We start from the raw sequence: 72,089 nt of genomic DNA on the forward strand, positions 1-72,089 counted from the left end.
GACTTCAGAACCTCCTTTGTTCTTTCTCACAATCGGTGTTCTGGCCTTACTTCACTTGTTTCCAGTACCACCATTTCTTGGCATAAGACCATAAGATATAGGAGCAGAATTAGGCCATTTGGCCCATCAAATCTGCTCCGCCTCTTCCTGCTTTTCTCTGGTTATTTGTCTGCTTTCAATGTCACATCACAGTCCCAAAATTTAAATTAATGCCCTGGCTTTCAGATTCTGTAAATGCTTAATATAATTTGTTTCAACAAATCTTTCCGAAGAAGCATTACTTTTGAATAAATTGAGCATCTCGCTTCATTACTTGATGCTACATCATTTAAATGCAAAATGAATATATGTTGCATCTGTTTTACAGTCTTTTATCATAATGTTAATAATCCTGACAACACTATTCCACTGCAAAATTAACAAAAACTAAAATGTATGAGGAATGCTTTGAGACAGACTTTGCAATCCAGATGAAAGGTCTCAACCTGAAATGTCCAGTGTCAGTTTCTCTCCACAGATGCTGAATGACCTGCTGAATTCCTCCAGTATCTTGTTCCTGCTCCAATTTAAATTTCGTACATTCCAGTGTCTCTAAAATATCTTGCTGCTTACTTACAGCAGTTTTCCTGATTCAAGACACATTCCTGCTTCTAGTCTACTCTGTCTAATCTCCATTTCCCTTCACTATTGTAATAGTGTAGGTGCATTTTGTAAGTCAAGACAACAGGGATATTTCGAGTGGGGTGGGAAAAATGACAGCATTTAGAAATCCTCATGGTGTATATACTGTCAATATTATTTGAATATTATTCGAGTGTTTACAAATTACATAGTATGACAAGTTTGACTGCTTTTGCTGGTATTTGTGAAGCTGTGGTAACACTTTTACAATGGGTTTAATGATCATTTAGTTCTTTGAGCACGTACTCTGGACTGACTCTTTAGATTTGGCATAAGGTTCCATTTGAACGATTCCAGATATGCTGGATTTGCTGTATCTTTGCAATCACAAAATTCTTTCAGGGTTTTGCTAGCTAGACACTGGGAGGCAGCTTCCCATGACCGACTGGGGCAATGTGGGAACAAGCAATTTAAGACTGAGCTGAGAAGTTTCTTCTCTCAAAAGGTGGTGAATCTTTGGAATACTTTGGATGGCTACAGAAGTTCAGTCATCATGTTTATTCAGAATAGCAAGCAATAGGTTACTGAGCATTAAAATAGTTAAGGGATAGTACCGAAAATGCCACTAGGATAGAAGATCAGCCGTGATGATGACGAATGTTGAAGCAGGCTGGAAGGGATAGACAGCCTACCACACCTTTTCTGTTCTTATGTCCCTCAGTAGAATGATGTCCTTGGGGCAAGTCTTTAACTAAAGGTCCTGTCTACTTTGTTAGATAAAATTTCCATGGTTCTGACTGAAGAAAAGCAATTAAATTTCACACTTTACTTTCCTCATGTTTGTTTGTCCCTCAGCTGACATCACCGAAGCAGGTTAGTTAGGCGTTATCACAAAGTTCTTTGTGGGTAATTGCTGAGTGGAAGTTGTCAGTGATGCAAATGCAAAAATGCTGACATGTTTTTGTATCATCAGTGTTATATTTCCAGAGCACTGTGCTGGTGTAAAGTAGCTTGGAACTCCCTGAAGTGACAAAAGGCTGCTTCAAAGCAATCTTTTTTTTTCCATTTTCATTTGAGTGCCTCGTTAATTTATCACACTGAAAGAAATGTGAACATTGTAGTTCCATAAAAGTAAAGTCAGTGAACCTCGTAGGGTCTTACGAATGTAAAGATATGGAAATAAAAACGAGTCTGGAGCCTGATGCCACTTCTGAATGTGCAGAATCCTGCTGCAAGAACACATTAGTTTTGCTGCAATGTTAAGAATTCAGTGACAACAGAGAACAGAATTATAGCTAACAATCTTTGTGGGATAAAGTATCAAATATGTTGTAAGTGATATAATTGACTCAGTAGAAGTTATTACAATCTATCATGAAGGGAGCAATTCAAGACTATCTGAACCATTTCATGTCAAGTAAATCAAAGGTGACATTGATCCACGGAGAGCTACATAGATTTATTGAAACTCTTTTAAGATATGGTGCAGGAAGTCACTAGGATTGAAGTACTTTTATCTGCCGGTCTTCAAAATGGCACTCTAGAATATAATAATGTGGATGTCCAATATATTTACATAACATATCTAGGCTGTTTCAATGTCTAGTTGAGGCTTAAGGCTTAATATTCTTCTAAGAAAAATATTAACATCCAAAGACAAATTGTCAGAAGATTTGAGTACAAGAGTAAGACAATTTACCGAGTATATTGTGACTAACACATTCACTGAGTTGGAGTCACACTGCAGTTTAAAGGGTTAAAGAAACACATGACCAACAAGCAAAGCAGTGGTAGTAAACTAGTGTGGGAATCCCCTGCGGTCATCTCCATCCAAATAGATATACTGCTTTGGATACTTCTGGGGGAAATGGCTCATCAAGAGAAGACATTAGTAGCCAAGACCATGGCACCAGGAGGGCAGGAAAATGACTGGAAGAGCTAATGTGGCAGTGGATTCTGAGGTAAGGGAAATAGCTTACCTCAGGAGCTTCTGTGACCACAGATAGGATACTTGGTTGGTGTGTTGCCTCCAACGTGCCAAGATCGGCAATGTCTCAGGGTGACTGCAGGCATTCTAAAAAGGGAGAGTGAACAGTCATTAGGTACGAATGATAATGGAGAAATACAGAATGAGGTCCTACAAAATGAAATTAGGGAACTAGGAGATAATCCAAAATATAGGACTTCATAGGGAGTAATCTGAGGATTGCAACCTCTAGTCAGAGTAGGGCTAACAGAATAATTATGATAAATATATGTCAAGAGGGTGGAGCAGGAGGGAGGCTTTCAGATTCCTGGGTTTTGGGGAGGTGAGACCAGTGCAAATCAGATAGGTTACAGCTTTGGGGATTATTGCTGGTGCTGTTGGGGAGTGTTTAAACTAACATGGCAGGGTTGGGATGTGGGAATCCATGCAGAAAGATAAAGGGAACCAAGGCAGAAATTAGAAAAAAAAAAGAATGGTGGACAGCAAAGTTGAATACACAAAACACTAAGATTACTAGATCCTAAAAGAACAATACATGTAAGAACATTTACCTGAATGCCAATAGTTTTCAAAGCAAGTTGGCACAAATCAGTGCAAAGGAGTATGATTTAACAGCCACTACAGAAACGTGGTTGCAGATGGAGATGATTGGGACATAAATATCCAAGCAGCAGCAGATAATATGGAAGAATAGGCAGGGAGGTAAGGGAGGTGGAGTAGCACTCTTAATTAAGGAGGTTATTAAGGCAATAGTGAGTGATGATATAAGACCACAGAAGTAGAATTTTAAATCCACCTGGATGGTGATTAGAAAGAGTAAAGGGGAAAAAGTGATCAGTGGGTGTTGTCTATAGCCACCAAATAATAACAATACTCTGCCAAAGGGAATAAACCAAGACATTTCTGAAGCATGTAAGAATGAAACAGCAGCTGCTTGTGGATTGGACAAATCCAGTTGGTCAAGGCAGTCTTGAGGAGGACTTCATAGAATATATCCAGGGTAGCTGTCTTGAGCAGCGTGTTACCGAACATACAAAGTATGTTAGATCTGGTTCCGTTCAATAACGCAGGTAAAGTTAACAATTTAGGGAGACTTCTGATAAGAATATGATTGAAATTCTCATAACAAATAGAGGGTGCAATAGTTTGATATAAAACCAGTGTATTATGCCTAAACAAGGCAGACTACAATGGAATTAGAGAGGAACTGGCTAGCCTCGACTGGATCACAGGCTATCTGGTGGAATATTTGAAGAACAATGGAAGATGTTCAAAGGGATTTTTCGCAAAGCAAATTTTCCAAGAAGTATAATCCAGTTAAACTCAAGGACAGTAAGAGTGGGGAGAGCCAGTCCTGGATAACTAAGGAGATAAAGGAAAGTATCAAACTAAAAGCTCATGCAGACACCCAGAATTATGGGAAAATTAAAGATTGGGAAAACTTTAAAAACAACAAAGAATCATTAATGAAGCACATCAAGGAAGCAAACACCAGAAAATCTGCAGATGCTGGAAATCCAAAGCAACACACACAAACTGCTGGAGGAACTCAGCAGGTCAGGCAGCATCTATGGAAAAGAGTAAATAGTCAACAGTTCAGGCCAAGACCCTTCTTCAAGACTGGAAAGGAAGGGGAGAAGTCAGAGTAAAAAGGTGGAGGGAGGGGAGGAAGAAGTACAAGGTGGCAGGTGAAAGGAAAATCAGAAGAAGGGTGAGAGGTGAAGTAAAGAGCTGGGAAGTTGATAAAGGGCTGGATGAGATAAAGGGCTGGAGAAGGGGAAATCTAATAGGAGAGGACAGAAGACCGTGAAGTAAAGGGAACGGGGAGGAGCACCATAGGGAAGTGATAGGCTGTGAAAGTAAACATGTGAGCTAACAAATCCCCTATCACCAGAACGTGCCTCTTCTCCCCCCTTCTCTTCTGATTCACAGAGGGAGACTCAGTACTCGAGACCCGGCGACTGTGGCTTTTCTCTGTTTGGTCATCCCCCTAATAGATAATCCAAAGTGAATACCTTTTGTCAAGGGATTTGGCCACAGCAGTACTCTGCACTGGTTCCTTAACACCTTTCCCCTTCTTGACTGTCACCCAGTTTCCTGTGTCCTGCACCTTGGGTGTAACTACCCCTCTTTCTGTCCTATCCATCACCACCTCAGCCTCCTGAATGATCCGGAGTTCATCCAGTTCCTGCTCCAACTCCTTAATGGGGCTTGTTAGAAGCTGCAGCTGGATGCACTCCTCACAGTTGTAGTCATCAGGCACACTGGAGGTCTCCCTGCTCTCCCACATCCCACAAGAGGAGCATTCAACTATCCTACCTGGCATTTCCACTGTCCTAGCTGAGCAGATATAAAGAAGAGAAGGAAAAATCTTGAGCTTTTCTTCCCTTTGCTTTCTCTGATTGAAGCTTCTCTTCACTGAAGCCTCAAGACCACCACTCTGATTATTCCCACTCAGACAATGGCCACTGTGTTTGTCCCTGCCTTCCTTTAATTTGCTCTTCCTAATCAATCCCAAATGTCCACTGGTTGCTGGTCAAAGCTTTCCTCCACTGTAATACTGATACATCTGACTTTAGCTTCTCCCTCTCAAATTGCAGGTTGAATTCTATCATATTATGATCACTGTTTCCTAAGGATTCCATTAACATAAGCTCCCTAATCATATCTGGTTCATTACACAACAGGCAATACAGAATTGATGACCCCCTGGTGGACTCAACTCCGAGCTGCTCAAAAAAGCCACCTCAACAGCATTCCACTAACTCTTTCTCTCGGTATCCAGCATCATCCTGATTTTTCCAGCCCACTTGCATATTGAAATCCCCCATGACTAACAGAACCTTTCCTCTTTTACATGCTTTTTCTAACTCCCACTGTCATTTGTACATCACATTCTGCCACTGTTTGGAAGCCTGTAAGTAACCCCCTTCGGTGTCTTCTCACCTTGCAGTTTCTGAACTCTCCCCACAAGGATTCTGCAACTTTCCATCCTGTGGAGACCAGTTCACTTGGTGTACTTAAAGCAGTGTTTGATATGTTCTTGATTAGTAAGAGTGCGAAAGGATATGGGGAGAAGGGAGGAGAATGGGATTGAGGAGGAAATAGATCAGCCATGATGAAATGTCAGAGCCGGCTCGATGAACTAAATGTCCTAATTCTTCTTCTATATCTTATGGTCTTAATTGGCAAATCAAACTATGCAGAGGGTGCAAAGAGTCTAGAGAGAGATTTAGATAGGCCAAGTGAGTGAGCGTGGGTCAGGCAAATGGGATATAATGTTGGTAGTGCAAGGTCATCCACTTTGAAAGAAAAAATAAAAGATCACTTTATTATATCAATGGTGAAAAAAGTACAGCATGCTGTTGTGCACAGGGACTTGGGAGTGATTGTGCATGAATCACAAATGGTTGGTTTGTGGTGCAATAAGATATCAAAAAAGCAAATATAACAGATGTAAAAAAATATAAGAAGGTTATTAAAGAAGGCAAGAAGAATGAGGGGGGATCTCATTGTTTCCAGTGGTGGAAGAGTCTAGAACCAGCGGCAAGAACATCAAAATAGAAGGGCATCCCTTTAGAATAGAAATGAGAAGGAATTTCTTCAGCCAGAAGGTGGTGAATCTGGAGTTCTATGCTGCAGATGTCATTGGGTGTACTTAAAACTGAGGTTGATAGATTCTGGATTAATAAGGGTATCAAAGGTTATAGTGTTGAGAGGGAAAATAAATCAGCCATGATTAAAAGGCCGAGTAGACTCGATGGGACGAATGGCCTAATTCTACTCTTGTGCTATATGGACTTACGGTCAGTGACACAGCTGATGTGTGCCAATACCATTCTACCTTCACGAAGGTGAACATGGGTATGGGACAACTGTAGAATCAGGGACAGAGTAGAAAAAGTCTGTTCATATAGCCTTAGGTTAGCTCTATACCCTGAGTGGGGTGATATTGCTAAATGAATCTATATTATAATTACTGGTACCTGCAGCTAGAACAAGAGGCACACCAGTTTTCATCTTCCTTTCTTCCTACCAGTCTAAAAGGGCCTATGCATGATTCAGAACCTTACCAAAACTTTGCTTTGTATCTGTCAGTGAAAGTGATTCAAATTTGGTGGACTAACACAGAAGAAGTTACTTGTGGATAAATTAATGCATTATTAATGTACTATGTTCAATAATTGCACGAAAGGAAATTGTCCTGCTGTAAGTTATGAAATCATTTGATGCTAATGTACACTGAGAAAATAAATGTAAACAATTACAGCTTGCTGAAGCAATAATGCCTTCAGTCTGGTACACTACAAGGATTAACGAAATCCAAAAGGATCAATCTTAGGAATACTGCCACAGTATATTTATTGATATAACCATAATATTATTAGTGCAATGTGGAAGCTTGCTGATGATATGGAACAGTCTGGAAAATCAAGAATATTTGAGATGCCTACCAATGGGAGGGCATCATCTACTCCAAGTTTATCAGCTACTGTTTTAGCTCTACTCATTAAATTGACTTGACCAGCATCTTCCAATTTTTCAAAATTTGTCTAATCATTTCAAACTTTCACCCACTTTAGGAAGCCACAAGTTTTGAAGGTGTTTAAGCCAGAGAGGACTGTGTATATGACATTATGGTACTATGTAAATCTTCAGAATTAATAAGCTTTTGAATTAAACATAAGGGGTGTTACTAAGGACAACATAGAGCAACACTGAGATAATATGATTAGCATTATCTTTAAGCATAGCAAGGTTGCAAATAATTTTTGTGATTTACAAAATTTACATAATTTACAAAGTTCGCAGGCAGGAAAAGCCCAACTGATTTCCATCCTGTTGAGATATTTAAAATAATGAAATAAACTCTCTCAAAGAGTGGATATTCGAGTATTTGATCCATAGCTATAACAAGAGAGCTGGTTTTAATGTGTCAGGTGTTATTATTAACTTATTAGTTAAGATAATCATTAAACATATGGATTACACTAGGGACGGTAACAGGTTAACTCTCAAACGAAGAGAGGGAATTCAAACAAATACCTTCATCTTCTGGGAATTAGTACTCCATAATAATCTGACAACCATGGAATGTCTACTCGAGATGAAGTGCTGGGAAATGACAGTTTTGCTAACTGTGAGGAATTTGAAGCAGTTAGTATAACTGAAGGGAAAATACCAAAGAAATTAAAGGAACAAAACTTCATGGAAATCTACTAGGATAGACTGTGTTGATACGCAATATTAAATATTTAAATTAAGTTCATGAACTACAAATATTATTCTTTCTTTTCAGGCACGAAAACTTGTCGGAAAGCCATTAGTTAGAAAGGACGCTAGATTGTAAGTGGAGATATATGAAATTTGTGAGGAAAGCAACAAGCTTGATGATTACTAGCTGTTTAGAGTTCACCAATGATTGGTGGAGAGGCAGTATATAAAAGTATATAGAACTAAAAGATTAGTGATGACAAATATACTGTATGTCTGTTAGTCATAAATATGGAAAATTACTTATGGGAGTAAAGAAGACATGTAAAAATGAACGCCTACGTTGGTTTTGATTTCACAAAAGTGATATAAAAACACCACTTTGGAGAATGGAAGAGTTGGTAGAGGAGGCAACTGAAGGAAATTTCAAACAAGAGAAAATCTGCAGATGCTGGAAATCCAAGCAACACACACAAAATGTTGGAGGGACTCAGCAGGCCAGGCAGCATCTATGAAAAGTGTATAGTTGACGTTTCAGCCCTACCAAAATGAACCACTTCACACTTATCTGGGTTGAACTCCATCTGCCACTTCTCAGCCCAGTTTTGCATCCTATCAATGCCCCACTGTAACCTCTGACAGCCCTCCACACTATCCACAACACCTCCAACCTTTGTGTCATCAGCAAACTTAATTACCCATCCCTCCACTTCCTCATCCAGGTCATTTATAAAGATCATGAAGAGTAAGGGTCCCAGAACAGATCCCTGAGGCACTCCACTGTTGACCGACCTCCATGCAGAATATGACCCGTCTACAACCACACTTTGCCTTCTGTAGGAAGCCAGTTCTGGATCCACAAAACAATGTTCCCTTGGATCCCATGCCTCCTTACTTTCTCAATAAGCCTTGCATGGGGTACCTTATCAAATGCCTTGCTGAAATCCATATACTACATCTACTACTCTTCCTTCATCAATGTGTTTAGGCACATCCTCAAAAAATTCTATCAGACTCGTAAGGCACAACCTGCCTTTACAAAGCCATGCTGACTACTGCTAATCATATTATACTTTCATAAATCCTGCCTCTCAGGATCTTCTCCATCAACTTACCAACCACTGAGGTAAGACTTACTGGTCTATAATTTCCTGGGCTATCTCTACTCCCTTTCTTGAATAAAGAAACAACATCCACAACCCTGCAATTCTCCAGAATCTCTCCCATCCCCATTGATGATGCAAAGATCATCACCAGAGGCTCAGCAATCTCTTCCCTCACCTCCCACAGTAGCCTGGGGTACATTTCATCCAGTACCAGTGACTTATCCAACTTGATGCTTTCCAAAAGCTCCAGCACATCCTCTTTCTTAATATCTACGTGTTCTAGCTTTTCAGTCCGCTGCAAGTCATTGCTACATTCACCAAGATCCTTTTCCATAGTGAATACTGAAGTAAAGTATTCATTAAGTACCTTTGCTATTTCTTCCGGTTCCATACACACTTCCCCACTGATTACACTTGATAGGTCATATTCTTTCACATCTTATCCTCTTGCTCTTCACATACTTGTCGAATGCCTTGGGGTTTTCCTTAATTCTGCCTGCCAAGGCCTTCTCATGGCCCCTTCTGGCTCTCCTAATTTCCTTCTTAAGCTCCTTCCTAGTAGCCTTATAATCTTCTAAATTTCTAACATTACCTAGCGCTCTGAACCTTTCATAAGCTTTTCTTTTCTTCTTGACTAGATTTATTACAGCCTTTGTACACCACAGTTCCTGTACCCTACCATAACTTCCCTGTCTCATTGGAACGTACCTATGCAGAACTCCACACAAATATCCCCTGAATATTTGCCACATTTCTACCGTACTTTTCCCTGAGAACATCTGTTTCCAATTTAAGCCTCCAGTTTCCTGCCTGATAGCCTCATAATTCCCCTTACTCCAATTAAACACTTTTCTAACTTGTCTGTTCCCATCTCTTTCAATGCTATTGTAAAGGAGATAGAATTATGATCACTATCTCCAAAATGCTCTCCCACTGAGAGATCTGACACCTGACCAGGTTCATTTCCCAATACCAAATCAAGTACAGCCTCTCCTCTTGTAGGCAAGAAACCTTCCTGAAAACACATTAACAAACACCACCCCATCTAAACCCCTCATTCTAGGGAGATGCCAATCGATATTTGGGAAATTAAAATCTCCCATCACTACAGCTCTGTTATTATTACACCTTTCCAGGATCTGTTTCCCTATCTGCTCCTCGATATCACTGTTACTATTAGGCGGCCTATAAAAAACACAGTAAAGTTATTGACCCCTTCCTGTTCCTAACCTCCACCCACAGAGACTCCGTAGACAATCCTTCCATGGCATCCAACTTTACTCCAGCCGCGACACTGTCTCTGATCAACAGTGCCATGTTCCCACCTCTTTTGCCTCCCTGCCTGTCCTCTCTGAAACAAATAATACCTGGCACTTGAAGTAATCATTCCTTCCCCGAGCCATCCAAGTCTCTGTAATGGCCACCACATCATATCTCCAAGTACTGATCCACTCTCTAAGCTCATCCGCTTTGTTCACAACACTCCTTGCATTAAAATAGACATATCTCAAGCCTTCGGTCTGAGTGCGTTCATTCTCTATCACCTGCCTATCCTCCCTCTCACACTGTCTACAAGCTTTCTCTATTTGTGAGCTAACCACCTTTTCCCCAGTCTCTTCAGTTCAGTTCCCACTCCCCAACAATTCTAGTTTAAACTCTCCTCAGTAGCCTTAGCAAACCTCCTCGCCAGGATATTGGTCCCCCTGGGATTCAAGTGCAACCCATCCTTTTTGAACAGGTCACACCTGCCCCAAAAGAGGTCCCAATGTTCCAGAAATCTGAATCCCTGCTCCCTGCTGCAATCCCTCAGCCATGCATTTATCCTCCACCTCATCCTATTCCTATTTTCACTGTCGCTTGGCACAGGCAGTAATCCCGAGATTACTACCTTTGAGGTCCTGCTTCTCAACTTCCTTCCTAACTCCCTGTAGTCTTTTTACAGGACCTCTTCCCTTTTCCTACCTATGTTGTTGGTATCAATAAGTACCACAACCTCTGGTTGTTCTCCTTCCCACCGCAAGATATCTTGGATAACATCCCAGACCCTGGCACCTGGGAGGCAAACTACCTGACGAAGGGTCTCGGCCCGAAACGTCGACAGTGCTTCTCCCTATAGATGCTGCCTGGCCTGCTGTGTTCCACCAGCATTTTGTGTGTGTTGTTGTTTGAATTTCCAGCATCTGCAGATATCCTCGTGTAGGCAAACTACCATCCATGTTTCTTTCCTGTGTCCACAGAATCACCTGTCTGACCCCCTAACTATAGAGTCCCCTATCACTGCTGCCTTCCTCTTCCCTTCCCTACCCTTCTGAGCCACAGGGCCGGACTCTGCCAGAGGCATGACCACTGCCATTTCCCCCAGGTAGGTTGTCCCTCCCCAACAGTACTCAAACGAGAGTACTTATTGTCAAGGGGTACAACCACAGGGGTACTCTCTAGTACCTGACTCTTCACCCTCCCCCTCTTGACTGTGACCCACCTGTCTGTCTCCCGTGGCCCCGGTGTGACCACCTGCCTATAACTCCTTTCTGTCACCTCCTTGCTCTCCCTGATCAGACAAAGGTCATCGAGCTGCATCTCCAGTTCCCTAACTCAGTCCCTCAGAAGTTGCAGCTCGACACACCTGGTGCAGATATGGCTGTCCGGGAGGCTGGGAGACTCCAAGACACCCCACATCTGACACTGAGCACAGAGAACTGGCCCCACACACATACTTTCTACCTCGCCTCGTCCCGTTACTGCCTAAGCCCGTTGAGCCAAAGCCCTACCACTCTGCTGCCTCTCACTCCACTGCCCACTGGACACGGCGGTCTGCTTTTTAAATCTTTCGCGCTCTACTGGCTGACATCACGTGCCTGCGCATATTCACCTCTGTTTAACCCGAGTAGTAAAAAACTCACTTCGCTCCGAAAAATCAGCAGTTCACTCAAGCCTTCTTGCTCTTTTCTGCCTCTTGCCTATCAAACCCTGTCAGAGATGTTCTTGATCCTCTGTCTTTGCACTGACGGCCAACATCCCATTTGTCACCTTAACCACTTGCCTACCCTGAATGTGTTTAGTCCCTGGTGTGGGCAAGGATAGCCAGGTCCTTCCGTAAGTCAGCCTTTTCCATCTACACCATTTGTACGATACTCTGAATTTGGATTTTTCCTATCAAATGGAAGAGTAGATAAAAAAAGGCTAGCTTTATTTGTCACCTGTACATTGGAAAATCGAAACATACAGTGAGATGGATTGCTTGGGTCAAATCAAATCAGTGAGGATTGTGCTGGGAGCAATCTGCAAATATCACCATGTTTCCCATGCTAACATAGCACGCCCATAACTTACTAATCCTAAACCGTACATCTTCTGACAATGCAAGAATCAGAGCACCTTGAGGATACCCACGTGGTCATGGAGAGAACAGACATATTCCTAACAGACCGTGATGGAGCAGGAACCAATGATGGGACTCTACTGGCAATATGCCACCCCCCACCCCCTACACAGTCAATAGAAAACTTACTATTTTTTGTTCTCCATGAAATCTGCCATTTATTTGCCTGTAAATTGCCTTGAAATCTCTTTGCATTCCCACAACTCATAATCGCATGCAGTTTTGGTAAACATGGAAGTATGCATTCAGTTCAGTCCTCCAAATCACTGGTGTAAATTGTGAATAATTGGGGGCCAAGCATTCGTCTCTGCAATACACCACTAATCACTGCCTCGCACCTCACTTCTCCCTACTGTTTCCGGCAAGTCCATCAGCTTCACAATCTTTGGTCCTACTTCAGCTCTTCAACCAGTTACATCCTCAAAAACACTCCAGTGGATTTGCCCAGTGCAGGTTATAGTAAGGCAATGTCTGGTCTAATTCTGATCATATTTTCTAAGAGAACATCTTTTATAAAATAACTTCAGCAATTCTCCTAGCACTGATACCAGTGTAACTGCTTTGTCAGCCTCTACCATTGATGCCAGTGTAACTGGACTGTGATTACCTACCACTGCCTGAATCCTTCTTTAAATAGCAGGGTTACATTCTGCCCTCCAGTCAACAAGAAATGATCAATAATTGAATTTCAGATTACAGAAAACTAATGCAACTAATATTGCCAAGGCTGCTTTTTCATAATACTGAATGCAGATTATCAAGCCCTGGAAATTTACCTGCAATAGATATTTCATTTAGTGATGTAGTACGTTAGTTACTGATCCAAAACCATCAGAAACTGCGGAGAGTTGTGAATTTGTGACAAGTTTCCAAAGTCAGATGCCATCACTGTGTACATTGTCCTATAGAAGCTCCCAGTTAGCATTGCATTATTAGCACCATTTTAGACCAAATATCATGCAATACTTTTGTGGTTTAACCATTGAGAAGATTCAAGTGAACACTGACTATGATGTTTTATCTTGAATACAAAATAATGATGTTCATAGAGATGATGCCTGAAGGAATTTCGTCGAATACAGACTCATTACAAAACAGTGAAGACTAAGTATGCCAAACCAGAAGTTTGGATACTAGATAGATGCGACTGCTTTCATAGAAATAATGGAAGCTATAATTAAGTGTTTTTCTTTCAGACAGTGGTGATGGTTTCACTAAAGGTAGACAGAGGTCAAGGCATTTGGTTTCAGAAGCCAAGTACAAAATATGGTAAGTAATGATTGTAAAAGGGGTTTCTTCTTTTTTCTTTGTTACTGTGTATGTAATCAAAATGGCTTCTTTGTTTTGTTAAAAGCAGGAATGCTTCTTTGTTGTGAGAGAGTGCTGGAAGCTTGTTTGGGTTAAAATTTACTGATAACGAGAATTGTATCCCTTTGTAAACCAATTGGGATTAATGTTGTTCTTTCTTCTGAGTCTGTAAGCTATTGTTGGTGGGCTTTTGGGGAGATCGGCGCGAGGGGGTGAGAGAGAGAGGACGCGATGCTGTTAGCTGGGCGAGGAACGGACCCCAAGCGGGGGTGTGAGGCCAGGAGGTACTCTGAGGAGAGGAGACAAAGCTAGATGTGCTTGGTTGACCACTTCGGGTGGTCCTAAGCTGCGAGTCGAGGAGTTCGGAGGGGATCGAATGGTGGCCAGAAGACTTCAGTAATTGAGCTCCAACGGTTGTGCACGAAGTGGTTTGGACTTTGATAAGTTTGGCGCCTTTTCTTTATTTTTTTCCTTCATATATACTGTATCGTTATTAATCACTTAGTTATAGTAACCTTTATAAATTGTACTCATTTAATCGCATATGGTGTACTGTCTGTTTTTGGGCGAGGCGGGGACATCACACAGCATCCACACCAGCTGATTACCCAGTTTGGCGGGGCCGAAGGCTGCTCCCCCTAGACGAGAACGAGCTGAGCGAGCCTGAGGCGACCCAGGGGGTTACATGATAAAATAGTGCATTCAGCATGGATTTTTTTCCATGTTGGCCTCTATTCTACTCTGTGATGTGACCAGAGCCTATAGAGCTTAATAAATCCAAGTGATTTATTTAACTTTGAAATAGCAGCTCTGAAATAGGTCATTCAGTACTCTATGACCAACCATCACCTACCCATGTCATCTGTCAAGATGAAAATTAACTGCAGACACTTGTTATTAAAAGGCAGTGCTGGCTGTCACAGCGTGTTCAGAGAAAGGAAGAACAACTCTTCAGTATAAGCAGGGTTAGTGTGATTGGCTCCATTGTTCTGGGGCTTTCAGCAGTAATAAAACCTGGTTCATTTAAGAACAACAACTACTGTTTTTCTTCAAATAGTTTGGTTAACAAGCTTACTGATGATGTTTTGTCTATTGTTCTTGTGGTATTTGGACACAAGGGAACCCGTGGAAGTGAACACAGAAGTCACGCCCACAGTATCGTACGCAAAATTACTTCATTCCACATTAACACGATTTTCACCCGAGCTGTTCTTTCAGTTTAGCATTAGATAACTACTTCCTGGCCTGTTGCTTAAAATTATCCAGGATCAGCAATGAATACCCACAGCTTTTTCAACACTTTTTTTCAGCAGTTAAGATCCACTTTTCCATTATCACACTAGTAACTTGGAAAATAACTTCCTTTAAATTAATTGAAAAAATTGGTAAGAAGTCGCAGACCTCTTTGGAATCCAAGCTAACTGCTGCTTTTTTCATGATTATGTAGTGTTTACACATTAGTCTCAATGATTACTCCCATTTTTTGAAATAAAGTGAAAGCCTAAACCATCTGTACTACCCAGTATCTGCTCAACCACTCATCTTGATTGTTACAACTCATTAACCAATTTCCCAACTTCTGTAATATCCCCAGTCTCTCCAAACACCTTTGTTATGCTGATCAATGCCTTACAAATTTCTGCCTTGGAGTATTCAAAGTACAACGTTCAAAGTAAATTTATTATCAAAGTAGAGATATTTTACCTTATAAACCCTCAGATTCATCTTCTTGCAGGCATACTCAATAAATCTATAGAACAATAAGCATAGGAGAATCAATGAAAGCTTACCCAACTTGAGTATTCAACCAGATTTCAGAAGACAACAAACTGTACAAATACAAGAAGAAAGAAACAATAATAAATAAATAAGCAATAAATATCGAAAACATGAGATGAAGAGTATTTGGAAGTGAGTCCATTGATTATGGGAACGTTTCGATGATGGGGCAAGTGAAGTTATACACGTTAGTTCAAGAGCCTAAATGTTGAGGGGTAGTAATTGTTCTTGAACCCAGTGGTGTGGGTCCTGAGGATCCTGATGGCAGCAACAAGAAGAGAGCATGTCCAGGGTGCTGAGGGTCCCTGATGATGGATACTGCTTTACTGTAAATGTGCTCGATCAGGTGGAGTACTTTACCCATGATAGACTGCTCTACCTGAACACAATACTCCACTCCCAGCTGTGCTTTGCTTTCCATTATCCCTGTCTCTGCCATTATTGAACTCTACTCCATAGCCCCTTCCTCATTGCACAATACTGCATTGCATTCTTCTGTCTGCTCTTTCATTTACTTTGCTCTTTTCATCATTGTTCCCATCCCCTGGGTGATGTACCCCTCTTCTACATTACTAAGCTTATCTGTTCCCTACTTTGTCTTTGCCTCCAATATGCTACAGCCCCTTTCAAGCTTCCTGAATTGTTTAAATCCTTTGCATGTCCTGATTTTCTACATTCCCCAGCCTCCTGCATGATTACCCAGCACTAATGCAGGACATCTACTTCAATGTTTAAACAATTAATTCAAAATATCCCATACAACCATAAGGTATAGGAGAAGAATTGGACCTTTTAGCCCATCAAGCCTGCTTCACCATTCCATCATGGGTGAGTTATTATCCTTCTCAGCCCTTTTCTCCTGCCTTCTTCCATAACCTTTGACACTGTTGTTGATCAAAAACATGTCAACCTCCGCTTTAAATATACCCAGTGACTTGGCCTCCACAGCCGTCTGTATCAATGAATTCCATAGATTCACCACCCTCTGGCTACAGAAATGCCCTAAAGGGACACCCATGATTTCTGAAGCTGTGCCCTCTGGTCATAGACTCCCCTCACTATAGGAAACACCCTCCCCAAATCCACTCTGTCTAAGGCTTTCAATATTCCATAGGTTGCAATGAGATCCACAATCATAAACTATTCATAGTTTAATACTAATAAACATCTTCATGTTATTGTAGAATGAGTGCATCTGGTCCTTTTGGGCAGAATATTCACAAGCTTATGTTTTTAAATGTTTTATTTTGCCTATTGTCTACAACCCAGATCACCACTTCCACTCCATAAATCTTCCACTCTCACCGTGATTGCGTTATCTAAGTTACAACAAGACGCTTTGCACCATCAATACCAGAATGCATACACACAAGGTCTTAGATGTTTATACAGCCATAACTATAAATCAAGTTCAAGTTTACTGTCATTCAACCTATAGATGTGTATAGGTTCCTCTGGACCAGGGTGCACAACGTATAACTCACACACAATGCATGAAGCAATATTATCACAAATAACTTAATAAATAATAAAATATATTCCGAAGGATTCACTGGACAACAATTTTTTGAAAAGTGTTTCTTACTCAGAATATTTTTATATGATACATCGCTTGAAGCTGAATGCAAATATAATTTCAGACTACTTGTGTCACGTAGGAATATGGAGAAACAAAAATTTAACTTTTATTGAATGTAATGTGTTTAATTGCATAACAATGCTGATGTTTTGCTGTAGTTAACTAAGCTAAAATTGCCTTGTTGATGATTTTTATTTGTACTCAGTGTCTGAGTCTCCTTACTTTAGCATCCAACAATAATCAGCCAGCATCGATGGATTCCAGTTGCCCTGATATCCTGATGAAACATTTCACCATGCTCGTCTCTGACAGCGCCAGAATTTGCAAGGAAGAACGCCAAATGAGAATACAGAAAATGAATCTTTAGTGACATGTTGCACTTCATTGTTTTGTATGCAAGAAGCATGTTGTCAACCAGCTGCACGTTGTTCAGTACTCTGTAATTGCCAAGAAAAATTTCAACAACATCCTTTAATGCCTTCCATGTGATTTTCTCTGGTTCCACTAGGAGTTCTTCAAATTGCCTGTCATTGATAATCTGACCTGTTTTATTTGTGGACCAACAAAAATTCCTTCCTTAATCTTAGCATTAGTTTTTCTGGCATTTGTTATTCTCTCTCAAATATTGAAATTTATAGCCTTTCTAAAACCTGTCCCACAATGCAGCATCTGCCCTGCCCCTGCATGCCCGGACAAGATAGCAAACTTCCCAGCTTACTTTGTGGGCAACATTATAGTTGACTTGAATTATGAATTAAAATAACAAATGTAATGTTCTAGTTAAGATTTCTACTGCTATGCTGTGAGGTATTTTTATTTTAGCAGTTTTCTGCAAAAGCAGTGTGTCCTACTTGTAAGAGTGTTTTGGCTTCGGCCAATTGGGGTTGTCCTGGTATGTGTTGGTGTCTGGTACTTGGTATCTGCCCAGTAGGATGCCATGGAACATTCGAGGGGGTTGGGCAGGATCAGATTTCTGAAGAACAGTAGGCTGCTTTTGTTTGAAATCTTTTAGCAGGGTCTGCAGAGCTGGGCACAAGGGAAGATGCTTGCTGAATGCCATTCGAAGGAGACACCCTGCTGCAAGAAGTGTTTTGTGCAGATGAATGGTTCAAAGGAGGACGTGCCAATGCTCCTGAATTAGCCAATTCATTCTGAGATGGTATTCGAGGGAAGTTCAAACTGTGATTGGTATCTTTCACGCAGACCGTGGATTCAGCGCGTGAGTAAAGCGATACACCCGACTACTCTAGAAACGAGCTCCAATGTTTATGTGCACATTGGACTTGTTCAACTGTAATAGGCTCCAGTGTGTTTTTCTTTTCCTGTTAACTGTTTGATAAAGTTGAAAAATCAGTAAATATACTTTCTGTATAATTCAATGCTAGTATACTCTCTGTCATTTCTTGGCTAGCTATAATTGTGTATTGGGCAGTACTTAAGCAGCATTCACTACAAACAACATTCTTTAACTGGAACATCCCTACTTTCCTGTTTGGTTGAAACCCAAATCATGCCATGCTGAGAGTATTTTGCTTATGTAACCTTCTCACCGCTGAGTTACATGGCTGTTAGCAGGGTGAACTAACGAGCCAAGGTGGTATACGAGCCCCAGTGAGAGATGATTTTTTTTAATGGTGCATGATTGGGAAATTTCATTGTGATTTTCATGATCAACAGCCCAAGATCCATAAGAAGCACCAAAAAGTATACAGGAAGCAAAATCTTTGTTGTCTGGTGTATTTAGAAAAAGTTGCATTTACAACACAAGTTAAAAAAGTAAACAATATCACACTACTGGAGCTTCACACATGATGGGACCTGTGTGGTGGCAGGGAGTTCAGTCGTCTCACGGCCTGGGGGAAGAAGCTGTTTCTCATCCAACCAAATCGAAGTTTAAGGGCATTAAGTTAAATCAATACTTATATAAATATTAGTGCAAACGTCAATAGAGTTAATGAAATTATGTTTCTAGAACAATTACTGCCATTGCCATGAAAAACAGATCAGCAATAATCGCTGCTGCCCAAGCTATTTTGCTTTATGTCAACTCACCACCGTAAAGTCGGTGATAAATCTCATCAGCTTCCAATCATTTTATGTTTATAGGGAAGAGAAAAACTCTCAGCTCTTCAATTTGTTTTCTTGTCATTGAAACTTAGAACTGGTATAAACAATTTGCTACTTTAAGATCCTACTTCAAATGACACTAATGGGCATATCAAATAGAAAAATGTAAGTCTTAATAATAGAAAATCTTCTCCTTGCAAACACACACACACACACACACACACACACACACACACACACACACACACACACACACACACACACACACACACACACACACACACACACACACACACACACACACACACACACACACACACACCACTCCAGACAAATACCCAGAAAAAAGTACAAGATTCCCCTAGGTGTAAAAAGGAAGCAGGAATATCCATAAATTAAAAAACACCAATAGTTACATAGGAAAAAAGTGACACAGCTCATGCATAGTGGAGCATAGAAATTAGAACAGTTGATTAATCCTCACGTCTGTTCTGTTATTTGATTAGATCATGCCTAATTTGCATCTTAACTCAATTTATCTTAATCACACCATAGATATAATTGAATTGGAGGCATTTCAGTCAGTCCAGTAAGTTAATTAGTGGAATGAACGAGTTGTGCATGATTGGCCTTTGCTCATTGGAGTAGTGAAGAATGAGGGGTAACTGTGTATGAAGTGAGAGTTGGCTGTAGTGGCTTAAAAGATCTGACAGAAGACAAGCAAAGGCCAACATTGAAAGAATTAACCCAAAGTTTACTGGTAGTGCAGTCCAAGTCAAAGGGTGGGAAACAGATAGATAGATAGATAGATAGATAGATAGATAGATACTTTATTCATCCCCATGGGGAAATTCAACATTTTTTCCAATGTCCCATACACTTATTGTAGCAAAACTAATTACATGCTATACTTAACTCAGTAAAAATATGATATGCATCTAAAATCACCCTCTCAAAAAGCATTAATAATAGCTTTTAAAAAGTTCTTAAGTAGTTTACTTAAATACATTGAGTCCAAATGCTCTTCATCCTGTCTGAGGAGCATTGCATCGATAGCAACCTGTTGCTGAAACTGCTTCTCTGTCTCTGGATGGTGCTATGTAGAGGATGTTCAGGTACCTTCCCCATCAAGTCTGGAGTCAGGCAGAGCTGCCCTCTCTCCCTTGTCTTGTTTGTGTGCTGCGTAGAACCCTTTGCTGAAGCCACCAGGGAGGATGAGGGCTTCAGAGGGGTGGCACTGCCTGGCAGGCAAGGGGCCCACGTGAAATCCTCCCTGTACATGAATGATGTCACCGTCTTCAGCCCTGATCCGAGGTCAGTTCACAGGCTAATTAGCATCTGCGACCAGTTTGAGCTGCCATCACAGGCCAGGGTGAGCCAGACGAAAAGCGAAGCCATGCTCTTCGGCAAGTAACCAGACCGATCCAATGTCCTTTCACCATCAGGTCCTAATAGGTGGGGATCCGGCTCAGGTGTACCGTGGTGTACAAGATTTGGCTGGAACGGACTTACGACCCACAGGTGAAGTGTTGCCTCACCTGGAAGGACTGTCTGGGGTGACAGTCCTTTACGTTCTTCCAGGTGAGGTGACGCTTCACCTGTGACTCGGGTGGTGTGATACACCACATCCGATGCTCCTGGTGCGGGCTTCTATATATTGGTGAGACCTGACACAGACTGGGAAACCGTTTCACTGAACACCTACGCTCTGTCCGCCAGAGAAAGCAGGATCTCCCAGTGGCCACACATTTTAATTCCACGTCCCATTCCCATTTTGATATGTCTATACATGGCCTCCTCTGCTGTCAAGGTGAAGCCACACTCAGGTTGGAGGAACAACACCTGATATTCCGTCTGGGTAGCCTCCAACCTGATGGCATGAACATTGATATCTCTAACTTCCATTAATGCCCCTCCTCCCCTTCTTACCCCATCCCTTATTTATCTATTTATTCCCCCCATTTTTTTCTCTCTCTCTCTGCCCATCACTGCCTGCTCTCCATCTCCCTCTGGTGCTCCCCCCCCCCTTTCTTTCTCCCTAGGCCTCCCGTCCCATGATCCTTTCCCTTCTCCAGCTCTGTATCCCTTTTGTCAATCACCTTTCCAGCTCTTAGCTTCATCCCACCCGCTCCGGTCTTCTCCTATCATTTCGGATCTCCCCCTCCCCCTCCTACTTCCATATCTCTGAATATCTCTTCTTTCAGTTAGTCCTGACGAAGGTTCTCGGCCGGAAACGTTGACTGTACTTCTTCCTATAGATGCTGCCTGGTCTGCTGCATTCCAGCAGCATTTTGTGTGTGTTGTTTGAGTTTCTAGCATCTGCAGATTTCCTCGTGTTTGCACACTGTTGGGTTGAATGTGTCATGTTTCATCCTGAGCAGCTGCCCAACCGAGAGCTCTGATCTATGGGCTGTTCTCAGGGACACAGACAGAGAAAAGCATCAGGTGCTCCTGGCAGACCATCAGGTCAGTGAAGGTTGCTCTTTGGTCTGCCTGAAACTTGGTCTCCCAGATCATCGAGATGTCTGTGGATGAATAGTGCTGACTGGCACATTCGAGGCTGCAGGATTGCATGTTGAGGGACATGTTGGTGCAGCCCCTGCCAGGGCTGGGTGGGGAAGGACCCCAGCTTAGAGTTCTTCTGTCACTGGAGAGGGAGGGGATGGTTGGTGGGAGGAAGCCCCTCAATTATGGTAGTATTTACTTACTATGGAAACCCAGAGTGCCACATGAGTGACAGCAGTGTTTAAACAGTACGGAAAATATTGGCAATGTCTGTGAAGAACATAACACATTCCAGGCTGCAAGAGGGATGCACTGAAGCTTGATACAACTAATGTAAGGAGTTGGTGGGTAAGGACCACAGTATAGGGCTCTTCTGCTACTGGAGAGGGAGAAGCTCCTCAATTACTGTGGTAGTGTACCACCCAAGGGAGCCACATGAGTGGCAGGAGTTCATATGAGTCACCTGTGCAGCACTGACTATGAATGTAAAAAAGAAAAGGCATTGCCTGGTTTATTTTTGTATGTGTTTTTAATTATGAATAAAGTTTATTTTGATATATAAAAGATACAAAGTTTACAGTGAACATATATATATATATATATATATATATATATATATATATATATATATATAACTTCAATGCACAAAAACATCAGGAAAAGTGTTCCATTTGTGGTTAGTGAGATGTTAAAGACAGTGTTAAATGAGTGAAATGGGTTTGCAAAGCTGTCATTAAAAAAACAGTAAGCTTGAAGATAGGGAGCATTTCAAAATTCAGCAAATGAGACAAAGATGCTGAAAACAAAAGGATAAACTAATGGAAGCATAAGAAAAGTTTGAAAAAGCTACCAAAGATAGATGGAAGAGAAAAGATTTGAACAAAGTAAAGCATTTTTCTTAGAGATTAAGGCAAGATAAATTATTTAGGGAAATATGGAAGCAGCAAAAAAAAGACAATAATTTTGTGATTGTCTTCACAGAAAAAGCTAGAAAATAGGCAAGAATGCTCGGGGAGGGGGGGGGGGGGGTGGTTGGGACCGAGGCTCATGGGGCTGGAAGAGCCTGCTCTGCATTGTCTCTAAATTTAAAAAAAACTGTGCATCTGTAGGAAATTAATACTATTTAAAAAATTAATCAGGCAGAAAGCCGGGATGTGATGCACTGCATCCTGGGGTTTTAAAAGGGGCAATTCTGAAGACTGGGTGCAGTGGCTTTTCCAAAGTTCCATCGACCCCAAAACAGATTAGAAGCATAAAATATAAATGTGTTGTTTAAGGATTAGGAATTTGAAGACTAATTATAGACTGTTGGCAGTAGCAGAACGAATGCTTTAATCTATAATTAATTAACTGGCAGCAGGGCACTGATAGAGTAATACGATTGAGTCAACTCAGGTAGATGAGATTAAGCCAGAGAGGGTGCAGAAAAGATTCACAAGGATGTTGTCAGGACTGGAAAGCTTGAGTTACAAGGAGAGGCTGGATAGACTGAAACTAATTTCTCTGGAGCAGAAGAGGCTAAGGGGTGACCTGATAAAATCATGAGGTGGATGGCCGCAGTCTTTTTTCCAGGGTGGGGAGATTCTAAAACCAGGATGTCTAAAGTTCAAGCTGAGATCGACAATAGACAATAGGTGCAAAAGTAGACCATTTGGCCCTTCAAGCCTGCACCACCATTTTGAGATCATGGCTGATCAATTCCTATCAATACCCGGTTCCTGCCTTGTCCCCATATCCCTTGATTCCCCTATCCATAAGATACCTATCTAGCTCCTTCTTGAAAGCATCCAGAGAATTGGCCTCCACTACCTTCCGAGGCAGTGCATTCCAGACCCCCACAACTCTCTGGGAGAAGAAGTTTTTCCTTAACTCTGTCCTAAATGACCTACCCCTTATTCTCAAACCATGCCCTCTGGTACTGGACTCTCCCAGCATCTGGAACATATTTCCTGCCTCTATCTTGTCCAATCCCTTAATAATCTTATATGTTGCAATCAGATCCCCTCTCAATCTCCTTAATTCCAGCGTGTACAAGCCCAGTCTCTCTAACCTCTGTGCGTAAGACAGTCCAGACATCCCAGAAATTAACCTCGTGAATCTACGCTGCACTTCCTCTACAGCCAGGATGTCCTTCCTTAACCCTGGAGACCAAAACTGTACACAATACTCCAGGTGTGGTCTCACGAGGGCTCTGTACAAATGCAAGAGGATTTCCTTGCTCTTGTACTCAATTCCCTTTGTAATAAAGGCCAACATTCCATTAGCCTTCTTCACTGCCTGCTGCACTTGCTCATTCACCTTCAGTGACTGATGAACAAGGACTCCGAGATCTCTTTGTATTACTCCCTTACCCAACTCTATACCATTCAGATAATAATCTGCCTTCCTGTTCTTACTCCCAAAGTGGATAACCTCACACTTATTCACATTAAACGCCATCTGCCAAGTATCTGCCCACTCACCCAGCCTATCCAAGTCACCCTGAATTCTCCTAACATCCTCATCACATGTCACACTGCCACCCAGCTTAGTATCATCAGCAAACTTGCTGATGTTATTTTCTATGCCTTCATCCAAATCGTTAACGTAAATGGTAAACAGCTGTGGTCCCAATACCGAGCCCTGTGGCACCCCACTAGTCACCACCTGCCATTCCGAGAAACACCCATTCACCGCTACCCTTTGCTTTCTATCTGCCAACCAGTTTTCTAGCCATGTCAATGTCTTCCCCCCGATGCCCTGAGCTTTGATTTTACCCACCATCTCCTATGTGGGACCTTATCAAATGCCTTCTGAAAATCGAGGTACACTACATCCACTGGATCTCCCCCGTCTAACTTCCTGGTTACATCCTCGAAAAACTCCAACAGATTAGTCAAGCATGATTTACCCTTGGTAAATCCATGCTGGCTCGGCCCAATCCTATCACTGCTATCTAGATATGCCACTATTTCATCCTTAATAATGGACTCTAGCATCTTCCCCACCACTGATGTCAGGCTGACAGGTCGATAGTTCTCTGTTTTCTCCCTCCCTCCTTTCTTAAAAAGTGGGATAACATTAGCCATTATCCAATCCTCAGGAACTGATCCTGACTCTAAGGAACATTGGAAAATGATTACCAATGCATCCGCAATTTCCAGGGCCACATCCTTTAGTACCCTAGGGTGCAGACCATCTGGACCTGGGGATTTGTCAGCCTTCAGTCCCATCAGTCTTCTCATCACCGTTTCCTTCCAAATGTCAATCTGTTTCATTTCCTCTGTTACCCTAAGTCCTTGGCCCATCCATACATCTGGGAGATTGCTTGTGTCTTCCTTAGTGAAAACAGATCTAAAGTACTCATTAAATTCTTCTGCCATTTCTCTGTTTCCCATAACAATTTCATCCAATTCATTCTTCAAGGGCCCAACATTGTTCTTAACTATTTTCTTTCTCTTCACATACCTAAAAAAGCTTTTGCTATCTTCCTTTATATTCTTGGCTAGCTTGCATTCGTACCTCATTTTTTCTCCCCGTATTGTCTTTTTAGTTAAGTTCTGTTGTTCCTTAAAAACTTCCCAATCATCTGTCCTCCCACTCACCTTAGCTCTGTCATATTTCCTTTGAAATATGGAAATGGAAAAATATGGAAAAATGATGGGCCATTCTTTCACACAGAAGATGGTAGGTATGAAGAACGGAGAGCTAGAGGAAGTGATAGAAGTGGTTATATTTGTAACATTAAAAAAAATTGGAACAGGTTAAAGGATAGAAAATATTTAGTGGGATATGGACCAAATGCAAGAATACAAGACCAGTTTAAGAAGGTACATTGGTCAGCCTGTTTCCATGATGTAAAACTCTATGATGTATCAGGTTCTGAGGAGATTTGACAGGATAGAAACTGAGAAGATGTCTCCACTTACAGAGGAATACAGAAGCAAGGGATTGCTCATGAAGATAGAGATGAGATAGACGGCTCAGAATCAGAACCAAGTTTACTATCGACATCGAAATTTGTTGTTTTTTGGCAAAAGTATAGTGCAAGACATAAAAAGTAATCTTTGAAGACTTTGAATACTGAAAAAGAGGAATAGCAACATCTGCTAGACTGTTCATAGACTGTTCGTGAAACCTGATGGTACAGGGGAGGAAGTTATTCCTAAGCTTGTTGAGTGTGGGTCTTCCGAATCCTGTATCATCTCCCTGATAGTAATAATGAGAAGAGGACATGACCCAGGTGCTTAATGATGGATGTACAGTTGTAAAGAGGACTAAGGGAGCTACAAAGGGATATGAACAGGATAGGGGAAAGCAAAGATTTGGCAATTGTAATATAATGTAAGGTTGCCTAACTCGTCAGATAGGGATCTTGGTGCCATTGTGCATAAACCACAAAAAGTCAGTATACAGGTAATACAAATAATTAGGAAGGCTAGCAGATGTTGTTGTTTATTATTTATTATCTGTTAATAGAACTGAATATACAAATAGGGATGTGGTGCTTCAATGACATATGGTTTTGAGGAGAGAACATCTGGAATACACTGAACAGTATTTTGTCTCCTTGTCTGAGCAGATCGCAAACTCTGCCATCTCCATCATGGGCACTAGCCTCCATGGCATCAAAGACATCTTCAAAATCCAATGCTTCAAAAATGCAGTAGCCGTCATTAAGGACCTCCATCACACAGGACATGCTACCATCAAGGAAAGGGTACAGTAGCCTGAAGGCACAGCTTCTTCCCCACCACTATCAATGAACCCACGTACACTATGCTACTCTTTGTTTTCCTTCTTTGCTCTCTTTTAGAAATACGTATTTAACTTAATTATAACTACATTTCTTATTGTAATCTATAGTTACTTATTATGCATTGCAATGTACTGCTGCTGCAATACAGCACAACATAGCCAAAGGACTCAAATTGCATTTACTATCAAAGGATGTATACAGTATACTGCACCGTGATTCATCTTCTCCACAGACATGAAAACCATGGAACCCATTCAATGAAAAGTATCAACACCCCCCATGTACAAAAAAACAAATCGTGCAAACGGCAACAAGAACATTAACACCCCCACGCTAAAAAAAAACAAATAGCGTAAAGGGAAACAAGAAAGCACGAGCAAAACCACAGAATATAAATTCCAAAGAGTCCATATTCAGCTCAGTTCAGTGTTCATTGTGGGCAGGCTGCCCCAATTCAAAGTAGCCCAAAATAGCAACAGGAAAAGGAGCGACCAGGAACTACAACCCAAACCACACCCTGCAGACCCAGGACTTCAATACAGCATCGAGAGAGAGAGAGAGAGAGAGAGAGAGAGAGAGAGAGAGAGAGAGAGAGAGAGAGAGAGAGAGAGAGAGAGAGAGAGAGAGAGAGAGAGAGAGAGGAGAGAGAGAGAGAGAGAGAGAGAGAGAGAGAGAGGAGAGAGAGAGAGAGAGAGAGAGAGAGAGAGAGAGAGAGAGAGAGAGAGAGAGAGAGAGAGAGAGAGAGAGAGAGAGAGAGAGACCATTCGAACGCAGGGACCTTCCCTCAGAAGCAGTGAGAGAGAGAGGGCATCGCACGCAGACACCTTCCTCCGGAGGCAGTGAGTGAGAGGCCAGAAGATGGCACTGAACACTCACTCACTTTCTGCACTCGCCTCCTCGTTTCAATCTTCCTTGATACTTTAATCTGAGATCAGCGAAAGATTGAGCCGATCATGGGCTCACACCCCCGTCTCTATGCTCCTTGGCCTCGAGGCCACTCACCTCCCGGAATCTTCTTGGAGACAGCAAAGCACTAGATTACTCAATCGGCCGGAAAACCCGCCATCAAACTGTAGATCACGGTCTCCAGCAGAACCACAGTTAAAACAATATGCCAGTGATATTAAACCTGATTCTGATTCTGACTAAGTGAAGGTAAGGGCAGGGTGGAATTTGGCAGCAGAAGTAATGGAAGTGTTGAGATCTGCATTAATATGGGAACACTCATTCATCAATATGTGGGGAAATGAGTTGTGGGGAGTGGGCTCAGAATGACTGAAGCAAAGACTGCTCAAATATCCCATAAAACGGAAGGCATTGTTTAGATGCATACATATACACTTAGCTACACCTCTGAACTGGACAGTGCCAGAGGAGTCAAAGAGGATGTTGTTTATTGTGAGAAACAGTTCAGCTTGGTAAATTAGTGTGCTATGCAGGGGAGTTAGTTGAGCCTCTGCTCCAGGAAGAAGTGGAGGGCCATCAGACTACCCTGACATGGGAGAGACGTGTAAAGAGATTGTGAGTCAGTTGTAAAGAAGAATCAGAATCAGATTTATTATCACTGGTGTTTATGACATGACATTTGTTGCTTTGTTGCAGCACAGTGCAGAGATATCAAATTACTATAAACTACAAGAATAAATAAAATAGTGCACATTAAATGAGTAAAGAAGTCATGTTCATGGGTTCAAGAAGCATTTGAAAACTTGATAGCAGAGGGGAAGAAGCTGTTCCTGAATCAGTGGGTATGGGTTATCAAACTCCTGTACCTCCTCCAAGGTGACAGAAATGAGAAGAGGGCAAGTCCCAGATGGTGAGGGTCCTTAGTGATGGATGTAATCTGCCTGAGGCATCACCTCTTGAAGATGTCCTCAGTAGTATTGTGCTAGTGATGGACCTGACTGAATCTGCAATCCTGTGCATCAGAGCCTTCATACCAGGGTGTGATGCAAACAGTCAGAATGCTCTCCACCATTCATCTATAGAAATTCACAAGAGTCTTTGATGATTTCTTCTCAAATTCCCAAAGAAGTGGAGCCACTGGCATGGTTCCTTCATAACCGCATCAGTGTGTTGGGCTGAGAATATGTAGAGCAGCCAGGATATTGACACCCAAGAACTTGAAGCTGCTTGTCCTTTCTACCACTGACACCTCAATGAGGACTGATGTGAGTTCTCCTGACACCCCCTCCCTTTCTGAAGCCTACAGTCAGTTCCTTGGTCTTGCTGATGTTGGTGAGTGTGATGTGACACCACTCAACTCTGATCTACCTTAGAGTTAAAAAAACTGCAAGGGTAAGAGGACCCTGATGGGGATTATATACAGGCCCCTGAACAGTAACCAAGGTGTGGAGTAGAAATTAAAACAGAAGTTAGAAAATGTATGTATTACTGTAGCCATGAGGGATTTCAATATGCAGATAGATTGGGTAAATCAGGTTGGTGCTGGATCCAAGAGAGGGAATTTGTAGAATGCCTAGGAATTGGTGTTTTAGAGCAGCTTGTGACTGGACCCATTAGAGGAAAGGCAGTTTCAGTGTTGTATAAAGAAACAGATTTGATTAGAGAACTTAGGAGGCAGTGATCGTTATACGATAGCATTCATCCTGCAATTTGAGAGGGAGGAGCTAAAATCAGATGTATCAGTGGATTAAAGGGAATTACAGAGGCAGGAGAGTAGGAGCTTACCAAAGTTGATTGGAAGGGGACACTAGCAGGGATGACAACAGAACATCAATGACTGGCGTTTCTGGCAGCAATTCAGAAGACGCAGGATAGGTACATCCCAAAGATGAAGAAATCCTTCTAAACGGAGAATGTCTTAACCATTGGTGACAAGTGAAGTCAGAGACAGCATTAAAGCAAAAGCAAGGGCATGTAATAGAGCAAAGATTAGTGGGAAGTTAGGGGATTGGGAAGATCTTAAAAAGCAACAGAAGGCAACAAAAAAAGGCCATAAGGAGAGAAAAGATGAAATATGAAGGTAAACTAGGCAATAATATGAAAGAGAATAATAAAATGTTTTTCAGATGTATAAAGAATAAGCGGGAGACAAGAGTGGATATCTTTTTCTGTTGACCAATTGGGTTATGATGTATTAAGCTGTGCATGAGGTCAGTGGTGCAGTATGTAGGTCGTGACAAGTGATGATGTATCTCCCGACATTGAGGACCCAAACTGCGGCTGATAAATTTCTTAGAGCTTGTATTCTGGGATTGAATATCAGTGTTCTGTGTCCAGTAAGTCTGGATGGAGAATTGCCTCCTGGCCTCTACAGATAGAACAACTCTCCTGTTACACCAAGGCCTCCAGTTTGAAGCTGGAAAGTCTTGGAAATCCACACTCACCCACATCGTGCTCAGTCTGTCTGCTGAACATGGGTAGTATGAAACCCAAAACAAGTTTAATGACTCCATTCACTACCACGAAGAAGGAAAGCTATGGGGAACTGTGGTAAATTTAAGATAATTTATATAATTTCATATTTAATTCATTAACATAAATGCATTTATTTGTTTATGGATGTTTTCTATCTTAATCCAGACTGATTTATAAAAAGAAGAGTGTCCCCATTCATTGTAGCCACAGGGCGTATCTACTTCAAGAGACAGAGACTGGCTGTAAGTGGTACAGATTAGTTTTAAGTGGAGACAGCCACATTTAATATTACTGCCCTGCTGAGTAATAATGGAGATAATGAACAGTGTGCTTGAAGCTGGATAATCATACAAACAGGCAAACAACCCCAGCTTTATATGCTGCCTAAATGGAAAATAACAGACACCCACTAGAGGATGCTTAGGATATTTAGCACTTTGCTTCTCTTTAACTCTGTAAACTTAAAGTTGCATTTAATATTTTTTCTGATTGCTCAACTTCCTCATGCAGAATATAGTCTTCTTTTACGTTGTCAAAGAATTATCTAAACCTTTTCATTCATTTAAGTTATCAATAGAGCAAGAATGAGTGATGGCTCTTCCCAGGAACGTCTCACTGGAGTAAAGGTAGTGTCTGTAATAATCAACGCAATGCTGCATGTCACCGGATTCTAAACATTAATACCCTGCAATAGATACAAATTAGTTTCAAAAGATATCTACTCCTTGGCCTATTCAATAAGTTTAGTGGTTGGGATTCAGCTGGAGCAGTTAATCTGTTAATTAGTTACATCAGTTTGCAAGTTTTGAATACTTTTCTTTGGAGGAAACAATTGATGGTAATCAAATAGTGGCGAGACTTCTGGAGTCTTGGTAAGTGACAGAACGAATAATGTATCTCCTTGAACAGTAGTCCACATTTTCCTCAAAGTGCAGAGTATTTATTTTTGTAATATCTATAGGTTTATTTTGCCAGCTGGATAAGCTACTCCCTTGAGCAAAAACAACTGTTAAAGTCACTGAAGAGCTCAAATGATATTTACGAATATTCAATATCAAATGAAAATTAAGTATGATTCAAAATACTTTTACTATAATACCTAAAATGCATTTTAAAATAATAAAAGACAACACTTCAAAACAATTGAATTCATCTAAAATGATGAATTAAACTAAAAAGGATTTGAATTAACTGAAGTTTATGTCACCCTCTCACTGGCAGCTGACTCCATGGATATTAATTTACATTACATTTATGCTAAGTCTTATACATTGTAAGTTCAATAGACAAATTTCCCAACAGCTGAAGTTTGTGCTCTACTGTGGAGGCCATTAAAAGGCCAATGGCAGACTGCAGCTGAAATATCAATGGCACAAACCTCTTCACCTCTGTCCTCCTGCTGAGCTTTGAGTTGCATCTCACTTCAAGTTGCTGTTATTAAGATGCAACGTAAGAGAAATCTTAACGGAGTTGGTTTTATCTCATATTCTCCCAGTTTTAATTTAAAGACTTTAAGCTGAAGTTCAACAACCTCTCTCTCTATCGATGCTGTATCTTGAACATGTTCTGTTTTATTTTAAGTGTATATTGTACTGTATTTTGATCTTGTACAAACTGAACCCCAGCAACAATTGGTTTTGCCAAGATTCGTGATGGAACTCATTAGATTAAGAGCAGTGAGCATGATGATGGATCAGGAGTAGCATGATTGATAGCCAAGGTTAAACCCAAGGGACATTTTGTATAATGTTCTTCGTGCCTGCAAATGTTTAAAATGCACAGAAGGAACAGTGACTTGACATCTGAATCTGTTTATGAAGAACGACAACTAATAGCATTTTGGAATCTTTATACCCTGTGCATTTCTGATCTCAATGTGCCAATACTGAAGGACACTTAAATCTATTCCATTGCCTTCCTTCTCTCCATGGTCCTTTTTAAATTCTTCTCTTTCTGTGTATCTAACACTCCCTTTGCTAAATCTGCTTCTGCCGGACTTTGAAATGATGCAGTTTAGATCAGAACAACTTGTTACATCATCTATATCTAAAATTAAAATGCTATTGGAATTGGAAAGAAGTTCAATAACTGGTGTAGGAGCCATGCATCTGTTTTCTATCTGCATTGTATTTTGTGTTGCACGTTTATTATGTTTTATATGCTAGTTAGTCATGTGGGTGGGGACATGGCAAAAAGCAAAGAGAATATGTTAAGTATTAATGATTTTTTTTGGCAGTTTAGAGCAGGGGACCACTGGGTATGATATCTTTGTTGACATTTGAAATTGCTTAACTCTGATTAAGTCCGCTTTAGTACATTTAATATCGCTAGTTGTAGTTTCATGGCTTCAGGATTGTTTGTTTTGCTAGTTACTAATAAAGGATCAAATACATTTCCTTGATTTTTTGAATATTGGATTGGATTAGAGGTGCGTCGTACAGGGTGAGTCCCAGTGCTTGGTCTCTAACTGTGGTGCTGGTTTGTTCGAGTAGCAGCTTATTTAATTGTTGCAAACAAAGTACCGGAAGTAGTGATAAGCAAGAAATAGCACATTAAGTTACCTGTAGTGTTGCAAAGTACAACTAGCACCAAAAAATGGAACAATAAAAATGTCAAGGAATAATCTAGTCTAGTAATTTGATTTTACCCATTGTTGGTACTCTAAATGGGTGACATATTTTATCTAATGATAAATCAGGTCTCATAAAAATGATAAATTAAGAGATCCTAGCTCTAAGAAATTGCAATTGAGAATTCCTCTGTTTAACATTAGAAACCAAAACCTGATAATAAGTGCCTGAATTCACAACTGCCTGCGAAGGATTGGGTCAGGACTAGTAAATAAGCAGCCAGGTGGGTGAACCTGGAGGTGAGAGAAGATGAGTCAGGGGAAAAAGCGACACAGCAGACTTTTAACACCATAAATCAGCGAATTGTTTGCTATGTCTCCCCTCTTGCTGTGAAATGAGGACACCCCATTTTTCCCTTATTAGGGAGAGAGAGGGAACCTGTGGTATGTTGAATTATCAGGTGAATGGGTCGTTTTTGAGGTACTGCCAGTCTGGGTCTTTATTGATGCTTTGCTGCATGTTTGAGTGCTCGGTGGGGGTTGCCGATGGTTTTTTGCTGGTGGGGGTGGAGGGGGATCGTCGCCTTGCTGCTGCTTATGCGTGGGAGGGGGAGTGGGGGGGCTTTGGAGTTCTAACGTTTTAACTATCATTCATTCTTTGGGGCACTCCTGTGTTTTTGTAGATGTCTGTGAAGAAAATGTATTTCAGGATGTATATTGTATACATTTCTCTGACATTAAAAGTACCTATTGAAACCTGTTGAAACCAGGAAACTTCATGCTCTGGAGCTCCACAATTGGCTCTTCACCATAGTTGAGCCCCCTGTCCTGGTGGAGCTGTTTCCACAGCAGGTATTGAGGCTTCAAATCATTGCAGCTAGTGTAGATATACTGTGATCTTTGCCTGTGTTGAATAGGGAGAGAACTTGTAAGTCAATGTAGGGGAGTCAGCAAAAAGAGAGAGTTCCTGTGGGGATCTTCGTAGGTTGCCAACGGACTGTGGTGTATTCTTGGTTTCACTGTCACTAAACAATTAAGGATCCAATTTCTGTTTTGGAAATCAGAAGCACACTTTGAAAACGTTATTATGTTTATGAAATACTGTGTGAAAGTGATCCAGTATTTAGGTGAACAATGAAAACAAATGCCTCATAAAATTCCTGGAAATGGGAGCAAATTATTCCGAAAATACCTGATCTTGTTATGCTCTATTTACACATAAAAACTGGTAAATTATGTTATTCTGTGTTCTACATGTCTTTGTTTTTCCAATCTCACTTTTTGTCACAGTATACACTCAGTGGCCTCTTTATTAGGTACAGCTGTTCATTAATGCAATATCTAATCAGCTAATCATGTGGCAGCAACTCAATGCATAAAAGTATGCAGACATGGTCAAGAGGTTCAGTTGTTGTTCAGCCCAAACATCAGAATGGGGAAGAAATGTGATCTAAGTGTCTCTGGTTCATCTGGTAAGATGGTGGCATGTTTGGATACAGCAGCCTCTCTGGGGCCAACCAACAGTGTTTTTGTCTTTTTAAATGCCCTTTTTATGATCACAAGACAAGGCTGGACATTAAGAACTCCAAGTACTGCAGGTCTGCACCATCAGCAAACTGCTTGTTAGTACAGGAGCTGGTCCATGTTACTGCCTGCATTGGCGTCAGTGCACGAAGGCGGTGTGCAGTCTAACAGCGAGTGATTGTCTTGGTTGTTTCTCTTGTGGTCACAAGACCCAGTTGGACAATGGTAATGTAAAATACTTCAAGTTCAGTTCCTTGCTTGTTGGTGAGACAGATGGTGGGGGAGCTGCGTGGCCTTGATTATAGTGAGGACTAGGCCTCAAGCCTTGGGCTTGCCTGTTGCAGCAGTCCAGAAGAGGAGACGCTGGAGGCACTGTAGCGCTTTGTCCATGCTGGGTTGAGGGATGGTCCCTCCTTTTGATATTGCTCTCCAGTGTTTACTCAGTGAAAGACTCTAGATTCCGTGTGTGCATACGTTTGTCTGCTGAGAACTGCTTATTTGTGTGGATTACACCAATGCACCATTAGAGAGCATGTCACTCAGAGATTTGGACTATTTCTTTGTGTACTGTATGTTTACTGCTATCTTATATGTGCTTTGTGCTGTGTATGATTGTTGGTACTATGTTTTGTACCTTGGCGCTGGAGAAACCTTGTTTTGTTTGGCTATACTTCTGGGCATTGATCTACAGTTAAGCAATAACTGAACTAAAATTTGGTGTGAAAATAATTGTTCATTCCAGAAACCGCTGTTCTCCTGGGATTTTAAAACCTTGCGGCGAAAAACAAAACAATCCAGTAAATGGCAGTTCTGTGGACAAAAATGTTTTATTGATGAGAGAGGACAGAGGAGATCGGCCTGAATGGTTCGAGCTGACAGGAAGGCGACAGTGTCAGTAGAAGTGGTTCCGCCGGACTTAGTAACTAAGCCACACGTGAAGGCCAGGTGCTGGACTTGGTTGCCAGAGGCTATTTGAGGTGCACACCATTGGGAGCATTTAATAGGTGGCAGGAGCTGTCCCCATTACCAACCCCGGCTATAACAACCTTCAGGAAACACTGTCAAACTGTTATATCTACAACAATGAATCTTCAATGCATTGTGTTCCAGACCATAGTAAATGAGCCCAAAAGATAACATAATTATCATTTGTCCTTTGGCCCTCCCTATTATTAAAAACTTGTGTACTTTGATAATTGCAGTTACTTGCCCCCCCCCACCCCCACTACCTCGATAACACCTAGTGACATGGAGGCAATCTCTCCCTAGCTATGCCATTAAAACCTTGCATCAGTTTATCCCATTGCAAACATCTTTGCTACATGAGAAATAATCACATCCTCTCTCCTGCTAGCTGTAAGCTGTCATCCACTTTTCATCCAATCATAATAGAGATTATCACTGCACCTTTCCCAAGACCTTTGTTAGCTGGTCTAAAGCTTGATTCCCAGAAATGGGCACAGTACTCTTGCTGAAATCTAACAAATGACATAATCCTCAGTTTGTATTCCATGCTTCTATATATAAAGCTATGCTTTTTAACAGCCTTATCTACTTGTACTGTCAGCTGAAAGATTTGTAGATTAATGAACAGTACCATATTAATTCCTGTACTGCTCACACGATTTACGCAGCCACTGAAATGATTGTTAAAGAAGAGACCATAAGATATAGGAGCAGAATTAGTTCATTCAGCTCGTTGAGTTCATTCTGAACAAGACATTTTGGGAGGCAATGGAAAATCAAGTGTTTTATGGATCCTTCCTCAGGGGTATATAGGTTGTGAAGATGCTGAATATGGAGTAAATTTGAAATTCATTTTTTTGATATTCCATAGGGCACAGAACAGAGATCATTGTTAGGTCTGGCTTCCTGATTAGAATATACCCACTGTTGATTTGAAGTCAGTTGGATTTGTTGCTTAGTTAAAACAACAATGTATATGTACTTGATAATTTGAACCACATGATCAATTCATTCACCTGTAATAATCTGATTAAAATGATCTTCTTAGAATCATAAATGTGTTAATTTTTGTTCTATTCAGTGCACACACATTTCTTCCTCCATAAGACTTGGCAATAGTGGCTGAAAGAAGAACATTCCATAATTGTTTCAGGCTAATGCCATGAAAATAACTAGCAGTGTTGACACAAACATCTATTGTAATCTAAACTTCAACAGATATTGACTTTGGAAAAGGAATTGAAAATACTTTAGTATTTCTGGAATTTTTTTTACCAGAATTGTACTTTTAAAAGCTTAGATTATAACAAATGGTATCAAGTGTGGGATTAAAGCTTTTTAATTTCTCCATTTCTCCATGTTTTACATGCTAAACCTAATTACATACAATAGATAGTTAGTGGTGAAAGTGGACTTATGTAGGCTATTGCTAGATTCTCAACCAAATATGTGACCAACTGGCAGGGCCAGTTCCTCTGTGAGCACTATACAGGATTAAATAAACATATCTTTAAAAATATATACGAATCAAAATCTGATTACAATAATATCATTGCCTGAAGACTTCATAGAGAAGATAAAAATACAAGTCGTAATGGAAGTATGTTGTCACTATCAAATGCAATAAGGACTAGCTGTGAGCACCAGGCTTGCTGTCTTTGGATTGGAACATGTCAAGAAGATTTTTAATTCATGTTCACTAACAGCACAGTTGTTAAGTCTCTGATGGTGCTGAGGAGGTGGACCAGAATAAGATATATTAGCTGAATGAGTGGTATCACAGCAACTGGATTTGCTGATCTAGTTAACCACATTATCATCCAGATCATTGATATAGATGACAAACAACAATGGACCCAGCACCAATCTCTGCGACAGTCCATTAGTTACAGGCAACCATCTACAACCACTTTTTGGCTTCTACCACAAAGCCAAAGTCTAATCCAATTTACTTCCTCATCTTGAATGCTGAGCAACTGAACCTTTTTTCATCCAAGCTCGCACGTGGGACTATGTCAAATGCCTTGCTGAAGTCCACAGAGACAACTTTCACTGGTTTGACTTCATCCACTTTCCTGGTAACTTCCTTGAAAAACTCCACAAGATTGATAAGACATGACCTATCATGCACAAAGCCATGCTGACTATCCTTAATCAGTCCATGTTCATCCATCTGCTCCCTCAAAATACTTTCCAATAACTTTCCCACTACTGTGTCCATCTCCTGAATAAATAGAGATGCAAAAAAATTGAGATCTCCTCCAATTCTTTTGGCTTACATATGAATTACCATTCTGTTGTTCCAAAGGACCAAATCTGTCACTTGCAATTCTTTTGCTCTTAACATATCTGTAGAATCTCTAGGATTCTCCTTCACTTTGTCTGCTAGGGCAACCTCATGCCTTCTTTTAGCCCTCCTGATTTCTTTCTTAAGTGTTCTCCTGTATTTCTCCATACCTACCTGCCTATAGCTGCAATGCATCTCCTTTTTTTCTTTCTTAAGTGATTCTCGAATCACTTGAAAACCAAAGTTCCCTGCACCTATTATCATTGCCTTTTATTCCGATAGTCACATACAAGCTTTGTACTCTCAAAATTTCACTTTGGAAGCTGTCCCACTTACCAAATACACTTCTGCCAGAAACAATCTGTCCCAATCCACACTTGCCAAATCCTTTCTGATACCGTCAGAATTGGCTTTTCTCCAATTTAGAATCTCCACCTGCAGATCAGACCTATCTTTTTGCAGATTTACTTTGAAACTAATGGCATTGTGGCCATTAGATGCAACGTGTTCCCCTACACAAACTTCTGTCACCTGCCCTGTCTCATTCCCTAATGATAGATCAGGTATTACACACTCTCTCATTGGGACTTCTATGTACTGATTAAGGAAACATTCCTGAACACATTTGATAAAATCTATCTCATGTAGTCCTTTTACAGTATAGGAGTCCCAGTCAATATGTGGAAAGTTAAAATCACTTGTTATAACAACCTAATGTTTCTTGCAACAGTCTGTGATTTCTCTGAAAATGTGTTCCTCCAAACCTCTTGACTGTTGGGTGCCCTGTAATATAGCCCCATTAACGTGGTCATACATTTCTTATTTCTCAGTTCCACTCATAACCCCTCACTAGGTAAGTTCTCTAATTTGTCCTGATGGAGCACTGACATGACATTTTCCCTGACAAATGCCACCCCTCCCCCTTTAATCCCTCCCATTCCGTCATGACCAAAATAACGGAACACCAACATATTGAACCGCCAGTCCTGCCCCTCTACAACCAAGCCTCACTAATGGCTACAGTATCATAATTCCAAGTGTTGATCCATGCCCTGAGCATATCCGCCTTTCCTACAATTCTTCTTGCTTTGAGATATACACAGCTCAGGGTATTAATCACACCATGCTCAACCTTTTGATCCCTGATTCTGTCTGAGGTCTAGCAACATCTGCCTCCACAACCTCTCTACTAACTGTTTTGGCACTCAGGTTCCCATTCCCCTGCAGCTCTATTTTAAACCCCAGCGTGCAGCACCAGCAAACCTTACCGCTAGGATGTTAGTCCCTCTCCACCAGCTGCAGACATTCTCTTCAGTACAAGTTCCTCTTTCCCTAGAAGAGAGCCCAAAAATCTTATGCCCTCCCTCCCTCCAACACCAGCTGTAATCTTCCACATGTTAATCTTCCTGTTTCTGGCCTCACTAGCACATGGTACGGATAGCAATCCTGAGATCAGAACCCTGAAGTTTCTGCCCTTTAACGTAGCACCTAACTCCCTGAACTCCCTTTGCAGAACCTCCAATCTGTGTCATTGGTACCTACATGGACCACAAGCTCTGGCTATTCATTCTCCCACTTAAGAATGCTGAGGACTCAATCCGAGATGACCTTGACCTGGCAGCAGGGAGTCAATATACCATCCAGGAATCTCGCTCTAGTCCACTGGATCTCCATTCTGTTCCCCGAACTAACAAATCCCCTATCATTATTGCTCGCCTCTCTCTTGCCTTCCCTTCTGAGTGGCAGAGCTCTGAACACTGTGACTTTTCTCTGCTTAGTAAGTCTCTTTTGAGGGATACCCGGCAAACAGAACCAGCTAAGATGGGTATCTCATTCAGCATAGACAATTTGAACCAAAGGCAGTTCAAGAAGGCAGCTTGTTACCACCTTCTCAAGGACAATTGTCAAGAGCAATCGATCTGAGCCAGACCATCACAAAAATGAACTGAAGTAAATGTAATAGGGAAAAGTAATCAGAGGGAATTACAGGAAAAAGAAACATTTCTTACCCAGAGGGTGGTGGGTGTATGGGTGTATGTTGAACAAGTTGAAGCAGAAATCTTCTTCTCATTTAAAAAAAATCTGGATGAGACTACGATGTATTGTGACTGTTGGCCTGGAAAGCCCAAATTGTTTATTTTTGGCAAACTCTGTGGGTGAAATGTCCTTTCCCACATTGATTTTAATGATACGTCTTCACAAAATACTTTTAATAGATTAGTCTTTTCTGCTTGACCTTATCAAAGCAATAAGATAAATTTCCAAGTAAAGAAGTGCTGTATGACTCTAGCTCTATTGGGAGTCACCCCGACCGAAAACTCGGATGGAACCAGTCACATTAAAATCATGATTACAGAACAGCTGAGAGGCTGGAGATCTTGCAGTGATGAGATACATTACAGGGGAATAAACATTTGACATTTCAGCCTGAGACCCTTCGTCATGACTGGGTAGGAAAGGGAAGCTAGAATATGAAGGTGGGGGAGGTGAAGGAATACAAGCTGGCAGGTGATACGTCAGACCAGGTGATACGTCGGAGAAGGTGGGTGGGGAGGATGGGATGACCTAAGATGCTGGAAGGTGATAAGTGGAAGAGGTAAAGAGCTGAAGAAGAGGAAATCTGAAAGGATAAGATAAGACAAAACTTTATTTATCCCAAAGAGAATTATTGTTGCATCAAAACATAGCACATTACAGGGCATTCAGCCCACAATGTTGTGCCAACCATGTAACCTACTCTAGAAACTGCCTACAATTTCCCTATTGCATAGCCCTCTATTTTTCTAAGCTCCATATACCTAAGGGTCTCTTAAAAGACCCTATTGTATCTGCCTCTACCACCATTGCCGGCAGCCCATTCCACATGCCCACCACTCTGTATGAAAAACTTCGCTCTGACATCCCTCTACTTCCAAGCACCATAAAACTATGTGTCCTCATGTTAGCCATTTCAGCCCTGGGAAAAAGCCTCTGGCTATCCACATGATCAATGCCTTTCATCATCTTATACATCTCTATCAGCTTATCTCCCATCCTCTGTTGCTCCAGCAAGGAAAGGCCAAGTTCACTCAACCTATTCTCATAAGGCATGCCACCAATGCAGACAACATCCTTCTAAATCTCCTCTGCACTCTCTCTATTGCATCCACATCCTTCCTGTAGTGAGGTGACCAGATGTGAACACAGTACTCCAAGTGGGGTCTAATTAAGGTCTTATATAGCTGTAACATTACCTCACAGCTCTTGAACTCAATCCCATGGCTGATGAAGGCCAACACACCATACGCCTTCTTAGCAACACTGTCAACCTGCGCAGCAGCTTTGAGTGTCCTATGGACATGGACCCCAATATCTCGCTGATCCTCCACACTGTCAAGAGTCTTACAATTAATATTATATTTTGTTTTCAAATTTGACCGACCGAAATGAACCACTTCATATGTATCTGGGTTGAACTCCATCTGCTTCTTCTCAGCCCAATTCTGCATCCTATCGATGTCCCGAGGTAACCTCTGACAACCCTCCAGATTATCCACAATACCCCAACTTTTGTGTCATCATCAAACTTCCTAACCCACCCTTCTACTCCCTCATCCAGTTCATCTATAAAGATCACAAAGAGTAAGGGTCCCAGAACAGATCCCTGCAGAACACCACTGGTCACCGACCTCCATGCAGAATGCGAACCATCCACAACCACCCTTTGCCTTCTGTGGTCAAGCCAATTCTGGATCCACAAAGCAAAGTCTCCTTGGATCCCATACCTCATTACTTTCTGAATGAGCCTTGCATGGGTAACCTTATCAAATGCCTTACTGAAATCCATATACACTACATCCACTGCTCTACCTTCATCAATGTGCTTTGTTACGTCCTCAAAAAATTCAATTAAGTTCATAAGGCAAGACCTACCCTTGACAAAGCCATTCTGACTATCCCTAACCAGATTATGTGTCTCCAAATGCTCATAAATCCTGCCTCTCAGGATCTTCTCCATCAACTTGCCCACCACTGAAGTAAGACTCACTGGTCTATAATTTCCTGGGTTATCTCTACTCCCTTTCTTGAACAAGGGAACAATGTTTGCAACCCTCCAATCCTCTGGTACTTCTCCTGTCCCTACTGATGATGCAAAGATCATCACCAGAAGCTCAGCAATCTCCTCCCTCGCTCCCCACACTAGCCTGGGGTATATCTCATCAGCTCTGGCAACTTATCTAAATTAATCCATTTCAAAAGCTCCAGCACACCCTGTTTCTTAATTTCAATGCACTCAAGCATTTCAGTCTGCTGTAAGTCATCCCCACAATTGCCGAGGTCCTTTTCACTAGTGAATACTGAAGCAAAGTATTCACTAAGTACCTCCGCTACCTCCTCCTGCTCCATGCACGTGTTTGCACTCTCACTCCTGATCGGTCCTATTCTCACATGGCTTATCCTCTTGCTCTTGACATACTTGTAGGCTGCCTTGGGGTTTTCCTTAATCCTGCTCACCAAAGCCTTCTCCGAATTTCATTCTTGATCTCCTTCCTGGTACCTTTATAATTTTCTAGAGTTCTAACAGTACCTAGTTTCTTGAACCTTTCATAAGCTTTTCTATCCTTCTTTTCTACATTTTTTACCCTACCATCCTTTCCCTGCCTCAATGGAAAATACCTATTCAGAACACCATGCAAGTGTTCCCTGAACATTTGCCACGTTTCTGCCGTGCATTTCCCTGAGTACATCTGTTCCCAAGTTTCTGCCTAATAACATCATATTTCCCCCATCCCAATTAAGTGTTTTCCCAAATTGTCTGCTCCTATCCCTCTCCAGCGCTATGGTGAAGGAGATAGAGTTGTGATCACTACTCCCAAAATGCTCTGCCAGCAAGAGCCCTGACACCTGACCAGGTTCATTTCCCAATACCAGATCAAGCACAGCCTCTCCCGTAGTTGGCTTATCAGAACACCTAACAAACTCCACCCTATCTAATCCCCTTACTCTAAGGAGATGCCAGTCAATATTAGGACAGTTAAAATCACCCACCACAACAACTCTACTATTGTTGCACTGTCCCAGAATCTGCCTCCCTATCTGCTCCTCAATGTCGCTGTAACTACTGGGGGTGGTCTATAAAAACACCCAGCAGAGTTATTGCCCTGTTCCTGTTTCTGATTTCCACCCACAATGACTCAGTAGACAGTCCCTCCATGACTTCCTCCTTTTCTGCAGCTGTGATGCTATCCCTGATTAGCAATGCCTCTTCCCCATCTCTTTTGCTTTCCTCCCTGTTTTTGAAACATCTAAAACCCAGCACACTCAACAGCCATTCCTGCCCCTCAGTCATCCAAATCTCTGTAATGGCCACAACGTCATATTTCCATGTATTGATCCCTAAGTTCATCTGCCTTGGTTATGTTACTCCTTGCATTAAAATAGACACATCTCAAACCATCTGGCTGAGTGCTTCTTTGCTCTATCATCTGCTCGTCCTTCCTCACAAACTCCCTACAAGCTTGTGTGCCAACCGTCCCATCCTCTGCCTCTTCACTGCGGTTCCCGCCTGCAAATCTAGTCTAAACCTTCCAATTCAGGTGCAACCCGTCCCACTTGTACAGGTTACTCCTTCTCCTGAAAAAGTTCCAATGTTCTAAGAACTTAAACCCTGCCGCCTGCACCATCTCCTCAGCCACTCATTCATTTGCACTACTTCCTGTTCTGAACTTCACTAGCTCATGGCACTGGGAGTAATCCAGATATTACCACCTTGGTTTCCTGCTCTTCAGCCTCCTTCCTAACTCCCTAAACTAACTGCGCAGCTCTTCCACCGATACCCCCGCCCCCCGCCTATGTCATTGGTACGAACATGTTACACAACCTCTGGCTGTTCACCCTCTCCCTTCAAGAATATTCTGCAACCGCTGAGACATCCTGGATCTGAGCACCCGGGAGGCAACACACTATTCTGGTGTTCTTTTTGCTGCCACAGAATCTCCTATCTGTCTCCCTAACTATCTAGTCCCCTATGACTTCACCATAGCCTTCTGAGGCTCAGAGCTGACCACAGTGCTATTGGTCTGGCTGCTGCTGCCTTGCCCAGATAGGTCATCCCCTTCAACAGTATCCAAAGGGTTATACCTTTTGCTGAGGGGAATGGCCACAGGGGGACCCTGCACTAATTTCCTTCTCCCTTTACCTCCCTCGATTTTCACCCATCCAATCCCTGAATTCTGCACTCTGGGTGTAACCACCTGCTCAAAAGTCATATCTATCAATTGCTCCGCCTCCTAGATGATCCGAAGTTCATCCAGCTCCAGCTCCTTGTGGTCTTTCATGATCTGGAGTTGGCTATGCATCAGGGGCACTATCAGGTTCCATGAATTCCCAGGAGGAGCTCTCCACCTCCATCCTGCCTGCACTGTACAATGGGCAAACAAGACCAAGTCCTCTAACCTGTGTCCTTGGCATCAGCTCCTCTCACCCTGCTGCCTCAGCAGAATACAACGTAGAACAGAATGCATAGTACTGCAGACATGGAATGACTGGAGTCTCCACAGGAAGTACAGTCGGCTCTGTCCCTTCTTGTACAAAGCCTCTGTATTTTCCGTCCAGTCCAGTCGATTGTCCAGGACAATACTCATTCTGCAGCTTCCCGTAAAGCCTTACACCATCCTGACTTGGAAATTTAGCACCTGCTCAACGTTGTCATTTGGGTTAAAGCCTGGAACACACTCTCCAACTACTCTTTGGGAATACTTTCAACAGAGAAACTGCCGCAGTTCAAGAAGTCAGCTCATTAACACTTTTGAAAGGGTAATTGTAAATCCATACCAGAAAATCACAAAAATTAACACAAATAAATGTAATAGGTGGAATTAAGGGGAAAAAACACTTAAAAAGTTACAAGATGAGATTGTTGTAGTATAACTTTTGGCCTGGAAAGTCCAAGTTGCACCTTTTTGGTAATGTTCGCACAATGTGCGAACTGTCTTCTCCCTCAAACATGTTAATGACACATCTTTACAAAATTATATTAGCCCTTTTAGTTGTGCCTTCATCAACCAAAATTTTGGTATCAAAATGGTTGTGTGACATGTCAAGTGTGGGAGTGTAGTGGACAGTGCTTGTCATTCTCACGTTCAGCTTCCACCACTGGCTAGCAGTCTTGTGAAAAGGAGAACTGAAGGTGCAAGTCTCTCCCTGCCAGTCTACGGCCTCTCCAACAGCAAAGCCTCATGTAGTGTCCCCTCGCTGGCGACACACGGAAACTGAACTCCTTTCGGACTCAGGCTGAACCACCGAGGACTGGGTGGCGGTCCGGCCCCCACACACATAGCACGCAAGCCCACTGGTGTGTGGACACACCCTGGTGCTCGTGAACCAGATCCCCAGCTACGGGTAAATAGCCCCACTGCCTTGTGTGCAGTCTCTGGAGAGACGAAGGCTACAGGAGTAAACCCAGACAGCAAATCTGGAGTGGAGGCCCTGAGGCGGCTGGATGTCATTGAACATCCTTCCAGCAGCTCCTGCAGCCAAACATATTGCTTCTTAAGCTTTCCTTTAGACTACACTGGTGAAGCTGAGAGGAGGATCTTGACCACTGGGCATCTCAGGATCTCCATACCTTTCATCACCCATTGTCCTTCGAGACAGATGGATGCCAACCAACCAACCAACCAATAAGAGCAATTAATAGAAAAAAAATTAACTTAGATAAATTCTGTAGCCTAAGGAAAAATACACATGTAGGACAACAGTTAAATTTTTAGGTCTTAAATTCATTTATCTCTTTTAGATGTTTTATTGCAGAAAGAGGGTATCAAAATAAAAACGACAAAGTAAATTTTAAAATTTCCCGTTATTAGAATCTCAGCTTAACTTTGGACCACACCCTTGTTACGTAGGCAGTATGAAAATAACTAAAACCAATATGATAGTGGCAATCCTAAAAAAAACAATACAAATATAGTTAGAATCCCACCAACCCTGTACCTTATACACAATATCGAAAATATGAACAAATACGTCTCATCTCAACTAAGAGATATATTCACATTTGACACACACATGCTTAACTTCCAAACATGTATAGGCTAGACCTTGAAATGAGTTCTCCTCGCTCACACTATGTGAACAGAGATTAACACATTCATATCATTCTGTTACATTCATATTTGATCATGAAAAATAAAGAAAGGCAAATAGATTTTTACAATATATTGCCTTGTAGTTGAATTACTAAAAATACTAACCTAGTAGGCCGATTAAGGAACTCGGCAATCACACTGTTCCAGTGTCGATCAAGTTACTTGTGAAAATCTAAACCATCCACATGTAGTGCGTCAGATTACTGATATTCTAGATTTACAAACAAGTATAAATGAATTTACATAGATATTATCAAATATTATTGGCCTTTCCTCACCAAACCCGGGAAAAGCATTGTAGGGCCCTCCTTGCTAGAACATGGCAAACTCTTCGTTCTACTCCACCCATGCAAAATGACTCACCATTTTCTGTGAAAGGCACAGGCAGTTATTTTAGCATTACCAAGTGGAGTACGTAAGTGCACTTTAACAATAAAAAAAAGATATTCAATGGTCACCTAGTTACATAAATAGATGCTTGAAATTGCTACATGATTGAAACACAATTTAGGCAGACTGAGACACAATAATAATCATTTCTGAATGGTTCTCTTTTCTTTGGCACAGAGGCACAGCAAGAGGATCTGCTCCCTCACTGCTCTAATGACGTGTTCAATTTCCAACCTCCAGTGCTGTCCGTGTGGGTCTCACACATGCCCTCTGTCTCTTCATGGGTTTCTTCCCACATGCCAAAACTGTGTGGGTTAGTTGGTGAATTGGCTGCAAATTGTCCCCTGTGTATAGATGAATTGTAGAATCTAGTGGAAATTGATTGGAGAAGACAAAGAAAACTTGAGAGTACAGAGATAGTGGACCTGTTTCTGTGCTGTATGACTTCAGGACTATATTTAGTTAAGACTAGAGCAATATTTTTAAATAGCCACACAGAGTACTTGATTCACTTTGTCCATGGAATATCCATTATTCACTATTCCGGGGATAATTATGTTTTCATGGGCAGTGACTAACTGGAACCCCCCCCTCATAATACCCATTGCACTATATTTCTCCCGTCCACAGTATTGACACCCAACTCATCTATTGCCCACCCGATCAGTCCAGGTCCATCTGCTGACTTTCCCTGTTGTTCCTGGGCAAAACAGTACCAAAATTAGTATTATGCAGGTTCTTTTCTTCCAGGAAGAACTTTATCAGCAACATGTTTTTCTAACATTGGTCGGCACATTTCACAACCTCAGAAAGGCTTACGTGGAAAATAGCACTGCCTCTGAGCCAGAATATGAACAGACCACAGGGAAATTGTTAGGAATGACAGGAGTAACTTGCAACGCACACAAAATGCTGGAGGAACTCAGCAGGCCAGGCAACATCTAGGAAAAGAGTACAGTTGACGTTCCGGGCCGAGACTCTCCGGCGGGACTGGAGGAAAAAAAAGCTGAGGAGTAGATTTAAAAGGTGGGGGAGGGGAGAGAGAATCACAAGGTGACAGGTGAAACCGGGAGGGGGAAGGATGAAGTAAAGAGTTGGGAAGTTGATTGGTGAAAGAGACAGAAGGCCATGGAAGTAAGAAAAGGGGGGAGGAGCACCAGAGGGACGTGGTGGGCGGGCAAGGAGATAAGGTGAGAGAGGGAAAAGGGGATGGGAAATGGTGAAAGAGACGGGGTGGGGGGCATTACCAGATACTTAAGAAATTGATGCTCATGCCATCAGGTTGGATGCTACCCGAACGGAATGTAAGGTGTTAACATAGAAACACAGAGAACCTACAGCACAATGCAGGCCCTTCGGCCCACAAAGTTGTGCCTAGAAATGACTAGGCTTACACATAGCTCTCTATTTCTCTAAGCTCCATGTACCTATCCAAAAATCTCTTAAAAGACCCTATCATATCGGCCTCCACCACCGTTGTCAGCAGCCCATTCCACGCACTCACCGCTCTCTGAGTAAAAAACTTACCGCTGACATCTCCTCTGTACCTACTCCCCAGCATCTTAAACCTGTGTCCTCTTGTGGCGACCATTTCAGCCCTGGGAAAAAGCCTCTGACTATCCACACGATCAATGCCTCTCATCATCTATCAGGCCACCTCTCAACCTCCATCACTGCAAGGAGAAAAAAGGCCAAGTTCACTCAACCTGTTTTCAGAAGGCATGCTCCCCAATCCAGGCAACATCCTTGTAAATCTCCCCTGCACCCTTTCTATGGTTTCCATATCCTTCCTGTAGTGAGGCAACCAGAACTGAGCACAGTACTCCAAGTGGGATCTGACCAGGGTCCAAAAAGCTGCAACGTTACCTCTCAGCTCCTAAATTCAGTTTCACGATTGATGAAGGCCAATATGCCATACGCTTTCTTAACCCCAGAGTCAACCTGCGCAGCTGCTTTGAGTGTCCTATGGACTTGGACCCCAAGATCACTCTGATCCTGCACACTGCCAACAGTCTTACCATTAATACTATATTCTGCCATCATATTTGACCTACCAAAATGAACCACTTCACACTTATCTGGGTTGAATTCCATCTGCCACTTCTCAGCCCAGTTTTGCATCCTATCAATGTCCCACTGTAACCTCTGACAGCCCTCCACACTATCCACAACACATCCAACCTTTATGTCATCAGCAAATTTACTAACCCATCCCTCCACTTTCTCATCCAGGTCATTTATAAAAATCACGAAGAGTAAGGGTCCCAGAACAAATCCCTGAGGCACACCACTGGTGACTGACCTCCATGCAGAATATGACCTGTCTACAACCACTCTTTGCTTTCTGTGGGCAAGCCAGTTCTGGATCCACAAAGCAATGTCCCCTTGGATCCCATGCCTCCTTACTTTCTCAATAAGCCTTGTATGGGGTACCTTATCAAATGCCTTGCTGAAATCCATAATCACTACATCTACTGCTCTTCCTTCATCAATGTGTTTAGTCACATCCTCAAAAAATTCAATGAGGCTCGTAAGGCACAACCTGCCTTTGACAAAGCCATGTTGACTATTCCTAATCATATTATACCTCTCTAAATGTTCATAAATCCTGCCTCTCAGGATCTTCTCCATCAACTTACCAATCACTGAGGTAAGACTCACTTGTCTATAATTTCCTGGGTTATCTCTACTCCCTTTCTTGAATAAAGGAACAACACTCACAGCCATCAAATCCTCCAGAACCTCTCCCATCCCCATTTATGATACAAAGATCATCACCAGAGGCTCAGCAATCTCCTCCCTCAGTAGCCTGGGGTACATCTCATCCGGTCCCGGCGACTTATCCAACTTGATGCTTTCCAAAAGATCCAGCACATCCTCTTTTTTAATATCTACATGCTCAAGCTTTTCAGTCTGCTGCAAGTCATCACTACTGTCACAAAGATCCTTTTCCATTGTGAATACTGAAGCAAAGTATTCATTAAGTACCTCTGCTATTTCCTCCGGTTCCATACACACTTTCCTACTGTCACACTTGATAGATCCTATTTTTCACACCTTATCCTTTTGCTCTTCACATACTTGTAGAATACCTTGGGGTTTTCCTTATTTCTGCCTGCCAAGGCCTTCTCATGACCCCTTTCAGCTTTCCTAATTTCCTTCTTAAGCTCCTTCCTGTTAACGATTTAATCTTCTTGATCTCTAACATTACCTAGCTCTCTGAACCTTTTGTAAGCTTTTCTTTTCTTCTTGACTAGATTTATTACAGCCTTTGTACACCATGGTTCCTGTACCCTACCATAACTTCCCTGTCTCATTGGAATGTACCTATGCAGAACTCCACACAAATATTCCCTGAACATTTGCCACATTTCTTCCATACTTTTCCCTGAGAATGTCTGTTTCTAATTTTAACTTCCAATTTCCTGCCTGATAGCTTCATAATTCCCCTTACTCTAATTAAACATTTTTCTAACTTGTCTGTTCCTATCCCTCTCCAATGCTATTGTAAAGGAGATAGAATTATGATCACTATCTCCAAAATGTTCTCCCATTGAGAGATCTGACACCTGACCAGGTTCATTTCCCAATACCAAATCAAGTACAGCCTCTGTTGTTCCTCCAACCTATGTTTGGCCTCATCACAACAACGGAGGAGGCCATGAATGGACATATCAGAATGGGAATGGGAAGTGGAATTAAAATGGGTGTCCACTAGGAGATTGGGGGCTCGGTGAAGTGGTCTCCTAATCTACGCCAGATCTCATCGATATACAGGCAGTCACACTGAGAGGACTGAACACAATATATGACCTCAACAGACTCAGAGGTGAAGTGTCCCCTCAAATAGAAGGACTGTTTAGTGCCTTGACTGGTAGGGAGGGAGGAGGTGTAGCACTTGTTCCTCTTGCAAGGATAAGTGTCAAGAAGGAGGTCAGTGGGGAAGTATGAATGGACAAGGGAGTTGAGTAGGGAAAGCAGAAACTGTGGGGGAGGGAAAGATGTGCTTGGTGGTGGGATCCCATTGGAGGTGTCGGAGGTTTCGGAGATTCATGTGCTGGATGCGGATGCTGGTGGGGTGGTAGGTGAGGACGGGGCGAGAGGATGGGGTAAGAGCAGACGTGCATGAAATGGAAGAGATGCAGAAATGGAAGATGGTGGAGGAAGGGAAGTTGGATTCTTTGAAAAAGGAGGACATCTTCTTCGTTCAAGAATGAAAAGCCTCATCCTGAGAGAGATGTGGTGAAGATGAAGGAATTGAGAGAAGGGGATGGCATTTTCACAAATAACAGGTTGGGACGAGGTATAGTCCAGGTAGCTGTGAGAGTCTATTGGTTTATAACAGACATAGATGGATAAGCTGTCCCCGGAGATAGAGACAGTAAGATTGAGAAAGGGGAGGGAGGAGTCGGAAATGGACCAGGTAAATTTGAGGGCATGGTGGAAATTGGAGGCAAAGTGGATGAAGTCAGCAAGTTCAGCATGGGTGCAGGAAGCAGCACCAATGCAGTTATCAATGTAGCGTAGGAAAAATGTTGGATGGTCACCACTGTATCTTGGAACAAAGACTGTTCCAACATGTAGCCGGTAAAGAGGCTACCCCTTTTTGTCTGAAGGAGGTGGGAGGAGCCAAAGGAGAAATTATTTAGAGTGAGTACAAATTTCACTAGGCAAAGGAGAGTGGTGGTGGAGGGGAATTGGTTAGGTCTGAAAAAAAAAGAAGAACTTTGAGGCCTTCCTGGTGGGGGGTGGAGATGTATAGGGACTGGACGTTCATAGTAAAAATAAGCTGATAGGGGCCAAGGAACCTGAAACCATTGAAAAGATTCAGAGCGTGTGAGGTGTCACGGATGTAGGTGGGAAGGGACTGAACTGGGTGGGCATAAAACAGAGTCGAGGTATGCAGATACAAGTTCAATGGGGCAGGGATAAGCTGAAACAACGGGTCAACCTGGAAAGCGGGTTTGTGGAACTTGGGTAGGAGGTAGAAACGGGAGGTGAGGGGTGCGGGAACTATGATGTTGGTGGCGGTGGATGGGAGATCCTCAGAGTCGATAAAGTTGGTGATGGTGTTGGAGACAATGTCCTGATGTTCATTAATGAGGTCCTGTTCGAGGGGTAATAAGAGGAGGTGTCTAAGAGTTGGCGCTGGGCCTCAGTGAGGTAGAGGTCAATTTGCCAGACTACTACAGCACCTCCCTTATCTGCAGGTTTGATGGTGAGGTTAAAATTAGTGTGGAGGGAGTAGAGAGCAGCATCCGGAAGGAGTGAGTTTGGAATAGGAAGAGAGGAGTGTTAAAGTCTAGACGGTTAATGTCCTGTCAGCAATTGGCAATGAAAAGGTACGGGACAGGCAGGAGACCAAGGTGGGGTGTCCAGGAAGAGGGGTCACCAGTGCAGGGTGGGGGTCCTTGCCAAAGAAGTCGGCTCGGAGATGCAGGAGATGCAGTCATGGTGGCGTGGACATCATTGAGGTGTGGGCACAGGGGAACAAAGATGAGGTCCTTCCAGAGGACAGAACCTTATGCCTCAGAGAGGGGAAGGTCAGATGGGATGTTGAAAACCGGGGATGGGATCCGAGCCAGGATTGGAGGAGTGGAAGTGGTTGGTAGTGTCAGAGGAGAGAGGAGGGGAGGGGTGTTCAGGGAAGGTGAGTTGGGAGGAAGGTGGAGTATCCGAGGGCCCAGGAGCTAGCGGTGGGACCTGAGAGAGACGGGATTGCGGAGTGGTGGTGGAGGAAGCTGAGACGGGGTTTCCAGAGGAAGCGTGAGAAGACCTGGCCTGGAGGTCAAGGTCGGAGTCGGAGTTGAAGGGTGCCCGATCGGCACTTTGGAGGTCGTTGGAGCCAGCACTGATGGTGGTGGAGTCTGGGATTTGGGTCTGCCCTGGATTGTCAGAGCCACTGAGGTCAGCTGCAGGGATTGCTGTCCTCCAAGAGTAACTTGCAAATGAGTTCTAGTCTCCAAATCGGGAGAAAAATTGTTAACACCACAACCATGAAAAAGTAGCATTTAATGAATGAATCCTTAAACAAACTTGTTTAAAACAGGAGTTTCCAACCTTTTAAATGCCACAGAGCCTTACCATTAATCAAGTGGTCTGTGGACTCCAGGTTAGGAACCTCTGGTTTAAAATGAGAGAAGGCTGCATTATGGACTTGTCATTTTGCCTCACTGTATATTCATTTTCACATAAATTTTATCATGTTGTCCAGGACTAAAATTTTATTTGATTACATGCAAGAATCTATACTTTATCCTATTTACATAAGCAGCAGTTTTCAAAGGAAAATGATGGGAATTACATTACATCAACATTATTGGATGGAATATGCAAATTATTTTTTATTCTCATCCTCTTTATACTCTTGAATTCTTAGATTTCCTGAAACTACAGTGAGAACACTCTAAAACCTTTGAAAACATAACTGACCTCATGGAGCTGAAAACTTCAAATAGACAGATATGGGTTTACAGCTGTATCTGTGCAGTCTCTTCTGAAAACATAAAACTTGTATTGAATCTCTTCTATTATTAAGGGAAAATACCAATATTCCACACAGCTAACACTGAAAAATGATACCTTGGGGAGTAGAGTTGTCTACTTATGTTGAAGCATACTTGAACAGAGCTGAACTGACCTGTGGTAACTTGGACAGATGTTCAATAAAATATCAGACTGTTCCCTGTCTATCTTCCATCATAGACACTGTAGTAATAGACAGCTGTAGCCATAATTGACGCACTGTATTGACATAACATAGCTATTGATATTCCCTAGATTAAGAGTCACACCTTGATCAAAATGAAATTCAATTCACCTGCAATACTTTGGTCAGTTGTCACTGCTCAGCTCGTTCCCCTGCTCCCATCATTATAACATGACTTAAGCTAGTTAGATCTCTTCAGGATTTCTGCTCATTATTAAATTATATTGTAATCAGTCTAGAAAGACCTAGAAAGCAAATAGGAACATCGCTTAAGACATTTTCTGGCTGTGCAAATAAGATATTATTTCATTGACAGTGAAAATAAATTATTTTTCTGACTGGTAACTTTAATAGGTAGATAAATGCTGGTTTGGATTGGTGTAACTCCTAATACAAACTTTACAGTACACAGGGGCATTGAAGTGGAATATCTCACCCCCTCTATCAACAGGATACGTCTGGCATTCTTTCTGATAATCCATCTTCACCTGTCATCTTGCTAACATGTTCTGTGGGCAGCGTTCCGGAAATTTCAACTAACTCACTGCCCTTGATGCTGATAAGGAATCAGTAAAGATGCTTTGAGGCCCAAAATCAATAAAGTCACGGAGGCCAAATCTATCATCATCTTTGATTCTTCATTATCTTTCTGGCTATTGGCCAAACTGACACGCCAATAAATTTGGTGAAGGAGAAAACTGAAAGAGTGAAAGTGGTAAATGGAACCGCCTGAAGGTTTTCTGCAAGGGGTTTCAGTCATAGAATAAAAGATGGGCTGAGGCCACGCTGCTATCAAAAGTGGTATTAAGTTCTCACAATTTTCATTTGATCCTGTCTGTTGCTGTATGATTGAATTCTGTGAGGTTATGGAATACTTGGTGACACAGGACAAGATAGAACATAGTCAGCATGGTTTCCTTGAAGGAAAATCTTGCCTGACAAATCTGTGGAATCCTCTGAGGAGATTACAAGTAGGGTAGATAAAGGGGATGCAGTGGATGTTGTATATTTGGACTTTCAGAAGGGCTTTGACAAGGTGAGATGACAAGATGAGGCTGCTTACCAAGGTAAAAACCCAAGGGGTTATAAGGAAGTTACTGGCATGATTAGAGCATTGGCTGATTGGTAGGAGGCAGTGAGTAAAAGGATCCTTTTGTGGTTGGCTGCCAGTGACTAATGGTGTTCCACAGGGGTCTGTGTTGGGACTGCTTCTTTATATGCTGCATTTCAATGATTTATCTGATGGAATAGATGGCTTTGTTGCCAAGTTTACAGATGATACGAAGATTGATGGAGGAGCAGGTAGTGTTGAGGAAACAGGTAGGCTGCAGAAGGACTTAGAAAGAGGAGGAGAATGGGCAAGAAAGTGGCAAGCGAAATACAATGTTGGAAAATGCATGGTCATGCACTTTGGTAATAGAAATAAATGTGCCGACTATTTTCTCAATGGGGAGAAAATCCAAAAATCTGAGATGCAAAAGGACTTGAGAGTCCTTGTGCAGAACATCCTAAGGGTTAACTTGCAGGTAGAGTCAATGGTGAGGAAGGCAAATGCAATGTTGCTTTCATTTCAAGAGGTCTAGAATACAAGAGCAGGGATGTGATGCTGAGGCTCACAAGGATGTTTCTAGGAATGAAAGTGTTATCATACGAGGAACATTTGATGGTTTTGGGTCTGTACTCGCTGGAATTTAGAAAGATAAAGGGGGGGATCTCATTGAAACCTTTCGAATGTTGAAAGGCCTAATCACTGTAGATGTGGAGGGGATGTTTTCCATGGTGGGGGAGTCTAAGACACGAGGACACAGTCTCAGAATAGAGGGACATCCATTCTCCAGAGATGCAAAGAATTTTTTTTACCCAGAGGGTAGTGAATTTGTGGAATTTGCGGAAGCCAGGTCTTTGAGGGTATCTAAGGCAGAGCTTGATAGGTTCTTGATTGGACACAACATCAAAGATTACAGGGAGAAGGCCGGGGAGCAGGGTTGAGGAGGGGGAGAAAAGGATCACATATGAATTAACAACAGACCGGACTTGATGGGCCAAATGGCCTAATTCTACTCATTTGTCTTATGGTATTGCGCCATAATGCATTTGAAAGTACAGAGTTCTGTTTTTCAGTGGAATATCATATGGCTGATTCTGACCCCACAGCCTGTTGCTTGCTTGGTTTCTTGCAACAGGGAGATCTTCTCAAGCCTCAATCTCAGGCTGCATTGCTCCAGTATAAAATAACCCTGCATTATGTAGCCCAACCACAATACCCAGGAGACTGAAGACTGAAAGATTTTAGGATTTTTCAGGAAATTCCAGAAGTTCACTTGAAAATGCGCTTAACCCTTACATACTGTTCGGGTCAAATTTGACAGCAGTAAAAACACCCTAAATGCCTTTTTTTTAGCCAAAATTTGATGACTTTTCCTAAAGTGACTCAAAATGTGCAAAAATGAATATATTTAAAAATGTTATACTTTTGTACAGGTGCTACAAATTTTTTGTACATTGAGGCTGTTCCGGGTCAAATTTCACCTGTATCTATTGAAATGGACATTAAATCTCTGAAACATTAATTAAGGATTAATCACCCATTTATTAATGTCAGATAGGCTATTTATACATCTTAAATAGCTCTGGGGTTCAAAATTTGGTATAGACACTTGTTATGAGGGGATTCTTGGGCCAGACCTGGACCATACTGTGAAGGTACAGTATAGAATATGAACTGTATATAAGGGTTAAGACCTCCACATGTGTGAGCAAACTCAGAAATTCATGATTTGTTAGCGAATGTTCCTTCACTACTCTTCTCATGGAATCCAGCTGGAAATGTGAAATTAAGTCAGTTGTGCAACATTCACTCTGAGGAGCCCGGTTTATGGAATTGCAACCAGGAATCCTGTATTAATCATAGCTCCGGGATTTAATAGTGGAAGTGCACGGTTTCACCTTGAGCCATCTTCATAAGATCCATGCAATATTTTGTCAAAGCTCAGCTGAAGATGCAGTTGGCTCACTGCTGGCCACAAATTCAAGGCCTTTAATTGCCTCATCTATATGTTGAACAGGTCCTTGATAACCATGCAATATTTATGAACCAAAGTTGGATATAATTTTCTAAATGCAATTAAACCAATGCCTTGTATAGCCACATTGTCAGTAATGATGTAATATACAAAAGTTTTCATATACTGCACCTAGAGTATATGTGCTAAGTGAAACTGTTAAAACCTACATAGATACTGAGGAATGCACATTAGCCCAGGGAGCCCATTTTGCTCATAACCTTGTGGCAATAACATCAGTCTAGGACCACTTTCACATCCACCACTAATGAATTCATCAATACTAGCTATGAGTTAGTTCTCTAACTGCAATGATTATTGTGACAAACATGTCAAATGGCTTCCTTCAGCTATTAACTTTGCCACTAGATTTACACTTCACACTCAACCTCTGTCATAGCAGTGCATTCAATTTGCTGCTGCTAAATTGCTCTTTAACTTGATCAGAATGAAATTAAATTGCTTGTCCCAGGAGTGAACTACTTCAATCAAATAATGAAGATATAGATCATGACACCTCAGGAATAGCTACCAATCGTCCAAAAACTGCATTGGTTACAGTCTGGATGACAGGACTATGGACAAAATGTTATCCAGCTACATCTGCAGATAGGCTCTGTAGAGATCTACAGCTCAGAAACAATTCCTTCTGCCCACCACATCAGTGCTGACCTCACTGTATATTAATCCTATGCAAATTTACTTTATCAGAATCAGAATTAGAAGCAGGTTTATTATTATGTATTGGAAGCAGTACAGTGCATGACATAAAAGTTACTGTAAGTTGCAAGAAGATTAATGAGGAAGTGTTCATGGACTATTTAAAACTCTAATAGTGAAGGGAAAGAATTGGTTCTTAAAACAATGACAGAGGGTCTTCAGGCTCCTGTACCTGGTAGTCTGTGTTCTCCCAACTCCCATTTCCTGGTCCGCAATCAATTCTTTGCTCTTGCCGATGCTGAGTGTGAGGTTAAAGATAAAAGATTAGCTTTATTTTTCACATGTACATTGAAACATTGCAGTAAAATACGTTCTTTGTATCACTAACCAATACAGTTGGAGGATAGTGATGGGAGCATCTCACAAGTGCCACCACACTTCTGGTGCCAGCATAACTTGCCCACAATTTGATAACCCTAATCCTAACTGTATGTCTTTTTTAATAATGTGGGGGAAATGAGACAACAGTTGGAATTGAACCTGATCAGTAACCATTGAGCTAACTGCTACACTACCCTGCCACCCTAAATTTTGTATTCCTTTTGATTACTCTTGATCTCACTTTAGGTACTCTTTATCTCATTTTCCCATTATTTATTGCTATTTATTTCTAACAAGTGCACAGCTTGTTGTCCTCTGTACTCTGGTTGATCTTTCATTGATCCTGTTATAGTTACTATCCTATAGATTTACTGAGTATGCCCACAGGAAAATGAATCTCATGGTTGTTCTGTATATGGTGACATATATGTACTTTGATAATAATATATTTACTTCGAACTTGTATGATACACCAGGGTGTTCTCTTCAGTTACCTGATGAGGTAACTGTAGCCTTTGGACAGGAGCAGATGTCATCAGGTAGTGCCCAACCTTCATAGAGTGTTTTGACCCTTAACCACTACACTGTTCAGTTGGCGGGTCAGCAGTGGTATCCAAGTCACTGCCCATCTGGTCCTGACTTCCAGGTCAACTCCTCTCATCTGTTCCATATCCAGTAAGAGATTCTTTCTGCTTCCTCCCCCATCCTGTGAGCTGCTTGATTCTTACTGTCTTCATCAAGGCCCAGCGCAGACAACAACCTCCATGTCGATTTTGCTGGAGCCCTCTATATCGGATCTCTGCATCTATCATCCTTTGTCCCTGCTCTCCTGAACTAAGGACTGATACTTCAGGGCCTTCCTCTCGTGAGCCTCCTCGCATCCTTCCTTCCATGGTACTGTGAGCTCCACCAGGATGGTTTTCTTGTCTTTGGTGGACCACAGAATGATGTCTGAAGAAAGTGTGGTTTGTACCACCTCCGGGAACAACACCTTCCTCCCTACATCGACCCTCATCGCCCATGATTTGGCAGTACACACCTGATTGGATTTTGGCCTCTTTGATATGATTGGCGTGGCCTGCTCCTTGATGAAAATGACTGCTCTATGCCAACTGGTCTCTTTTTACACCTCTCCCGCTCCCATGTGTCAGCAAGGGACAGCAGGGTATTTTTGACACATTGATGATGTATTACGTTAATGTGTTACAGTTGAAAAGAACCTTGCTTCAATACTGTTTTACTGATACGGTGCAGTAGATAAAATTCAGCTTTGCCAATACTTAACACCTGCTCTTCGATTTTTAAAGTTGTTTTCCAATGATCTGACCTTTTTGTGAGAAAATTTCCAGTACCTAAATACTAGGCTGATTAATGAATTCCTATTACATAAAGGTTGCAAACACTAAGGCAGTACAAAGAAATCTGCTGGACTTTGGCAAGAACAAATGCTCCTTGCACAGTATGGTAAGCTTCAGCAGGGAAATTATAGAAGATAGAACATACCCTCAGTGGCCACTTTATGAGGTACACAACATAAGAAATAGGAGCAGGAGTCGGCCATCTGGCCCGTCGAGCCTGTTCCACCATTCAATAAGATCATGGTTGATCTGACCATGGCCACATCTCCACCTACTTGTCTTTGCCCCATAACCCTTAATTCCCCTTCTATGCAAAAATATATCCAACCTTGTCTTAAATATATTGGTTGAGGTAGCCTGCACTACTTCATTGGGCAGAAAATATCACATTTTCACCACTCTCTGGGAAAAGTAGCTCCTCTTCATCTCCATCCTAAATCTACTCCCCCGAGTCTTGAGGCTATGTCCCCTAGTTCTAGTGTCACCTACCAGTGGAATCAACTTTCCTACCTCTATCTTATCTATCCCTTTCACAATTTTGTATGTATCTATAAGATCTCCTCTCATTCTTCTGAAGTCCAGTGAGTAGAGTTCCAGGCAACTCAATTTTTCCTCATAGTCTAACCTCCTCATCTCTGGAATCAACCTGCTGAACCTCCTCTGCACCACCTCCAAAGCCAGTATATCCTTCCTCAAGTAAGGAGACCAGAACTGCACGCAATTCTCCAGATGCGGCCTCACCAGTACCCTGTACACCTACTGGTTATCAGCATCAGAATCAGGTCTAAAGTCACTGGCATGTCAAGAAATTTGTTGTTTTGCAGTAGCAGTACATTATAATACCAAATCATAAAAACCATAAATTACCAAAAGAAATATGCAGTATATAAAAATATTAAATTAAATAAGTAGTGCCAAAAAAGAGCATCAAAACAGGCCTCTACCTCCCTCTGAAGTGGATATTTGACTTCCTCACCAGGAAACCACAGTCAGTGCAGATCGGAAATAACATCGCTTCACCGACTATCAACACTGGTGCACCCCAGGGACGAGTGCTTAGCTCACTGTTCTACTCTCTACACCTACAACTGTATGGTTAGGTACAGCTCAAACAACATCTGTGAATTTGCCAATGACACAACTAATGTTGGCAGAATTACAGGAGGTGATGAGGAAGCGTACAGGAGTGAGATCGATCAGCTAGTTGAGCAGCAACAACATTGCACTCAAAGAATTGATTGTGGACTTCAGGAAGACAAAGTCGAAGGAGCACACAGGCATCAACCAGGACATACCCTCTTCTCATTGCCACCATCAAGGAGAAGGTACAGGAGCCTGAAGACACACACTCAACATTTTAGGAACAGCTTCTTCCTCTCTGGCTGTCAGTACCTCCAGTTGAACTCTTCTTGTGAACTCCAGTTGTCTTTTTGTGTGTTTCTCCTATCTGTCAGTCTGTGGTTTTGTATTGCCATGTGCTCCTGCTCCCGCTCCAGCCTCTGTATTACTGAATACTTCATTTCTCATCTGCTTCTCATTATTACCTGTATTGCTGTCACTCGTGTCTCATTGTGCTCCACCTATCATCTGCCTCTCTGTTTATTGCTCAGTGTATTTCAGTCCTGTGTTTACATGTGTTTGTTGCCAAATTGTGCCAGTGAATTTTCCTGAGCCTTTCCAGCATTTGTATCTGTACTCTGTCCCTCTGACTATTGACCCTGCCTGTTTCCCAATTTGGGCTTTTGGATTTCTCTGGGTGTTCTGATCTCTGCCTGAACTTTGACACCGACTTTGTTTGCACCTCGGGATTTGTTACTCAATGAATATCACTGTGTGCACAGTATTGGGTCTGTAATTGGATCCCTGCTCCAGCGTCCTGATACTTGCATCAGATTTCTGAATGGACAACAAACTCATGAACACTACCTCATTTTTTAACTTTTTTTTTGTTCATCAGGTGGTACCTAATAAAGTTGCTACTGGGTGTAGATCTGAACACTCAGCCCACAGTATCTACATTAACTAACCCCAACTGCCTGCATCTCTCTATTCATCTCAGCATTCTGTCTAAATGTCTCTTAAATTACCACAACCTCTCCTGATAGTTCTCTCAGTGTAAAAACTTGCCTTACACAGTCTCCCTTTCAACATAAACCCATGTCCTCTATTTGGCATTTCTGCCCTAGGAGAAAAGGAGGTGACCACATACACTATCCATGCCTTTCACTTTTTTTTATATATACTTTCGTCAGGTCACCCCTCAGCATCTGGCACACAAGTTGTCCAACCTATCCTTATAGCTAGCATTGCATACAATAATGAACAGGTAAAAATTTCACCATTTCTTCAAACCTCGCTGTGTTTTTAATGTTTTCCTTATAGGCCGTCTCTTGGTACCGGAGATGCAGTTTTCTTGACCACCTTTGTAAGATATGATGTCTTTGACTTCTGACCGCCCTGCTTGCATGATTTTCCATGTAAATTGTGTGATTCTATTTGGATTAGTTATAATCTTTTGTTTATTGTTATTTTTAACTGGATAGTAGCCATGACAATATTAAAAGTCATGAGGTGTAAACTGACTTATCAGTTGCTAGCAGGCCATGACTGATTTCATTTGGATTATTTTATTTGTCTATTTTGATTTCTCAATGTAACTAAGATACACCAGCATATTTAGATGATCAGGTTCCATTCCATATAGGGAATTATGTTTGGCTTATCTTGTACTAATTCAGTTGCAGCTTCATTCTTTTCTAACGTATTTATATTTCAGGGAAGATGATAGTAGTTCTGAAGCTGTAAGTCGGAGAAGAGTTGAATCTGCTCTAACTCATTTAACACCAGTGCATTCACTGGAGCTTACCATGATTAATTAACAAGATGAGATCTCTCGAATTTAAAATATAGTTCATGCACTCACTGATCAAGCAAATGCAGTGGGGAGATTGGGGAGAAAGCAAATAGAATGACCATTGAGAGGGAAGTCATTTTTCAGGTAAGAGAGGAGAAAATACAACTTTAAAATAATTGAAGAAGGCTTTAAATATTTTCAAATTCCAATGTCTAAATAAATCAAAAGAAAAAAATTTAGTAAAAAGCAATAAATGTCAAACCTAATACAGGTTAAGTATCCCTTAACCGAAATTTCAAAATATAAAGACCTCCGAAATCCAAAAAATTTTTTGAGTATGATGTGATGTCACAAATGGAAAATTCCACATGGTGCTGGGAAGGTTCCCAGGTGATATGCAGGTCTCTGCACACCATAGAAAGTTCTGAGAAGTGACCTCATATGTGCAATGAACAAAAGGTAATGAAAAATAGAAAAACACTGCATAATGCAAAAATTGAAGATCTCGAAGATGTATTGAAAGAGTGGATTTGACAGCATCAGAGTGAACATATGCCACCTAACAGTATTCTAGCTATGAAATAAGCAAAAATCCATCACGATGAACTGAACATTGAAAGTAATTGTGACTGTTCAGCAGGTTGGTTACAGAAAAGAGAAAAGGCACAGCATTAGATTTTAGAGATTTGTGGTGATAACATATCTGCTGATCAAGAAGCAGCAGATAAACTGATTGATGAGTATTCTCAATGCTGCAAATCTAGCACATTGAATGGCTGCATCAGTACGTGTGGTGAACAAAGACAGCTTATCGGTTACACATGCATTCAGAGACAGAAATTACAGTGTATGTTTTTGCAAATAATACAAAGTGGGGTCTTTTATGTTTAACAAAACCCGTAATACATTTTTTGAACTCCAAAAGTTGTATACAAAAGTGCACTAAAAGTTTTTGCGTCATAACATCATCACATCAGACCAGCCTCCCAAGGTGAAACCCCCAATTCAATGTTGGTATCTGTGAATTATGTACGTTTCTCCCAATTATAGTACAATAGTGGTGCCAAGCTATCTCATTTCACATTATACAGTATATTCCAAAACACTTCCAGCCGCAAACATTTTGGATGGGGTGTACTTGATCTGTATTAGCATACTGGAGGTTTTCTCAATAATTCTCCACACTCTGAAGCTTGGCTTGGATAGATTAAAATCTGGATTCCAGGGCTTTCCACAACAGCCCCAACCTAGAATGCCTTGAAGGTGTTTTGTAGCAGGCAAAGCTGCTAGGAAATCTCGCCCTTGCTACGAAGCTGAAACCATGTCACCAAGAAAAGGTGGAAATAATGCAAGCCAGCCTTCATCTATGTTGACTCAATGAACACTTCCCACTGCCTTAGGAAAGAACCAATATAATCGAAACCCATTCCCACCCTAGACGTTCTACCTTCTCCCCCTATGCATCAGAGGGAAGATACATAAAGTTTGAAATCATGCCCCACAAGTTTCAAGGACAGCTTTTATCCTGAACAACAAAATGCTGGAGGGACTCAGTAGATCAGACAGCATCTATGGAAATTAATGATAGTCGATATTTCAGGCATCTTCAGCAATAATAAAACTCCTGAATGAACCTCTTGTATGCTAAAGGTGAACTCCTGACCTCATGATCTATGTTGTCATGACTATTGCACCTTATTGTCTACCTGGTCTGCATTTTTCTCTATAACTCTAAGTGTAACACTGTATTCTGCTTTTCCCTTCGTACCTTGATGTACTTACAGTATGTTTTTAAATAAATTGTATGGATGGCATGCCCATCAAACTTTTTCACTGCATCTAGATACATGTGGCAATAACAAACCAATCACCAAATGTTGTTAACAACTGAAGTAAATGAGAGCGTCCATTCAGATTGCTAAGTACAGATGGTTCCAATCGGAAATTCAGCTCAAATTCAGTGATAGCTGGTTGTAGTAAAATAAATACTGTCAGAACATGTGTCCGCTGTCCTATGTGCTTTTGTGCATTGGATGTTATGCCAAGCATATAAAATACATAAGCATAGGTGAGTCTGAATTAATTAATACAATATATTTTTGGCACATGTTAGTAATCTGAACTCCAGAGAATATGTTTAGCCTCTAGGCATAGGATGACATATACGAAGGCCTGCAAGAAAACAAATCCATTCCAGAGGTCCAATCAGTGTCGGGAGCAGAGCACTTCGCCGAGCTGTACTTGCAGGTTAGCGAAGCTAGTATAAAAGGAGAGCTTCGCGGGTGTTCGGACATTCCAGAGGTCCAATCAGCGTCGGGAGCAAAGCACTACGAATTAAATAAAAGTACAGAAAGGGCAAGCGGGGTGGACATTGTTTGGAGTAGTCTGGCAATGAGACTACTCCCAGTAGGTTTTGACTCAAGAGGCTGAGGCCGAAGACACAGGTTCGAGGATTTGGTCTTGGTTGCCCATCGTACAGGATGGCAGAGGAGGCAGTGGAATGTACGATGTGGGAATTCATGGAACCTGATGGTCTCCCAGATGATCTCCTCTGTGGGAAGTGCAGCCAACTCCAGCTCATGAAAGACCACATTAAGGGGCTGGAGCTGGATGAAATTCAGATCATCCGGGAGGCAGAGCAATTGATAGATACAACTTTTGAGCAGGTGGTTACACCCAGTGTAGAATTCAGGGAGTAGATGGGTGTACACCAACAGAGGAAAAAGGAGAAGGAAGTCAGTGCAGAGTCCCCCTGTGGCCATTCCCCTCAGTAACAGGTATAACCCTTTGGATAATGACCTATCTGGGCAAGGCAACAGCAGCCAGACCAAAAGCACTGTGGTCGGCTGTGAGCCTCAGAAGGGTCGGATGAATTCAGGTGGAACAATAGGCATAGACTACTCAATAACTAGGGGAACAGATAGGAGATTCTGCAACAGCAAAAGAGACGCCAAGGTAGTGTGTTGTCTCCTAGGTGCTCGGGTCAAGGACGTCTCTGAGTCATTATAGAATATTCTTGAAGGGAGGGTGAACAGCTGGAGGTCGTGGTACATGTTGATACCAATGTCGTAGGCAGGAGAGGGGTAGGGGTCCTGCACAGTAAGTTTAGGGAGTTAGGAAGGGGACTGAAGAGCAGGACCTCTAGGTGGTAATCTCCAGATTACTCATGGTGCAACGAGCTAGGGAAGGTCAGAACAGGAAGATAGCGCAGGTGACTGAGTGGCTGAGGAGATGATGCAGGGGGCAGGGTTTCAAGTTCTTGGATCATTGAAACCTTTCCTGGGGAAGGGGTGACCTATGCAAGTGGGACGGGAGGAGAACCAATATCCTGGGAGGAAGGTTTGCTAATGCTATTGGGGAGGGTTTAAACTAGGTTTGCAGGGGGATTGGAACAAAAGTGAAGAGGCAGAAGTTGGGGCAGTTGGCACACAAGTAGTGACAGCTTGTAGGGAGTTTGTGAGGAAGGATAGGCGGATGACAGAGCAAAGATGCACTCAGCCTGATGGTTTACAATGTGTCTATTTTAATGCAAGAAGTACCCTGCATAAGGTGGATGAGCTTAGAGTGTGCATCAACACATGGAACTATGATGTTGTGGCCAATCCAGAGACTTGGATGATTCCAGCAGGAATAGCTGCTGAGTTTCAAAAAGTACATGGAGGGAGGCAACCGAGCTGGGGGCGCGGCACTGCTAATGAGGGGTAGTTTCACAGCTGCAGAAAAGGAAGAAATCATGGAGGGACTGTCTACTGAGTCGTTGTGAGTGGAAGTCAGAAACAGAAAGGGGGGAATAACTCTACTAGGCGTTTTTATAGGCCCCCCCCCCAATAGTAACAAAGACATTGAGGAGCAGATAGGGAGGCAGATTCTGCAATGGTACAATAATAATAGGGTTGTTGTGATAGGTGGTTTTACCTTTCCTAATATTGACTGGCAACATCTTAGAACAAAGGGTTTAGATGGGCTGGAGTTTGTTAGGTGTGTTCAGGAAGGTTTCCTGATGCAATATGTATAAGCCAACTAGAGAAAAGACTGTACTTGATCTGATATTGGGGAATAAACCTGGTCAGGTGACATCTCTCACTGGAAGAGCATTTTGGAAGTAGTGGACAGCCAGTGCCTCTTCCCCAGGGCACCACTACTCAGTACAAGAGGACATGGCTTTAAGGTAAGGGGAGGGAAGTTCAAGGGGGATATTAGAGGAAGGTTTTTTACTCAGAGAGTGGTTGGTGCATGGAATGCACTGCCTGAGTCAGTGGTGGAGGCAGATACACTAGTGAAGTTTAAGAAACTACTAGACAGGTATATGGAGGAATTTAAGGTGGGGGGGTTATATGGGAGGCAGGGTTTGAGGGTCAGCACAACATTGTGGGCCGAAGAGCCTGTAACGTGCTGTACTTATTCTATGTTCTATCAGCTGAGTGCATAGGTTATGGGGAAGCGTACTCAAGCAGCTGGTCTGAATTTGGAAAGGTGCAAGTTGACGTGCACTGATTGGTTCAGGCACTGTTAGCTAGTGTATGGAGATAGAGGATATGGAGAAGCGAGCGTGAGGTTTAGCCAGCAGGGATGACTGGGGGGTGGTGCTGATGGCTTCATTTGGTGGTGAGATTGGCAGTCAAGGCATGGAGTCAAGGTGAGGGAGATGTGAATACGGGAGACATTTGGTAGACGGAATATATGCTGGTCTGGGTTAGTTAATTCAGCAGATGGATAGCTGGTGGTTAGAGTAACTGGGTCAGATCAACAGATTGGCAGCCAGATGGTTGGATGAGGGCAAGAGTTGGAGGTGAGTGGATACTGTTATCTGATGACAGCCTGAGGGAGAGTCACTTAATCAAGGTATAAAGTGAAGTGGTGAAAGGATGGAAATCACTAGATTATGCTCCTGCCAAAATCTATTAGCTTTAGTATTGCTGTACAAGTTCTATTTCTGCTAGAGAATTACATTTTGTCCTTTTGTATTTATGGCTATCATCTCTGACAGATCTTCATCAGCCAATAAGAAAGCCCACCTCTTGCTTTATATTCCCTAACCTTGAGAGCAATGGATAACTATGGAGAAGTGGAGTCCGGAGTCATGTCTTCTTGCTCTGTAATATGGTAAAATGAGGCATACAAAATTAACTTGGAGAGGAATTTATCCAACCCTAGCAAAGTCACTGATGAAGTACTGTTGAATCAACTGGAAATATACCTTTGAATGTAATTGGATGTGAAAATTGACACTAATCTAGATATCTCTGATTGGAGTCATCTTGCACTCTTACAGCATGTCATTGTATTAGATGTATTTTAAATAAGAGGTCAAAAATATTAATTCTAAGATTTAATTGAGGCATTTGTACACCCTCGAAGAATCAGAATCAGCGTCAGATTTATTGTCACCGGCATGTGACGTGAAATTTGTTATCTAAGCAGCAGCAGTTCAATGCAATACATAATATAGAAGAAAATAGTAAATAAGTAAATCAATTACAGTATACGTATATTGAATAGATTAAAAATCATGCAAAAACAGAAATAATATATATTTAAAAAGTGAGGTAGTGTTCACGGATTCAATGCCCATTTAGGAATTGGATGGCAGAGGGGAAGAAGCTGTTCCTGAATCGCTGAGTGTGTGCCTTCAGGTTTCTGTACCTCCTACCTGATGGTAAGAGTGAGAAAAGGACATGCCCTGGGTGCTGGAGGTCTTTAATAATGGACGCTGCCTTTCTGAGACACCACTCCAAGGCAATCCTCCTTTACTTTAGAGAAATTATATCTTCAGTGGTCAAGTATGATCTCTTTTCAGTTGATTAATTTGCTGAAGTTCTATACACTTTGCAATAAGTATTCTGAAGGAAATGCTGTGCCACTGGACGTGTACATCAGAGCCAATTATCAATAAAATGGAGTCATCTGTTCAAGTGGTAGCATGACAACTGGAGAATTTAAATAAATCTGGTAAAAGGAAACCAGCACCTGTAATATTAACAATAATGCCACTAGATTGTTGTAAAACCCAACCTGTCCAGTAATGGTTGTTCAAGTAGGAAACTTAATGTAGATGTGGCTCCTCTAGATCCACAATAATCTTCCAAACCACACAATTCAAGAGCAATCAGGAAAGGACCATTTCAACAGCACCCAGTCTTGAAGATTGAATAAAAATCTGACTGCAGCCATAACTGCAGTATCTGATCTAAATCCTGATTGGAAAAAATAAACACCCAATCTAACAATGCAACCAGCTGAGTTCCTCCATTATTTTGTGTGTGTTAATCTGTTTCCTCAGTCTTGAGAAAGCAATGCCACAATGCAGTGAACTAAACCGAAAGTAGTTCAGGTTGGCCCTAGGTTATGGCAGGTGTCAAGTATGGATCTATTTCTTTTAGCACAATGACTCTCCTTAGCCCGAATTATTGACTGATACTTACCCATGTGCCTTGATCTGTCGTCCTCTGTCTGCAAAGTGAATATACCAGTTATCCTCATCTCCGTGTGTGTGTTTTTATTTGATAGATATGTAGTTGTACAGACACAATAAATTGGCAATGAGTACAAAGCTGAATGTCAGCGAATATCACCAACTGCACGGACAGGAACAGGATGACAGAATTTGGAGGGAGGGAGACAGCGAAAGGAAAGAGTGAACGAAGAAGGCTATCGCAGGTGCTAACAAGAATACATGAGTAACAGTGCATGGTACACAGCGAGAGATGCATAGCGAGCAAAGTTAAAGTGAAAATGACGTGACAATGGCCTTAGTTGGGAAAGTTGACAAATTTTAGTGCTAATGAGGACTACAAATTGCATATCAAGAGGGTTGAACTGTATTGTAACTTACATGACGTGGATATGGAAAAGTTAGCTGCCACGCTCCTAATAGGTGCTAGAACATACAGGCTCATACACAATGTAGTAATTCCCAAAAAGCCAGCAAGCAAGACATTCGATGAAATTGTTGAAATTTTACAAAATTGTTTGAGCCTCAAACCATTAGTAATAGCTGAGAGTTTAGGTTTCACAAAAGGAACCAGTCAATGGACGAAAGTATTTCTGAATACATTGCAGAACTACGCAAACTTTCCCAATACTGTGACTTTAGAAATGGACTTTCATTAAAAGACAGGCTTGTATGTGGCATACACATGAAGAGGCTACTGTCAGAAACAGACCTAACCTTAGAACGGGCATTGACCATTGCAATATCATTAGAGACCGCAGCAACGATATGCAGAACTACAGAAAAAGAGTTTAGAATGTGAAACACACAAATATCTCTGATTGGTGAAAAAAGCTAAAAATGTAACTGAGATGTTATATCCTCTCATGATGCAAATGACTGTTGGTTCAAAGAAAGAGTTTGCAGAAAATGTCATAGACAAGGTCACATAGAGAGAGAGTGCAAGTCAGACAAAACACACAACCAAAGAGAAAAACCACACCGAGTGAAAAATTTCAAACACAAAACTAAGGAAATACACAAAGTGACTGAATGGGAAACGGAATCAGACAGCACAGAGTCTGACAAAGGTGAGCTGCCATGCTAGAACTGCATAGCACTACTGAAGTAGATCGCAAAATTATATGATCACAACATATATATCTGGTGTAAAACTGAAAATGGAGCTGGATATAGGGTCAGCTTTGTCTATAATTCATGTCAGCTCCTCATTACCCAGCAACGAAAGGGTTAGCTGAAAGGTTTATCCAAACTTTCAAGGTTCATTAAAGCCGTGGGCAAAGAGAACATTTGTCTATAGCACATGATAGACAATTTCCTTTTTGTATATCTCAACTCTATTCACGCAACAAGCACCTGCATTGCTGTTCATGAGCAGGAATCTGAGATTTCACATAAACGTCCCGAAACCAGATCTACAGAAGGAAGTGCAGAATGAACAGTTGCCAAGTAAATCAGCAAGGAGTTTTGAGGTTGGACAGGATGTCATAGTGGATATTGGAGATCATACACGGAGACATCATGGGGATCAGATACTGGATTCTCAGCCAAAGAATACACCTGCATTGACTGCATCTAACAAGATGGACACATTACAATCACTGGACTTACCTCTCAGTGATGATCATATCACCTGTAATGGAGAAAGTTGTCTTTGACAAGACACCTGCCAAACCTGATGCCACTCCACAGATCCAAAGGCCCTATCCTGAAAGAAACAGAGCACCACCCAAAAGACTGAACCTTTAGTATAATGAAGTTAGTTATGTATGTAGGCCTCCGTTAATCTCGATAGACCATGGATTTGCACCTTGGAAAGTTTCCAGGGTGCAGGCCTGGGCAGGGTTGTATGGAAGACCGGCAGTTGCCCAAGCTGCAAGTCTCCCCTCTCCACACCACCGATGTTGTCCAAGGGAAGGGCATTAGGACCCATACAGCTTGGCACCGGTGTCGTCACAGAGCAATGTGTGGTTACGTGCCTTGCTCAAAGACACACACGCAGCCTCAGCCAAGGCTCAAACTAGCAACCTTCAGATAACTAGACGAACACCTTAACCACTTGGCCACACGCCAACATGCGTGTTGTTATGTGCTGTTATTGTGAAAGTGTAGCGGTTTGCTACACACAGCGCTGAAATAACGACACGGAGTCGGAGAGCTACAGTTGCGAAAGAGGTTTATTCAAACTCGCTTTAAAGCCTTCCTGTTCCCACCCTCCCTGGGCAGGAGAACTGTAGTGGGCACGTATTCACAGTCCTGTCCCGCGCGCGGGCTTTTCCCCTTGCTGGTGAAGCAGACTTGGCGCCCTCTTTGGGACCGGCCTCAATGCCGGCGCGCGCCACTTTGTGAGCCGGTTCGAGTGCGCTGGGAAGTGGGTCGCCACATAACCCCCATCCAGAACTAGAGATACACCCCCCAATGTCCTCAGTCTGGGTCGGACTCTATTTGGGAGATCTGCCTCTGCGCCGCGGTGCCTGAATCTCAACCGGCTGCGCCAAGTCCACATGGGCTGGTTTGAGTCAGTCCACTGTGAAAATCTCCTCTTCCCCCCCAACATCCAGCACGAATGTGGACCCGTTGTTTCTGATCACTGTAAACGGCCCCTCATAGGGCCGCTGTAGCGGTGCCCGATGTCTGCCCCGTCGTACAAAAACGAACTTACAGTTTTGCAGGTCTTTGGGTATGCAGGTCGGGTTCTGCCCATGCTGCGAAGTAGGTATGGGGGCCAGGTTGCCGAGCCTCTCGCATAGTCTGCCCAGGACTGCTGCGGGTTCTTCCTCTTGCCCCCTTGAGGCTGGTATGAACTCTCCCGGGACGGCCAGGGGTGCGCCGTACACCAACTCGGCTGACAAGGCGTGCAGATCATCTTTGGGCGCCGTACGGATGCCGAGTAGGACCCAGGGAAGCTCGTCCGCCCAGTTAGGTCCTCTCAGGCGGGCCATGAGAGGCGACTTTAGGTGACGGTGGAAACGCTCCACTAGTCCATTCGACTGTGGGTGGTAGGCAGTTGTGTGGTGCAGCTGTGTCCCCAAAAGGCTGGCCGTAGCTGACCACAGGCTTGAGGTGAACTGGGCGCCTCTGTCAGAGGTAATGTGGGCCGGTACACCAAAGAGAGATACCCAGGTAGAGATCAGTGCCCGGGCGCAAGATTCGGAGGTGGTGTCGGTGAGCGGGACCACCTCTGGCCATCTTGTGAACCAGTCCACGATAGTCAGGACGTGCCACGCTCTTCGTGACACTGGCAGGGGGCCCACAATATCCACATGAATGTGGTCGAAACGCCGGCGGGTGGGGTGGAACTGCTGCGGCAGAGCTTTGGTGTGCCGCTGCACCTTGGCTGTTTGGCAGTGCATGCACGTTTTGGCCCATTCACTGACCTGCTTGCGGAGTCCGTGCCAAACGAACCTGTTGGCTACCATCCAGACGGTTGTCCTGATGGAGGGGTGCGCTAAGTTGTGAATGGAGTTGAAAACGCGCCGCCGCCAGGCTGCCGGGACGACGGGACGGGGCTGGCCGGTGGCGACATCACAGAGTAGGGTCCTCTCACCTGGGCCTACGGGGAGGTCCTGGAGCTGCAAACCAGAGACTGCAGTTCTGTAACTAGGGATCTCCTCGTCCGCCTGCTGCGCCTCCACCAGCGCTTCATAGTCTACCCCCTGGTACAGGGCTTGGATGTTAGGACGGGAGAGGGCGTCCGCCACGACATTGTCCTTTCCCAAGGCATGCCGGATATCCGTCATGTATTCGGAGATGTAGGACAGATGTCGCTGCTGGTGGGACGACCAGGGGTTGAATGCTTTCGTGAACGCAAAGGTAAGCGGTTTGTGGTCCGTGAATGTGGTGAAGGGCCTACCTTCTAAGAAGTACCTGAAATGCCGGATTGCCAGGTCTAGTGCCAACAGTTCCCGGTCGAAAGCACTGTATTTGAGCTCGGGTGGTCGCAGGTGTTTGCTGAAAAACGCCAGGGGTTGCCAGCGGCCCTCGATGAGTTGTTCCAGCACCCCACCGACTGCCATGTTAGCTGCGTCCACTGTGAGGGCGGTAGGGACGTCCATTCTGGGGTGCACTAGCATCGTGGCGTTTGCCAAGGCTTCCTTCGTTTGAATGAAAGCGGCGGCGGACTCCTCATCCCAGGTAATGTCCTTGCCCTTACCCGACATCAGGGCGAACAGGGGGCGCATGATTCGGGCAGCTGAAGGGAGGAAGCGGTGGTAGAAATTCACCATACCCACGAATTCCTGAAGGCCTTTGATAGTGTTGGGTCAGGGGAAATGGCGGACCGCGTCTACCTTGGCGGGCAGAGGGATTGCCCCGTCTTTAGTAATCCTGTGGCGCAGGAAATCGATGGTGTCGAGCCCGAACTGGCATTTGGCCGGGTTGATTGTTAGGCCGTATTAACTCAGTCGGGCGTAGAGTTGACGGAGGTGGGACAGATGCTCCTGACGACTACTGCTGGCTATGAGGATGTCATCCAAATAGATGAAAGCGAAGTCCAGGTCATGTCCCACCGCGTCCATCAACCGCTGAAATGTCTGTGCAGCATTCTTTAGGCTGAACGCCATGCGGAGGAACTCGAACAGGCAGAACGGTGTGATGAGTGCCATTTTGGGGATGTCGTCCGGGTGCATCGGAATTTGATGGTATCCCCAGACGAGGTCTACCTTGGAGAAGATCTGTGCGCTGTGCAGGTTTGCTGCAAAGTCCTGAATGTGCGGCACAGGGTAGCGGTCCAGTGTTGTAGCCTCGTTCAGCCTGAGGCAGTCACCGCACGGTCTCCAGCCCCCTATTGCTTTGGGCACCATGTGCAGGGGGGAGGCCCATGGGCTGTCGGACCGCCGTATGATCCCCAACCCCTCCATCCTCTTGAACTCCTCCTTCGCCAGTCGGAGCTTGTCCGGGGGAAGTCTTCGAGCACGGGTGTGGAGGGGTGTACCTTGTGTCAGGATGTGGTGCTGTACGCCGTGTCTGGGCATGGCTGCCGTGAACTGCAGTGCCAGAACCGATGGGAAATCTGCCAGGACTCTGGTGCAGTCGTTGTCGGACAGCGTGATGGAGTCTAGGTGTGGGGCTGGCAACTGGGCTTCA

The sequence above is a fragment of the Hemitrygon akajei genome, chromosome 27 (assembly GCF_048418815.1).
Source record: "Hemitrygon akajei chromosome 27, sHemAka1.3, whole genome shotgun sequence".
NCBI classification, from domain to species: domain Eukaryota; kingdom Metazoa; phylum Chordata; class Chondrichthyes; order Myliobatiformes; family Dasyatidae; genus Hemitrygon; species Hemitrygon akajei.